The following is a 72,089-nucleotide window of genomic DNA, read 5'->3' on the forward strand; positions in this document are numbered from 1 at the left end:
ACTAACTCATACGGTAGAATTTATACGTGGATGCGTATACATTGCAGTCAGAACAGGATACATGGCGTACAAATGACACACGTAAATCAAGAAAGGTGTACTTATTGCACGCTAAACGCCCTGCGTATTATCGGGGCATTTATACACCTTTTTGTGCGAACGGGCTGGAAGCTCAACTACCCCTTAGACCTGATGGATCTGTCCTTCTCCTTGGAGGACGACCTGCCAGATGTCAAGTAGTTGTGAGCTGACCTAATGGAAAACATGAGGAATATTACTAGTGACTTCGGTCTCTCTGCCTCAATTTCCTCCTCACCTGAAATGTAGGCTAACATCATTTTTCTTCACTTTCTTTTTTTTTTTATACCTCCATACTCCTTTATGGTATACCCTTGTGTCACATTCACACAGTTACACACCTGGGAGCTGCCCGGTCCAATCATAATCTTACTACTGGCCGCTGAGTAGCACCGCTAGAAGCGATTGGGGATTAAGAGCTTTGTTCAAGGACAACTGGTAGCTTTTGAGAGAATGGAGACTATCAGTTATTCACTTTCCACCCTTCAGTTTCAAAATCACTTCTCAAAACTTTACGCCGCTTCTTACTCCCCTTCCACTCACTCCAAAAGGCTTTGGTGCATTTGCGGATAAGATCTGGGAGACTGCGAGGGGACATGCTCAGGAACGCCTGTAAGAGGACTGAGCCCTACACCTTTCACCTACCACCGCGTCCTGAGCCTCACCGCCAACGGAAGCCTCTTTGCAGAGCTAGTAGGGGGCCAGCGGATCTCTGGTAACCTGGATTAACCAGAGGGGGGGGGGCTGGATGCCCTGATGCAGGCCGCCATGTGTGAGGTGATGTGAGGACGCCCAGCGGGGTGCGGGGGCGGGACTGCAATACAGAGATTGTTGTTTTTGTTTTGGTGGGCGTTATGTGGAGGAAGTGGAAAGACTGCAGACAATAGATGAGAGGGGTATTTCAGAATACTAAGCTTCCTTTGGGAAACCGCACCAGTCCGTTTTGGGTGGATTCTAAACTCATGAGTTTTCAAAATATGAAGATTTGCCTTCAATAATTTCATAATGGCAGGTTTTAGGTTTCAGCCCTAAAGAGCGTGAATGCATGAAGTATTACTCATCCGCAGTCATTTGATTACATGCAAAAGCAGAAAGGTAATTCTTTTCCCAAAGCCTGTCAGAAACACTTATATCAGTCACGGGGCTCTGCTTGCTGCCAATTGGCTGCTCATTGACTGATGCTCTTCTCTTGCAGGAGCAGATCGGCTGGAGGAATGTGACTCGTCTGCTGGTGTTTTCTACGGATGCCCGTCCAAACTCGTCACATACGGCCGCTTTGTCACGCCCCTTGATGCCACTATAGTTACCCCTTGTTTCACTTTAGGATTAGGCAACAAAACCACTTAAAGGACCAGTGTGTCCCAGAAATGGAATATGATATTAATAAGTATGTTTTCTTTAGTGTATAATCACCTGAAAATGAGATTCATTGTGTTTTCAGTACCTTAGAATGAGCTGTTTATATATACGGAGAGGGTCCTCTTCACCAAGTCTGCCATGTTGCACCGCCATGTTTCTAGTAGCCCAGAACAGCTTGGGTCGGAGTCGACAACGTCACTCGCTCTCTCTCTCTTGCTTCACCACTCACTTCCCACATACACACACACATTCTACACACTGGCTCTGGTCCAAATTACCTACATTACTCTTACAACAAATGGCTCTAGAGAGGGCCATTTGCGTTTTTGCGTCGTCCACCATAGCCCTTTTACACGCTTGGCACACTGGAGAGGCTTCAGCTGGTTGAAATCTCAGCCTCACCGCTAGACACCGCAAGATCCTACACACTGCACCTTTGTAAAGTGAAAATGAAACTGAACGTTGTGAACTCGGGACATGAATAAAGAGCTGGTTGTAACGTGAAAGTGAAACTTAATACACGCGACACGAACCCCCTATCCAGTTCTCTTTATGCATCCAGGGTCTCAGGTTTGCTACTCTAGGAAGAGCATAACTTGTACTGTTTGACACCTGAGCACCTGAATAGTGACTGCCTTCAATAATGTGAATGATGACCTGTGTTTTGACCATCAAAAACATTATTAGTGCTCGCTGATTTCTTGTTTCGAATAGGCCGACAACCTGTCTAAAATGTAAAAAAACAAAGCAATTAAAGACACTTGGAAAAGAAGAATGTGTATAAAAGATGATCTTCATATAATTACAACGGGAACATTTTCATATCTATCAATGTGATGTTCTCCCCTTGGGTTTGATAGGTTTATTCATTTTTATTTTTCATGTCTTTTTATGTCTCATTTTTATGTCTTTATGTCATCTTAGAATCTGTTCTAAATCTTACTTTATGTCTTTTTTGTTTTTGCCCTCTTAGAAATTCACTGCAACACAAAGAGATAGCACAGCTGACCTTCAGCGATTCAGAGAAGAAGAGCACTGGATAGAGAGGCTGAGATGAAGAGGACAGGAGGAACAAAGGGAATGCTTCAGATGAAAAATAATGTAATTTCTACAAGTGTGAAATCACCTGAGGTGATCGCATTAATATTGTAGGAGTATTCCTCTCACTGTTTAATTTGCAAGACTGTGATTTTGCATTTTACTTTATTTGATCCGTAATATTCCAAGGCACATTTAATCATTTTGTCAGTAAACATGTAAATTTAAATTGATCCTACTGCAGTTATTTCGTTTTTTGTAAATGTTTGTGAGTTAGCTAATTGAATATATATTTTTTTTAATGAAAGCAAAAGTTTTCTTGAACTTTATTTACATGTTGAGAACAATACACACGTTGTACCAATAAATAAAATGTCATGAAAAGGTCTGGTTTCTTGTTGTTCATTAGTGTGACATTGTTTCAATAGAGCAAAATCAATTAAAATTAAATCCCTGGCATCCTCTTAGATAATGAGTGAATCAATATTGATTCAATTTGGGTTCAATGTCAGGCATCAGTGGAGTTTCAATACCTCTGCCTGACAGTATCTTACTGTTGATTCAATCACATTTTGGGCTGCTAGACGCCTAACAGACGAACAAAGTTAGCGACTAGCTTAAAAAATCTTGAATATCTAGCAGCTAAAGATCAAGATCATTTTCTCAGAAGTTAATTGAGATTAAACAAGAGCTACAAGGAGAGTAAATGTCAGATTTCTATTCATTCGGTGGACAAAAACACAATTTGAAAGGGATAATAATGTTGTTCAGGGACGTTTTTTTGTCTGTTTGTTTTCAACTTCTTCTCCTTTGTGGAAAAAAAATTATTTGAAGCAGCTTTGTGATATCTCATGCTTATATTCACAAACAAAGACCAAAGCTTTAGCTCAGAGAACAAGCCACCACAGCAGTGTGTGTGTGTGTGTTTGTGTGTGTTTTCCCGAGGAGCATATACCATGTTTATCCTATGGACAAGATATTGCAGCGTGTGCTAAATTGATTCCCGTCAGCAATCCTAGCAGCGAAATAGAGGTCCAGGCTTCTGCAGACAGAAGTCAAAGACAGTGATTTAAAGGTCAGAATCAACAGCACAGTTCCCTGGGTAAAGAAGATGCTGACAGGCACACCCTGATGGGAAACAGCTGGAGTGTTTGTGGAGTAATCCAAACCAAAGCTTTCATCTCTCAATCTCGCTGTGTTTCTGTGTGTAGGTTGGGGGGTGGTTGGGTGTATGTATATGCCTTATTTATCTGCTTGTGAGTGCGCTGTATGTCTTTGTCCCAGGGTGTTATACATCCATGCAGCTCTCTTATCGGGTTCATTAGAGTGCTATGTTTCTTGACCTCATAACAGTCCAGGCCGCTGACAGGTGGAGTGAATATAGATACATTATTAATCTATTTCTGTCTGGATAAATGGCCACCCAAGGCGGAGAATGGATGTGCGAGATGCGGGTGCCGCTCCTCTCTGAATGGTACTTATTTATCTATTTGGAGGAAATGGAAAGTCTGTCAGGGAGAGTGAATGAAATGAGCGATAGAAAGAGTTGTTAGATGGGAGGGGTATGGGGAGGACAGGGATAGAGGGAAGAGGGAGAGGATGCTTAACTACTGATTACACATACATATATTCTTGTCTGAGTGTTATGCATTACATTCTGCATCTACTCCGACTGCCTTCTATCAGGACTCTGCTTTGGTGGCTCACATCACAGAAACATTGAGACAGGAGAAAATCCAGATCGTCTTCGCTGTCACTGACTACGCTTACGTATCACAAAACATTCCAGCCTTGCCCGAAATATTCCTACTAAGCTGTTTACATGGAAATGAATATTCCACCAATATTCCCGTTTACATGCAGCCGTGCATACTCCCACTAACGTAACCGTTGGAGGACTTGTTTAACCATAGACTATAAAGATGGACGACTCGTCTCCCTCCCACTGTACAGAAGTGAAGCCAAAATATCCCTGAGCTGCCATCTTGAGATATTGACATCATTTGGAGTCTGCGCAGTAGTGATCAGGCGGTGGAGCCACAATATCCAGGTCACCCAACCATACCAATCGCGAACCAAGTACAGCCGCAGCTTGTCAGCGAGAGAGAGTCAAAGCTGCCAGTCATGACGTCTCACCGCCTTTATAAAGCATCAAATAACTCATTAAAACCAAACGTATCAGAGATATATACATCAGCATGATGAGAACTACCTAAAATGACAGAAACCATCTTTGGGAAAAATGTATTTGACTTACACTTTGACTTTTTATTTTGGCCCATCAGCTAACATGGAGGGGGCGGGATTTATGACCTACACTGCAGCCAGCCACCAGGGGGCGATCAAGATGTTTCGGCTTCACTTTTGAGGAGCTGTCATGTCGTCCATCTTTATATACAGCCGATGATGTGAACACAGCCTCCCTCTTTCATTCTTGCAACCACCTTCAGTGTAGGGATATTTCATATATATCAAATCCATATCCAAAAACCTGTTGATATCCAAGTCTTTCATGATGTTTAAAAGTGGGTGTGTTTCTCCTTCCGACCAGAAATGTAGGCTTTTCTTTTGGGCATGCATCTCTGCAAACTGTTGGCTAGTTGGTTTGTGTACAACGCACAGAGCTGGCTGCAAACAGCCATAAAAACCCCAATTGAGACTCATATTCCCAATGTGCTGTATACATGTCCAAAGAATGCTCCTAAACCAGAATAATATCAGCATATCCCACATGTCTTAATCGGAAAATACTCCATTTGGAATAAGGCCTAAATCAGAATATCCAAACAGAATATGCTGTTTACATGACCCGTATCAAGTGTGGAATATTGTCATATTCTAAATACTAGAGGAATATTTGTGTTCATGTAAACATAGTCGCTGAGGAAGCCACACACTTGTATGAGGTATACAGCAGAGACTATCTGTATTCATTCATTATTCATCCATGTTTTCATAAATGCATACTTTGGAGCTATGAAGAGTTGCTTTCAATATACTATACAGTATATGAGAATATACTATAACTATACTAGTCCAGAGGGAATAGCTGAGAAGTTGCTGTTACAGTGGTGGCACCACAGTTGTAAACTCCTGCAATGTTGCTGTAACAATTTCACCTTTAAACCACATGCTAAATTCACAAGCCTCCCCTTCATGAAATGGAGATATTCTGCATTTTTGTTACTGTCAAATAAGTATTATGAAAAGTCCAAAACTAACAATGTGTTTCAAGAAATAATTTCCTAAAAGAGCCAAGTGCAAACAGGAGTAAATGGTGTATTTGTTTGGGACTGTTTTCAGCAGTGGAGTTGGTGCTGCAGCAGCAGGATGGTGTATGTAGGATCGAATCCAAAATAAACTATAGTGCCCGAGTGCATTGTAATGAAGAAACATGTCACCCAGTGCAACAGTGTGGCACACTGATGTGTTTTTAATAGTTTTTGGACAACCGTGGAGCTCTATGGCACACAGGAATAAGCTATATCAGGCTTTGCCAACACTGGCAATACTATGGATCAATTTATTGTTTAGTTCTGATCTTTTATGGGATTTGTTAACAATTACAAAATTATATAATATCCACAGACATCATGCACATATATCCTGTGGAGGTCAATCAAAAAAAGTTGTTCAACCACTTTCTCATATACTACCTTCATCCATCCGAGGGGGTGACTTCCAACCGTCACCGATTCAAGCATCCACGCTTCGACACTACGTTCAGTTTGTCTATGCCGCCGTAACGAAGAGGTTGCTAGAGAGAGTCGCATATAAATCAGCTGGCAGACTGTCAATGAGCACATATTCATTCATCTGTGTTGAGGATATTGTTGTTTCGCTGCAGGGCCTAAGAAGCATCTTCCCAAAAATGTGCTTTCTAACAACTCCCACAACATCCTGCAGATAATAGCCGGAGCGTATCGTGTAAGTGAGGCATGAAACTCCCTTCCTACAAAGGCCATTAGCCTCATGTGTGTAGCATGCTGACACCTCCTCCAGTTGAAGAGGTTAACTGCTCTATTGACTGCGTGCGCTGACCTCTGAGGTTGCTATGGAGAACAGCAAGCTGCCGCCAGGATATCACACCTCCTATACGTCACGCTGTAAAGGCCGTGAGCCGAGGCGGCGCAACGAAGCTCTCCAAAATCTCCTCAGGTGACAAGGTGTGTAGTCATGTGGCTTGCTCTGTGTGTGGTAAGTGCTGCGCGTTAGCATGTGGCCATTCACAGTTGAAGCAACGCTAATGCTAATTATGATGATTCCCTCATTAGTGGAGCATTGGAATTGTGCTCAAGGAATTCTCCCCTCCCCTCCAGGTGAGCGTTAATGTAAGCATTACAGCGCCTCCGTGCGTGACTGCTTCACAAAGACCACCCGTGTTATTATTAAGCCCGAAGGCTATGATGAAGAGGTGGAGGTCCTGCTGAGCCCCATATGCGAGTGCTCATGTCAAAAGGACGTGGTCCTACGCAGTCCTCCGTGTAGCCATGGCAACGGCACTCTGGAGTGTGGCACATGCAGGTACAGGTGAAGTAGCTTTGATGGCATCAGTTTTGCTAACAAGCTTAATTTCATGGTAATCAGGCAACAGATATTTGTTTCCGTGTGTTACACGTGTAAAGAGGGCTGAGTGCAATCAAGCAGAGTCGGGCGAGGCGAGGCTGACTCATACCTTTGCAGCAGGTATGGAGAGTGTGTTTGTGGGGAAGTGTGTTGATCGTAAGAGCAGCAAAAAGCCCAACCATGCGTGTTACAGGCTGTTCTGTGAATGCAGTGATTTCAGCTGTGATCACTACAGAGGACTGGGGGTATGGGTAGATTCACAAGTCCGTCATTTTGCTCAACTAGAGACTGACGACACTCGCTGTTTGAGCTTTTCTCGCGCCAGTAAACAGCTCCAGAATGTGACTTGCGGTCGCAGGTTTTATTCCTCCAGAATCGCCGGCTCCCTCCCGGCTCTATCCCCAGAGCTGCGTCCTAAAAACAGTGCATTATCCCCATGTGGCACCCATATAGATAAATGGTTGTGATTGGCCTGTCCAAATCCAGGACATGTAAGGGAGCTAGGTTTGTTTACGGCTGTTCTTGCCAGCGCTCTTGCAACAACTTCGATAGGGATCCAATTATCTGGTATCGCTATAGATAAAGGTATGGGTAACACATGAACAACTACTGTTAAACATCTCCCACATACCACAAGAGGTGATCATATCTCATTTTGAACTAAAACTCCATTATCCTGTTGTTTTTTTTATCCCAGGACATGTGTGTGCGGATGTGTGTCTCCCAGCATATTCGTGGTCAAGCATGTGAGTGCCCTCTCAGCTTGGAGTCTTGCCTGTCTCAGGATAAAAAGATGTGTGCAGGCAGAGGGGACTGTCGCTGTGGCACCTGCATTTGCCATGACAACCGCTTCCGAGGCCCAACTTGTGAGCTTTGCCCTTCCTGCCACCAGCCATCTGCACCTTGCACAGGCGCCATGACCTTTTTTAGTACTGGCAAATTATTTGAAAATCCCAAAAGGAGGATGGATGTGTTTTTTGTATGAACTGGATATATAAAGATAACAAAGGTACAAGAGGACTCTGTCTTCTTCCTGTAAATACTTTTTCAGCTCTGAAAACACGCTCTGAAAAGATGGTTCTTTCCCAGAGAATGCATCTTGTGCTTGGCCTTCTCAATGTGTGCGAGACGAGGAGTTCCCCTCCTGAACCTCGCTCCGGTAGGTCATGCTGGTGTCTTAGCAACAGGGCCTTCACAGCTATATGGAAGTGGGCACAAAGGGTTGCAGAGTACGCTTCCTGCTGATGACTGATGACAAAAAGAAGTCTCTGTCCATGTTCACGTAGCTCTTGAACGAAGCAGGCAGACCATGTTCTCTTTTCTCTTCTTGTACAGCACCAGTACATCCATAACAATAGAACAATTCAATAAGTCTTGTCAAGTTAAAGCAGCTCTAGGGATTCTTTTCTTAATATAAAAGTGTATCTTCTGTATGTCATGATAATGTGTCACAAAGTAGGGCTTCAACAGGGAAGCTTATCTTTTAGATTAAATTAGGGCTGTCAAAGTCAACGCGATAATAATGCATTAACGCAAAATTGTTTTAACGCCACTAATTTCTTTAATGCATTAACGCAACTTGCGATTTTTAGGTTGTAGCGGAATCAATTTTAAAGCTAAAGTGTAGTTGCTGGTATCACGAGAACCTAGAAAACCTTAAGAATCCTTTAGTACCAACCATGTGATACTAGCTTCTCGAGAAGGGGTCCCTTGACCTCTAACCTCAAGATATGTGAATGTAAATGGGTTCTACGGGTACCCACGAGTCTCCCCTTTACAGACATGCCCACTTTATGATAATCGCATGCAGTTTTTGGCAAGTCCTAGTCAAGTCAGCACACTGACACACTGACAGCTGTTGTTGCCTGCATGATTTGAGTATTATTTTGTGTTGTTGATTTCCAACAATAGAATATATACATATGGTACGCATGGTTCCTTCTACACCCACACAAATAGAGAAATTGAATAAAAGCACAAACTGCAGTCTGTTCAGAGAATAGAGCGACCATTATTTGATCTTTTTTCCCCATTTCATCAGTTTTTTGGTTTGGTAGTCATTTGTGTATCATGTGCAGTGCAAAGGGGTCTGTATATTTTAATCCACTATCCAAAAAGTCACTTAATAATGCTTGCATTTGCCACCATGAGATTTAACATGCATATTAAATTCATATGAAATAAATTTCCACAATGATTGGCGACAATCTGTTTCCGATAAAGATCTTCGGCTTCCCCTCTATCAAGCATGCCCATCGGGTCCGAACGTGATCCTGATCACTGCAGTGCTATCAGCATCTGTTGTGGTGCTGGGGTGTGGCTTTGTTGCTGCTATGGAAACTACTCACCAGCATCCATGACCGGAGGGAGTTTGCCCGCTTCCAGAGAGAGACAGAGAGAGAGAGCTGGAGCAGGGAGAGCCCTGCCCAAACAAACCCTTCTGTCAGTGCCTGTCAGTCAGAGGCTGTGCAATAAATGCAGGAATTTGTCTTGGTGACATTGCTGCAGGGACATTTTGACAACTAACATGGTAGAACAAGAGCATAGTGGTAAAAGTGGTACAGATGGAACAGAGAAATACAATAAGTGCTAAGGTGAAGCAGGAGACATGTTTTAAATATGGCCGCATGTACATATTCTTTATTAAATTAATAAATTAATTTAATAAATTTCCCCAATTTAATAAATTTCCCCATGGCAGTAGGGCTCTCCAACAGCCCATCTGCCCCCCTGTGACTGTCTCCCCCTCACACACACACTACTACCCCCCCCCCCCCACCCCGACACTGACTCTCCCCCTCTCTCATACACTCTCAATACCACCCCCTACAGTATCCCTCTCTCTCCCTCTGATACCTGATTGTTTTGTTTGCACACCGGCAATATTTGCACTATCTGTTTATACTATCTGTTTATATCATGTTTGTTTTTATAGCTTATTTTGTTAATTGTACATTTTTATTCTTATTTTATTCTAAAGTTTTATCTATTTCTTTGTTATTATACTATTTGTCTCGCACCAAGAAAGCCAAAGAAAATTCCTCGTGTATACCCCTTACACCTGGCAATAAAAACCTTTCTGATTTCTGATTCTGATAGTATGCGTACGTGTCGTTGAGACTATATTATGGCAAAACAACACTTTTTATCAGCAGCAATGTGACACAAAATGAATGTCTAAGAATAACTATGTTGTTTCCACTCTGTTGCAGAGGGACAACCCCATCTCCAAGAGCGCCATCACGACAACTGTCAACAACAATATGAAGAACCGTAATAGCAGCCATGGAAACAGATCTACTTTTCAATCAGGATCCCTGTTGTGAAGCACAATGGAACAGAGTCCTTCATCTGAACTGTTGACAGCAGTTGGTCCAACTTGTTTGGCAGAGTTGAGGGGGAGGAAAAAGGATGTTGATGTCTGACTTACTCTCCTTTGATCTCAATATGCAACCCCGGACAGCCAGTCTCCGACTCTTCCCTTCCCAGCATGCACTGCACGCACACAAACAGCATCCCCCAACATATAGGCTACTGCTTCTTCTTAAGGGTATAGTTGTCTGTGGGATGCATGCAAAGTTAATGTCCTCACATTATTATATAATACATTATTCACATTAAATCCACAAAAGCTAATTACACATAGTGTAATATTTTGTAAGGCATATGCAAGTCTCCCATATATGCTGACAGTTGGCTCAGCTGTGTAACTTGGGTCTCAGAAGGCTAAGAGATAGTGAGGAGAGCATTCTGCATTATGCACTGTAATCCCAGTGGAGACACAGGTCTTTGTGTGGGTCTCCACTGCCCTCTAGATGAGAGGAGAAGAAATTGACACCCTGCTGGAAATGATGAAGAAGCTTCACATCCATTTACAGTTCAGAGAAGATGCTATTTTGGATGCCAACGTGCAACCGAGACTCTTGTTGTATTCCAAAAGACACCTGTGAATTCATCAAACAGAACACTGCAGGCTTAATATGGTGCAGTGTACTGTACAACTTTAATAGAGCAGCCAGCGTACGTGCCTGCCACTTTGCCAGTGCACTGGGCTGAATCGTGTAAGCGCAGAGAAACAATGGGATGTTCAAATCTAAATGGATATTAGGGTTTTTTCGCTGCCTACAGATGGCTGCTGATAACCTTGCTGGGAGAGTTGAGCAAAGCGATATTAATCATAGCGATGCCTCCTCCACTCCCAGAGTCACCGGGCAGGCGTGCATGCAGCTTTAACAGCCAGTGGGAGGTGGTGGTAGTGGTGATGGTGTTGGCGGTGGTGGTGGTGGAGCATGACTCCTGAAATGACTCCATATGCTTCCACTATGCAGCATTCTCTTTCATCTGTGTCTCATCATACAAAATGTGGGGTGCAAATATCACAGCTTCAGAGGAGGCAGCCCTGCCCTACGACGGCGGGGGGGTGGAGGGAGGTGACTAGCCTTGGAGACAGTTACATAACAAATAATATGCTGCAACCATGTTGGGAAAAAAACACTGTAGCTTTTGCATCTCATCACTTGTTGGTCTGTGAGTGGTTTAAATAAATTAGTAATTTTAGTTAAAAATGTGTATAATTTTTTTTATATTGTTATGTGTAGCCTTTGCTCTTCTACTGCATAATTTGAACACAAAAAATACAATAAAAATGCACTATTATTATTATTATTGACAAGTTATTATTATTATTATTATTTTAAATATTATTTTATTATAGACAAATTATTATTATTATCGTTATTATTATTATTATTACTGTTATTGTTATTATTATATTTGTATTATTAACAAGTTATTTTTATTATTTAAGTTATAATAAATTATTAAAATAAATTATATATATATATATATTTATTATTTTAAATGTATTATTATTATTTCATCTGTATTATTGACTGATTATTGATTGTTATTATTATTATTTACGTTTTATATATATATATACATATATTTATACTATGCAAGTTATATTTATTGTTTTAATTATATTATTATTATTATCATTATTATTATTATCATTATTATTATTATGATGATGATTATTATTATTATTATTATCATTATTATTATTATTAGTATCATTATTATTATCATTATCATTATCATTATTATTATCATTATTATTAGTAGTAGTAGTAGTAGTATTATTACTATTATTATTATTATTATATTTATTATTATTATTATTATTATCATTATTATTATTATTATTACTATCATTACTAATATTATTATTATTATCATTATTATTATATTTATTATTATTATTATTATTATTATTATTATTACTATCATTACTAATATTATTATTATATTTATTATTATTATTATTATCATTATTATTATTATTATTACTATCATTACTGATATTATTATTATTATTATCATTATTATTATTATTATTATTATTATATGTATTATTATTATTATTATATTTATTATTATTATTATTAGTAGTAGTAGTAGTATTATTACTATTATTATTATTATTATATTTATTATTATTATTATTATTATCATTATTATTATTATTACTATCATTACTAATATTATTATTATTATCATTATTATTATATTTATTATTATTATTACTATCATTACTAATATTATTATTATATTTATTATTATTATTATTATCATTATTATTATTATTATTACTATCATTACTGATATTATTATTATTATTATCATTATTATTATTATTATTATTATTATTATTATTATATGTATTATTATTATTATTATTATATTTATTATTATTATTATTATTATCATTATTATTATTATTATATGTATTATTATTATTATTATTATTACATCTATTATTGTTATTATTAGTGGGTGGGCTAATACCAGTGAGCTCATCCTCCCCGAGCTCTCTACAGGTGATTGGTTTTCTTCAGCCTCCAATCACAACCCGCCTGCAAAGTGGCTCTGTGGTCAGTTTGGATCTCTTTTCTTTTAGTCGAAGTAACCTTTTAGCGAACTATCCAAGTTTACCACCACCGACAGGATATAACACTTCCTCCACCGTGGCTTTCTGCATCCATCGTCCTCTCTACAGCGAGTTAACCTCACTTTAATAACACAAACAACATTTAATAAATCCCTCTGAGAGGCGTCCTGCAGGGAGCTAACCAGCCTTAGCATCGAGGCTAGCATGACAACCAGAAGAAGAAGAGCCATCATCATCTTCATCATCCTCTCCTGTGGCTCTAATAGCAGCAGGTAAGTTGAAACTCCTTCTCAAGCTAGTTTTCTTTCTGTTGTCTCCGTGGGAATCGAGTGGGAAGCCTTTTAATAACACACAAGTTAGTTGCGAGTTGAAATGAAAGTGTTAGCTGGCTGCTAAATGGCGCAGGGTTCAGGGTAAACTGAGGCTAAGCTAATGTTAGCAGCCTGTCAGCTAGCCTCAGTGTCTCTGTTCCTTATGCAAACACAGCTGTCTGATGTCTGATCTTTGGGCTTCAAAAGCTGCTTTGCAATCGGCTGCATGGTGGTGCATGGTTGTCGTGCACATTTGCACAGAAGATATGTCTTTTTTTCTGTCGTGTCCTGTCTATTTACCACTCTACTCTTCCATATGTGGGTTTTTGCACTAATGTGCACTCTGTGGTGTTGAAGCAACAAAACTTGTTCTACATTACTAAAGACTAAAGGAAATTTGAATTGGAAAAAGAGCAAATGGGAACTTGAGAATGCTAGTGTGGGTGTATGTTATTATTATTATTTATTATTATATATTATTATTATTATTATTATTATTATTATATTGTATCCCACAGTGATCCCACATATTTCAGTTTATGATGTAATTAATGCCCAATAGAGAAGGAAAATACAGATATGTGACAACAATTTGCTGAGACATGGTGCATCTTCTGTGGCTAATAAATCATATTAATCATGCATTTTTTAAATATATATATATATTTTTCTGTCGTGTCCTGCTCTATTTACCTACTCTTGTCTCTGTCATATATGGGTTTGCACTAATGTGCACTCTGTGGTGTTGTAGCAACAAAACTTGTTCAACATTATTAAAGACTAAAGGAAATTGCATCATATCATATTGTATCCCACATATTTCAGTTTAGGATGTAATTAATGCCCAAATAGAGAAGGAAAATACAGACAACAATTTGCTGAGACATGGTGCATCTTCTGTGGCTAATAAATCATATTAATCCTCCATTTCTTAAATAGATTAGACTGTTTTGTATTAGTCTGTCTTTCTTGCATCTCTGTCTTTAATAATGTAGAACACGTTTTGTTGCTACAACAGAATGCAAGAAAGACAGACTAATATAAATCAGTCTAATCTATTTAAAATACATGATTAATATGATTTATTAGCCACAGAGATGCACCATGTCTCAGCAAATTGTTGTCACATTTCTGTATTTTCCTTCTCTACTGGGCATTAAATTACATCAGAAACTGAAATATGTGGGATCACTGTGGAGCTAGATTTTGAGAATAATAATAATAATAATAATAATAATAAAATTAATAATGTAGAACAAGTTTTGTTGCTACAACACCACCACAGAGTGCACACATTAGTGCAAACAACCCATATATGACTAAAGGAGTGGGTTGTACATATTTTCAAAATCTAGCTCCATATTGTATTCCACAGTGATCCCACATATTTCAACGTATGATGTAATTAATGCCCAATAGAGAAGGAAAATACAGAAATGTGATAACAATTTGCTGAGACATGGTGCATCTTCTGTGGCTAATAAATCATATTAATTATGTATTTTAAATAGATTAGACTGTTTTATATTAGTCTGTCTTTCTTGCACTCTTTGGTGGTGTTGTAGCAACAAAACTTGTTATACATTATTAAAGACTAAAGGAAATTTGAATTGGAAAAAGAGCAAATGGGAACTTGAGAATGCTAGTGTGGGTGTGTGTTGTGCATATTTTCAAAATCTAGCTCCATACTATATCCCACAGTGATCCCACATATTTCAGTTTAGCATAGAATAGAATAGAGACTTTATTGTCATTGTCATGGAAAACAACAAAAAAAAGTTTAGCAGCTCTTGGCAGTAAAAGCAAACATAAAAACATTCAAATTAAAATATAGACAAATAAAAGGATCATAAAGTGCAGGTGCCATGATTATGGTTCAGCAGCTAGTGTGATGTAATTAAAAGCATGATGTAATTAATGCCCAATAGAGATGGAAAATACAGAATGTGACAACAATTGCTGAGACATGGTGCATCTTCTGTGGCTAATAAAATCATATTAATCATGTATTTTAAATAGATTAGACTGATTATTAGTCATGCATCTCTCTGTTTCACAGGTCTCCATTATGGTGTACAGCTGTGAGCCTATTGTTCCCAAATGGATGATGATTATTATGATGTCAGCCTCCCACATCTGTATCATTCACTCATGCCTGCAGGAATTCTCACCAACCCCTACAGGTTATTTGCATTTCTTTTTTTATCTTTCTCATTTGGTTTGACTATAAAATATGTATATTTGCATATCTTGTACCCCTGTATATCACAATGTAGCTAAGATCAGGGCTGTGTTCAATGCCCACCTTAAAAATGTCTGCACACTCATTTCTTATTTCTCAGTATTGCATGTGCAGTAAATTGGTGTTTGCACAGTTCATCTGTTGTTAGGCATATGTGTTGCAGTGTCAAACGTTACCCACAGATGTGTTGTAATGATGAATATATCTAATGATGTTATACACAAACTGTTGTTTGTGTGTAGACAGGTGTTGTGTGCAAACAGTATGATAGTTGGTAATGCCTGAGAATGCAGATATTATACTTTGAAACATCTGTATAGAGGCTTCCTTGAGTTTCCATATTGATTCTTACTGAAAATACTTAATAATAGGATTATTAACTAGGCTTTACACTCTTACATCTGAAGCAAGGAGTTACAGTTAATGCACTTCTGTGTGTATACCTCTACAGCTGCAACGATTAATTGATTAGCTGTCAACTATTAAATTAATCGGCAACAATTTTGACAATCGATTAATTGGTTTTGAGTAATTTCTTTTAAGAAAAAAAGTCCAAATTTTCTGATTCCAGCTTCTTAAATGTGAATATATTCTGGTTTCTTTACTCCTCTATGACAATAAACTGAATATCTTTGAGTTGTGAACAAAACAAGAGACGTCATCTTGGGCTTTGGGAAACACTGATCGACCATTTTTCACCTTTCTGACATTTTATAGACCAAACGACTAATCGATTAATCGAGAAATAACTGACAGATTAATCGACAATGAAAATAAATTTTAGTTGCAGTCCCATATACCTCTCTGTCTTTGGGCCAGTGTTGAGTACCATATGCTGAGTAACCACATATCCATTCTTTATGCAAGCCACTCTTTTGGGACACATTTAAATCAAACATAAACATTAAACCTTGTGTTGAAATGTTCAGCAGCTGTTGGCCTACATATTAAAAATGGATGAGGCATATCATTTTGTTGACTTAGAAAGTAGTCTGATCATTTGTGCCAAACACATTGCCTTCAGCATTTCAGAAATGATCAGCTTTGGAAGTCGGTGACTTATTTGTGTGCAGTAACTGAGAGTTGTTTGATTTAAACAAACATCCAGACAGCTGCAGTATGTTGTCAGTGGAAAAGGCACGACATGTCTCATCTAACAGGTGATCAAATGTCAATAACACCGCAGTACGTCAGTAATGTGCAGGGGGGACCTGTCAGGATGCACAGTTTGCCCACCCTCCAAGCTTTTGCGCTACAGCAGCCAGAAGACTGCTGGTTTCCACATCTGACAGTTACGAACAAGAAGATGAAGCTACACTGGGATGAAGCAACACTTGTTGACAGTTGACAAATTAAACAATGTTGCCTGTCTGAGTGTATCTTGATTTCTGTTTGCTTGACAAAGCGTGAATCCATGGATCTATCCTGCGTTTGTTTTGGTCATAACATCATATACCGACCATTACAAACAATTACAACACCACAGCGTACTATTTTTTTATTGTTTATGGCCAGGCACATTGTCAAAAATTACATAAGAGTATCAGTAATTTTAGGTAAAGAGTGTTTGTTTTGGACTGTTAATTAACTTCAAGAATAAGTCAACTTCAGTATTTTCATTCTGGCTGTATTTGTATAGCTTTTGCCATATTGCCAATCATAATTTTATCAATTTCTTAATTGTAAGCATGGCATACTTTCAATTTGCAGGGTGTACTGCTCTGCAGTACTGCTTGAGACAATGAATAATTCATCCTAAACCAACATTACATAGCTTTAATAAATTGGATTTTACTGCCCAACCATTTTATAATGAGTAGGGATGCACTGATCCAATTTTTTCAGTCCCGATACCGATAGCGATCCCTGGGCTTTGGGTATCGGCTGATACCGAGTACCGATCCGATACCGGTGTTTAATGAAGAAGATGTATGCCTCACTGGGTGGAAGTGACCAAGATCATTCTTTTATGTGTAAGACAGCATCAGACTCAACTTAAAAATTGCATTTACTGAATTGTTATTTATTAATAAAATAATAAATCGTACTCCAGCAACTTGGTAATTTTTTTTCAAAATGAACAGTTGAAATGTGAAGTTTTTTAATGCAGCAACAAATTGGTCTAAACTTAAACAGGAATTAAAATTCCAATATAAAATGTATATAAACATAGTCAATATCGATCCGGTATCGTTATCGGTGCATCCCTAATTATGAGATATTATATTAGTTGTGTCCAGTCTCTGCAGGTGCATGCATAGGATGTGAGTAAACATAATATTTTTTATTTTTGTATAAAAAAATACATATTGATGGCAACAAAGTTGTAGGGGATGGGAATGTTTCCCCACTTTTCTAGCTTTAACCCTGTTTAGCAGATACAGTTCACTTGTAATAATAGTGGAGAATTGTAGTATGTTGGTGCTTGAACCACAGGGTGGCGCTACCTGCAAAATAATTTAATCTACCGGGCAGAACAGGTGTCCTATTTTTGGTTGCACATTAATTTCAACACACGAGACGGAAGTTTGAAATTGTGACCTTTCAAGGTTAAAAAAAAAAATCTAACAAAACCATGTGTGATTGTGTTTTACCTGGAAATATAATGTATTTTATTGCTGTAGTGCGACTTTCTTTTTCTTTTATTGCTGCAAAATAAATAATAGATATGGTCAAAAGAAGGATTTTCTGTGAAATAATATGAGTTTAGAATGATTTATTCCAGATGTGTTCAACATTGTTTTTATCTGCTTCATACATATTTAGTTATAGTTCTAGATATTCACATGGTCTAAAATGAACTTTTTTCACTGCCTGCCACTGTGGCAGGTAAGTATTTTTTTTTGTCTGCCACTCAGAAATTGTATCTGCCACTTTTAAAATCTATGCGCTAAATGAAGGAATAGCATTTTAGATCTGATGTAATTCAATGTTCAATATAATTTACATGAAAAACATTCTATACATGGTAAATTACAGTGTTCAAATGTCACCGTAGCTTCCGGGGGAGCCCTGTTTTTGGGGGTGGGAGGGTACTGTAGCCTACACACTACTGTACTGTAGTTTGTTATTGCCATCTGTAGTGGTTATTTGCATAAAAACTTAATTGTGATTATTTAAATATAATATTTATAATCAGGTCATAATTCCCTTTCCCTTATATTGCTGTGAAAAAAATATTATTTTTTTCTCAAATATTGCTTCATTTTTTTTTTTTATAGAGAATAAATCAAAAATCTAATCTAACATAATTAGGTGATTGTGTTTTTACCTGGAAACAATGTATTTTATTGCTGTGTGGCGACAGTTTTTCATTTTCTTTTATTGCTGTAAAAAAAAAAAAAAATAGATATGGTCAAAAGAATTATTTTCTGTGAAATAATATGAGTTTAGAATGATTTATTCCAGATGTGTTCAACATTATTGTTTTTATCTGCTTCATACATATTCTCTTGTTTTCATAGTTCAACATTATTTTCTCATATTGCAAAAAAAATATTATTTTTTATTTTTTCATCATAGAGAATAAATCTGTCCTCGTACATAAGTCAGCATCATCATCATCCTCTGTCGTATTACAGGATGAGAACATCCCGAACCTGGGAAGTTCTCATCCTCTTCATCAGCATCCAGCATCTCAAATAAAATATCTCATAATTAGGGATGCACCGATATCAATACTGGATCAGATCGATATTGACTATGTTTATATACTATATACATTTTATACTGGAATCTTAATTCCTGTTTGAAATTTTGACAAATTTGTTGCTGCATTCAAAAAAAGTTTACATTTCAACTGTAATTCCTGTTGATTTTTTTTTCCATAGAGAATAAATCAAAAATCTAATCTAACATAATTAGGTGATTGTGTTTTTACCTGGAAATATAATGTATTTTATTGCTGTAGTGCGACAGTTTTTCTTTTTCTTTTATTGCTGCAAAAAATAATAATAATGTAATCTAATGGGCAGAACAGGCGTCCTATTTTTGGTTGCACATTAATTTTAACACGATACGGAAGTTAGAAATTGTGTCCTTTTTAAGGTTAAAAAAAATAATCTTATTTATTATTTTTTTTGTTTTTTTCTTTTTCTTTTATTGCTGCAAAATAAATAATAGATATGGTCAAAAGAATGATTTTCTGTGAAATAATATGAGTTTAGAATGATTTATTCCAGATGTGTTCAACATTGTTTTTATCTGCTTCATACATGCATTTTTTTTTTTTTTTTATTTCATAGAGAATAAATCTGTCCTCTTGTATACGTCAGCATCATCATCATCATCATCCCTGTCGTATTACAGGATGAGAACATCCCGAGCCTGGGAAGTTCACATCCTCTTCATCAGCATCCAGCATCTCTCACCCCCACCGTTGCTACGCTACCTCCTCCTCCCTCCCCCCACCACCACCAAGTACCCCAAGGGTCTCGCGAGCGCGCACGCGTGCGAAACTGCGTGGGAATGGCTGTTCGTGTGATCGAGGGGGTTGGGCCGCTTCTCGGATCTGAAGCTGCGAGAGCTGCATGAGTTTGTAATGTCCGCCATGTTGGCCATGGCGTATTGAACCGGAGGAGGGAACAGCGGAGCCTGCGAGAAAAAGAATCCGACAGAGAGCGACCGAACTCGGGCCTGCTCGGGCTCTGTTCGGACCCCCTACTTTACACCTCAACCCACCGGTTTGACTCTTCAAAACGCTTCCTCCATGAGAACTCGAGGCGTTCCTGCTGTTATTCCTAGCAGATTTGAATATATGCTGCATCTTTTAATATAAAAACAATGAGTAAGTTGTCGTTTCGGGCTCGGGCGCTGGATGCTAGTAAGCCTCTACCCGTCTTCCGCTGCGAGGATCTACCGGACCTGCACGAGTATGCCTCCATCAACCGGGCGGTGCCGCAGATGCCCACCGGGATGGAGAAAGAGGAGGAATCGGTATGTGTTCTCACTGCGTGCCCGCCTCATTGTGGATGTTTCTCGGCCGTGTTTCCTCCATCCCTCCGAGGCTCCTCTTGCTGCCTGCGCAAGGCTCGGTGCAAAATGGCGGCCAAAATCTTTTCTCATACACACGACGGATCTCGACGAATACTGAATATAACCACCATTATCCACCACTTATGCTACCGTAACGTCTCAAGGGTTTGGTATTGTGTTAGTGAGCCGTGTTTCTGTGTGTTGTTTTGCTTGAAATTGCACCAGAAAGCACAAAGAAAGTCACGTGACTTGTTTCTGCTCCACCATTTTGTTGACTTTCTCTTCGGGTATAAAGGCAGAGTAGATGGGCCTCCTCCTCTCTCTCTCGGACGGGGTGTACTTTCAGTGAATGAATGCCAGGGGGAGACAGTGAGACACTCTCACACAGCACAGGGTTGTTTGACAGCTAGGTGTTGACAGCTCCAGCTCTGCCATGTGTGCTGCACACACCGCCTGGCTGCAGAGAGAGACAGATCCTGCAGATCCTGCAGATCCTGCAGATCCTGCAGGATTGCACAGTGTGCACAGGGAGCTGTATGTGTTTTGACATGCATGGTATGGCGATGATAGTGTTATCCTATAGAGAGGAGGATGCATTTGTGTTTTGAGCACCTGTTTTGGTCAACAAGATAGCAGTCTGGGTTGGTGTAGCCATGTTTCAAGTGCTTCTTTCAGTGTAAACAGTTGTGCTTTTATTTTGAAATGTGCACACATTTCTTTATAACCTTCATGGATGCTTTGATTGCCACTAAGAGCTATAGTTTAATAACTGATAAGGTGTTTTTTTTTCTATATTTAGATAGTCTAATATTTGTTTTAGCTTGTTGACTCTCTTGACTATTACTAGTTTGTTTACTCTTGTGTCATATTCTTTCCTTCTGAAACAAAAGAACATAATTCACATTGATAGTGTTATCCTATAGAGAGGAAGATGCATTTGTGTTTTGAGCACCTGTTTTGGTCAACTAGATAGCAGTCTGGGTTGGTGTAGCCATATTTCAAGTGCTTCTTTCAGTGTAAACAGTTGTGCTTTTATTTTGAAATGTGCACACATTTCTTTATAACCTTCATGGATGCTTTGATTGCCACTAAGAGCTTTAGTTTAATTACTGATACGTTTTTTTTCTTCCTATATTTAGATTGTCTAATATTTGTTTTAGCTTGTTGACTCTCTTGACTATTACTAGTTTGTTTACTCTTGTGTCATATTCTTTCTTTCTGAAACAAAAGAACATAATTCACATTGATAGTGTTATCCTAGAGAGGATGCTGCATTAGTGTTTTGTGCAAGACACATGTTTTGGTCACTGGGCACACAACAAGATAGCAGTCTGGATTGGTATAGCCACGTTTAAAGTGCTTCTTTCAGTGTGTGGTTTGTAAACAGTTGTGAGTTTAGTGAATTGATTTTGTAATGTGTTACAGTTGCCATGCAGAATATCCTTTATAAACCTCTGGATGCTTTGATTGCCACTACATTTAGATTGTCTAATATTTGTTTTAAGCTTGTTGACTCTCTTGACTTCTACTAGTTTGTTTACTCTTGTGTCATACTCTTTCTGAAACAAAAGAACATAATTCACTATATATATATATATAACATGGTATGGTGATGATGGTGTTATCCTAGAGAGGAAGCTGCATTAGTGTTTTGAGCACATGTTTTGGTCACTAGGCACACAACTAGATAGCAGTCTGGGCTGGTGTAGCCATATTTAAAGTGCTTCTTTCAGTGTGGTTTGTAAACAGTTGTACACATTTCTGTGTAATGTGTTACAGTTGCCATGCACAATGTTCTTAATAACCTTCATGGATGCTTTGATTGCCACTAAGAGCCAGCGGTATATCACTAAACAAATATATATAACATGGTATGGTGATGATAGTGTTATCCTAGAGAGAGGAAGATGCATTTGTGTTTTGAGCACATGTTTTGGTCACTGGGCACACAACAAGATAGCAGTCTGGATTGGTGTAGCCACGTTTAAAGTGCTTCTTTTAGTGTGGTTTGTAAACAGTTGTGAGTTTAGCGACTATATTTTGCTGTCATGCAGAATGTCCTTTATAACCGTCATGGATGCTTTGATTGCCACTAAGAGCTATAGTTTAAATACTGATAAGGTCTTTTTTTTCTCTATATTTAGATTGTCTAATATTTGTTTTGGCTTGTTCACTCTCTCGTCTACGACTATCCTAGTTTGTTTACTCTTGTGTCATACTCACACGTAAGTCTTGTTTAAATATAGAAATGATTTGCATTGAGCTTGTAGACGGGATTATGTAAAGCCACAACTTTTAAACCACAGATAGATGTACTTTATTGATCCCAAATTGGGAAGTTAATTGTGTTACAGCAGCAGGTTATCCAGGTAATGCACATACAGGAACAGTACTTTAAATGTACATGTAAACACTAGAGGAATATATCCATAGAATACAAAATATAAGGAATATCAGAATACACTAGAGATATACCAGACTACTACAACTAGCATACAAAATCTAAATTATAAACATAGAATAACCCACTATATACATTAGCAAGTGTGCAATAATGTACTATAAACATTAGCAAGTGTGCAATAACGTACTATATACATTAGCAACGTGTGCAAGTTAAAATGTTCCGTTTTTTAGTTACAAAATAATTGAGGTAGTAAATGTACAAATAATCAACATGTGAAGAATATTACAGGACTAAACTAGGTCAGGTTGGCGATAGCTCAGATATAGCCATAAGCACAAGTCAAACAGGGTCACTCATTCATTGACCACACTGTAGAATAGGCTCTCCAACTAACCTACCTGAACTGCTTTTAAATAGTTAGATTATTTATGGATGGATATTGTTGTTAGTTAATAGCTGGAAAGAAAGAAAGCATAAATGCCTAGCGTATAAGCTGGTGTTTATTACCCCTTTCGACCCCGCTCTCTGTCCCTTCGTCGGCAGGAGAGCCCCTCTATGCCGCCGAGATGCCTCAGCAGACACAAACACTAGGAGAGCACATACGGGAGCCCGCGAAGTCAGCAGAAATCCTGCCCCCTCCTGCCGGCCCTCCCCCCCACCTACTGTACACATACACACAGCGGCATTACATAACAGAGTGACGGTGGTGATAAAGAGGACAGTTTTACTACAAGGCTGTGCATGGCTTAGCTCCCTGACCCACATCCTGTCCAGCAACAATGGAGTCTTGCTGTGCCGAGCTGGCTGAGTGACCACACACTGACCTGAGAATATTGTCTATTTAAGAAGCAAGTAAACATGCGTGGTGATGTAGCTTTGACGACGTGCACACATAGGAAGGAATATATGTTTGTAAACCCGCCAGTTCTGTTTGCAGTTTATCAGGATATACAGTTTGATGCTGGAAAGAATACATCTGGAGTCAGTGATAAGCTGAATCGTAGCTGATGGACGTCTTTTTTTGGCTCATTTGAAATCACCAAAATAAGTGCCTTTTGTGCGTCTGCCTCATCAGCATTCATGGCGTCAAACCTGCCAGAAATAATTAACCTCTAAAAGCACTATTTGTGCGCCATCATTAGTTGCAATGGAACCGGAAATATGGCACTTCATTCACTAATAATCTGTCCTCGCACAATCTCCTGCACGGCATAAAAACAATTCACCTGCTGTGCACCACTGTGGCTTTTTTTAACAGACATCACATGAGTATATGTTCTGTTTTAAAGCTTTGTATTTCAGTGCGACAGTACATTGCAGTTTGCAGAAGCAGTAGAGTTAGTGTACATCACCATGACGGTGGCCAACAGGAACATTTTGTCCCATCGCCTAATCAGGGAGTCTGTTATTGTTACATTTGCACTGATAGTTAGAAATGCAGAGATTCATCGAGTCTGAGGAGCGTTGCGTGTCAAGGTGTCATAAATTATAAAAGTCGTCTTAGTATTCAAAATAAAGAGAACTTGCCACGATGACCACATGAGCTTTTGAAGAAACACACCCTCATTACGGTTGTATAGCTCTTCTACACCACCAACAACATGTGTTGCATGTCTTGCAACTTAGATGCTGTCATAATGGTGTTTTGCGGTAGTTTATTAAGGGCAATGTTGTTTCTCCTTTGAATTATAGATGTTGTAAAACCTCAATCGTGTTGAGTTTACTTAGATGGGAAGGAATTTAGTGGTAGCCTGTCTTGTTTTTTTGGCTGCCTGCTTGTTTCATTGCATGCATTGCTGTGCTTTGTGGATATTTTTTAAATGGGGTGTGTATGCCTTGACTCACTGAGCAGATTGCATTTTCCCCAAGACTTCATCGCCTTCCTCTAGTTCGGCATGAGCTGAAAACACCTGCTGGAGGCCACACTTTTGTTGCCATGGCAACTTTTGTTGGAGTCATCTATTTTTCTTGGGAACATTTAATGGAAGGAACGCGTGGTGCTGTGAAAAATAGATTTTCATTTGTCTCTCTTCTATCTGCATCTGTGGCCGTGACAGAAAGCGGCACTGCCGCTGTGAAGTCTCCACAGTCCCAGAACATTTTGTGTAGAAAGAACGAGAACTGGAGGCTCGATATTAGTTTATTTTCTGGGGTGAGAAGCAGAGGACTACTACTACTACTACGCTGTGACTGAGGGGTTTTCAGTATTTGTGCCCGCTGTGTGTCCATTAACAGGCCAGAAATAACGTGCAGTTGTGTTTTCTCTTGAAGTGTCCTTGAACTCTTGCCTATGGATGGCAAACCCCGTATTTAAACGAGCCCTGGGGGTTAAATTATTCAAGACCGTAGTGTTGATAAGCTTCAACATTACTGGTTCTTGTATCAGTACTTCTTAATGTTTTAGTGTAATTCATTATCACGCTGCAGCATCTCTTCTGTTCTCTGTGTCGGGGCTGAGCTCCTCCAACTACGCTCATAACTCTTAAGTAAGTGCAATAAAACCTTTGCGAGTAAAAAGCCAATACTGTATCTTATCAATACAACAAGCATAAATAAGCATGTAGAAAAGCAATATTTAAATTGGCTCCGTCTGCAGTCTCTCTTCCACCGCGGCCCTGTTTTACACAACCACAGCGCGCTAGCTCGGCTATAGCAAATTGTTGCAAACAACCTAAAACAAAAGCTGTCTCTGTAGTCTAACTGTGTCGCTTAGTTTGCCGCGTATCTTAAAATCTGGCATATTCTTGTAAACTTAGCTGCTGGCTGAGCCAAAGCAGCCACTCCTCTATTTACCAGCGGTACCTGCAGGCAGTGACTCACATCAGCAAACGGAGGAGAGTTTATTGAGTTTATATAGTGACTTTGCTGTTGTAAACATGACTGCTGCTGCTCTAGAAATATTTAGTTATATTTTAAATATAAACTAAGTACCAAACTGATCAGAAGTATCAATAAGAGTAGTGGGATTGATCTATTCTTGCCTCTTCTCATTGTTTATTTGTGTGGGAAGATCTAGAATAAAGATAATTTTTCAGTGTGGACAAACTTTTCGAAATTATGCCAGAAACAACATTCAGTAAAGACATGTCAACTTTAAATTTTGATTAAAACAAACAGCTTCAAGAGGTCCTATAAATACCTGTTACTTTTGCCTATGTGCCATTCTCAAAAGCCCTTTTATCCCTACTCGCCCTATTCCTCAACAGAGGAAATCCCAGGCTGTGAACCTCGGTTGTGAGGATCACAGCTGCGAAAGATCAGGATATCTTTAAGTCTGAGGCAGCTCAGGGTAGCCTGCTGCAATCTGCCGAGCTGATATCCTCCACAGAGGCGTGCAAAGGCGAGGCTGGGCCAGGCTCAGGTTTAATTGGTTCCTTACGCTCACTCTTTATGCAGGTTCCTTAACTTGCAAAGCTCAGGGTTCATCAGCATGTCAGACAGTGGGGGTTCAGAGAGGGCGAGATTTGAGGATGTGTTTGACAAGTTACACGAGGGAACAAACCCAGCGCCGTGTTGGTTAAGCATTGGTTCGGAGAGTTTACATAAGGTCATGTCATCTCGGCTGGCAACTCCTTGACGAAACAGTAGTCTGTCCTTGTGTTTGCCAGCGTCTTGTTTGTCATCAGAGCCCTGTAACTACTGGCCACACAGCCATGCCAGGTGGCTGTCGCTGAGTAATGGTGCATACAATATTTATGGATGTCTGGAAGAAACATATTTTACATTTAGACTTTTTTAAAAATTGGTTGGTTTCCTCCGGATGCTCTGGTTTCCTCCCACAGTCTGAAGTGAGCTGAATTGGAGACAGCCCATAGGTGTGAATTGAAGTGTGAATGGTTGCATGTTTTAGTGTGATTAAGCTAAAACAGAGTTATTATATTTATGTACACATTTTCATCTCTACTTGTAAGAAACTTTATGGACATTGTTTTTGTGTTAGCACTTACCATGATATGTACTAGGGCTGGGTGTCATTTAAAAAATCACAATATCAGTACCGATACCAGTATCCTTAAAGTGATACTGATAACAGTACTTCATTTGATACCCATCATGTGAATGGAAGTTGTGTGTGTGTCCAACTGGCTTGTTAATCGGCGCCGCACTGCAGAGCGCTCATACAGCGGTTAGCGCTGATAATGCCGTCCCCCGACACACGGTTGCGGGACCGTGTTGTCCCATAACCTTAACAGCCACCCTCCGGTTGCCCCCCACGTTAACTGTTAGCTCTGTCAGCACTTGTTGCCGCTTGTTAGCGCTGTAAACACCGTTAGCTGCTTGCTGTCGGCTCAGAAATCTCCGTGTTCGAAGCCGTGTGCAGGCAGGCAATTCTATCTGTATGGGTTGTAGCTGCTGTGGTAGAGGGCCAATCAAATCGAATCGAAGAACGCTTGCCGTGGTTGCGAGCAAAACGATCATCTTTTTCTAGATCTGGGCACAAAAAGAATCGATTGCAGGTATTGGTTGACTGGAGAAATTTTGATACAACTTGGTACTTGGTTTTTACCAAGTACCTTAAAGGTACCGATACTCAGCTCTATACGGACACGTCATTAAAAAGTTTAATTCAAATGTTTCTCTGTTTCAAGACAAAACTCCCTTCAACATAGATTTACAGTAGCTTTTGCTTGCAATCACTGGTTAAGGCTGATAGTGTGCTCCAAATTAATAAGATTTGTGCCGTGTTCTCAGATGTCAAACTGTTATTAAGAGCTGAGGCAATTGCAAGAACGTTATTGCAACTCAACTGTGTGTTCGGAGTTCAGATTTAGTTAAATTTAAAGTTGAGAGTAGCTGCGATGAGGAGACGGAGAACCACAGCCTCTGCAGTTTTAGACCAAGGGGTTGTTAAATGTAGGATGACACAAAACTGGTGGCTGATTGCAGGTGGTTGTGTATTTGTGGGCAGCGAACAAGACTTTGCAATAGTTTCAACAAGCTTGGCTGGACTGTCTGCACACATTGCAACAATCAAAGCCAAATGCAGCACTTTTTTGGGTCCAAAATCTGTGATTTGCGTGTGTGAACATGCCAATTTCAGTCGTGTTTAATGTAACACGCCAGCTTAACGTCGGTGACAAATTACTAGTGATTTGTGAATAGAAGGCAGTTTGTTTGTGGCATGTTTACATCCCAAACCCATTTAGAGCCACTAACAAGCAGGCAGCGGGTGATGGATGTGGCCTGAAACCTCTCGGGTGAACACTTTCACTTTAGTTCCCAAGGTCCTCATGGCGAACTTAACAATGGTCTGGCTGACGCAATAAGCTGTTTTTCTTTGTGCATTGGTCGTAGAGAAAGTGTACAACGCACGGCTCGTTGATAAGCTTTACCAGGGGCAGATGGTTCAGCTCTGGACACATGCTGTGTCCTTTCATGCCAGCTCACAGCTCTGATATGGTTCTCCTGTTACTCCACATAGAGCTCCTCATGGCTTTGGATTATACTTTAAGGCCCTAACCACTTAAAAAACTCCCACGCAAGTGTGGAAGTGTCTAAAACGGAAAAACGGTTTTCGGGTAATGAAGATTTGCCATGCACAGACGTGGTTTCGTCGCCGGTCACATTTGCCAGCCACAATTGGTATGTCCTTGAACACTGACCCATATCTCGAAAATCCACCCAAGAAACTGTGGCTGTGAAAAAAAAGTGTGTAATGTGTAAAATGAGTAGGAGCCCTGTTAAAGTACTTGTTAGAGCAAGATGGGCCTCAGTCAGTTTGACTGTATTGGCCATCTGTTGCATCAACCGCTGAGAGATAGGCCTGCAAAGATTGTGCAGTACAGAGTGAGCATACATTTGTAATAAGCTGCAGTGTACATGATGCAGATGTTATTAAAATAGGTCTGTTTGTATTGGAGTCATTCAATAATAAGGGTGTATGTGAAGACCCATCGCTAATATGTTATTCAGACATATTTTCGACAGTATGTGATTAATGTTTGTGTGGGATTCTTCTTAGCAGCACATTTCTTTGGTTGACTCTCAGACTACATAATGTAAAAACATTCTGTGCTTGCGGAGTTCAAGAGTCAAACTATGTGACTCATTTGCCAACGTCCTTGCTTGTGCTGCCAAGTTAGTTAGAGTAGCAGTTTTGCTGCTGGAAAAAAAAAACTTGCAGGTATTTTCATCTACGATCCCAAAGGCTCAGAATGTGCATTTGTAAACTTTTTGGACAGATTTCTTTCCCGACTAACTTTGTGACTGGCTCTAGCTGGGAGTTGCAGAAAATATGAAAACAATGAGTCACTGTTGTTGTGATAGTAGGGTTACCTGTGCAGGGCCCCGCAATGACGTCTTTGCCTGAGAGAGTACATGCTTTGAAGTACAGCAACACTGACTGACTCTCGTATTGGATTGACACACCAATGCACTCGCTGATACTCCCTGTATTTCAGAGAGACCCTGCTCAGCACCCCAAATCCTACACAATCCTTCTACCAGTGACTCATTTCTCTTGAGATACAGCATTGAGAACTGTGATGGTATAAATACTATGACAAATAGTATGTTCTGCCTGGTTAGACAAGCCTCGACAAATGATTAGAGATAAGGTTGAAAAATAAGAGCCAGGAATTGCCAGAAAAAAATAGAAGATAATCTGTAAAAGGAATTGAAAAGGATTTAGGATGATTCGTGACTGCGGAGGCCCTATCCTGTTTAGAAAATGCTTTGTTTTTGGATAATGGCCAGCAGCTAATACCCATTACATGCTTTAGGATTAATACCAGTGTAAACAACAAAACCAAAAAAGGAAATTCTTGTATTTTTTTCATTTATATATTTTTAAACATTGTACAACTATCTCCCCATAACTCCTGCAACATATGGGGTTAATAATCTATCCTGCAAGTTTAATGAGAGTTTGAGATTGTAATCTCTCCTAATGTGAGATGTCATTTGTGATTGTGCTGAGGCTCGAGTGGAATGACCTCAAGATCCTCTGCTGCAAACCGCATTAATTAACCCACAAGCCTGTGCTGTTAAATCCAGTACTTTAATATTGGTAATCTGGAATATCTGGTTGTTTTGTGGTTGTTAGTCCTCTTTGAAAGAGACGTTTGTTGTTTCATCCGCATATCTCGAGGTCAGAGTTTCAAGGGCCCCTTTGAAATTGGCCATGCCAGTTTTTCCTCGCTAAAATCTAGCCCAACTTTGGAGCGTTATTTAGCCTCCTTCCCGACATGTTGAAAGAGAGAGATGTGTTCACCAACTAAATCAATCTTGCTCATTTTTTATTCCCATTACACACCAGTATACTTTATTTTGTCGATGCATATCCATGTCATGAAGCGATATTTATGTAAAACAGTTTTGGTCTACCGGTTGATAAATCTGATATTTACTTTGCCTTGCTAGTGTGAGCATGTCTCTGGGAGAAAAAGAACTAGGGCTGCAACTAACGGTTATTTTCTTGATTAATCAATTAGTTTGATTTATAAAATGTTGAAAAGTGTTGATAAATGTTTCCCAAAGCCCAAGATGACGTCGTCAAATGTTTTGTTTTGTTCACAACTCAAAGATATTAATTTTACTGTCAAAGAGGACTAAAGAAACCAGAAAATATTCACATTTAAGAAGCTGGAATCAGAGAATTTAGACTTTTTCTTCCCTTAAAAAATTACTCAAACTCATTAATCGACTATCAAAATAGTTGCCGATTAATTTAATAGTTGAAAACTAATCAATTAATCATTGCAGCTCTAAAAAGAACTGTATACTACTAAAAAAAAAAAGTCTAATTGGCAGCCAGTCTATTGTAAACAGCTGTTTTCTTTCTCTCTTCCAGGAGCACCATCTCCAGCGGGCCATCTCGGCGCAGCAGGTATATGGCGAGAAGCGGGACAACATGGTTATCCCCGTCCCCGAGGCAGAGCGCAACATCACGCACTACGAGTCCCTCTACCCCGGGGAGTTCAAGATGCCAAAGCAGCTTATTCACATACAGCGTGAGTAGCAGCCCGCTTGCAACAGGATTATCCTCTTAGCTGCGTTAGTGGTCTGTGAGCATGTGGTGATGTTGTCGGATGCTCCGCGTGTGCCTGATGGTTTCAGAGGGCTTTACGCTGCTGATTGACAGATTTGCGTATTTAAGTTTGGAGTTAGTCATTATGAGTTCAGTCAAACTGGCTGCTACATACGCAGACTTCATTTATGTCAGATCACATGCTGAAAAATTAATAGATTTGTCATGTATGGACACTAAAAAATCACTACCATATGTGATTGAACACAGCAGAGTCGCAGATTTCATGTGCGAAAGGGACATTTTTATATGTCTTGACATGCGTCTTGTGTTACATTGTGAATGTTTTTGTCCCCGGAGGGTCTGACAGCAGATGTGTGATTTCAGAAAAATGTTTGGAAGTGTTGAAGCAGGATGATAGAAATTAGGGGTCAGTAGGTTATTGCTGGAGATTGAAAGGAGAATTGCACTGAAAGCATGCTCCATTCAAAATTTAATTTGGTATATTCGCACTGGTGAAATGATAGGTTTGCAACCAGAAAGAATTGCTGTATCTGCTGCCTAACACGTCCCTCTGTGCTGTGGTTGCAGCGTGGTTTTGTTTTCTGGTTCCTACAATGATTATAGAAGTTCCCTCATCTGGAGAGAATGGCATTAAACAGCTGTATACTGCAGCCATTAGATGCACTGTGTTTGAATTAGCAATATGTAAATCAGAGGGAAAGCTGTAGCAGACGTTTTCATTGTAAAACAACATATTTTTCAGCTCAGTTTTTCTGTTATCTAACAGTTTAAATATGGGGCGTGCTGCATACCTTTCCAAGTGCTTCAGGTTTTGACAGGTTAATGTGTTGATTAGGCTCTGCTAGTGACACTGCAGTAAACATATGTTGTTGTTTTTTTCTATCCAGTGGTCACAGTAGCTGATGGATTACAACAGACAGACACTTTCCACATTTTACCAGACCATTATGTTATTGTCTGGAGAATCTCCAGGCCATGACTGGAGATTCTGGCCAGACTAACTGGTCGGGCAAAAAAAAACGTAGCCACAGGCAATATTTATGAGCAAGTGGCTGGTAATGTTCCCAGTCTGGATGCTGGTGTTTGTCCTGAAGCACTGCTTCATTTTGTTGGTGAAGGCACATAATCAAACACAAACACAGCGCTTTCTCATGATAAATAGTGTTTATTTATTTTTTAAGAAAGTTTGGCAGCAGTTGTTTGAAGACAAAGGCATCTGTTTGTCATACCCCATGGCTTGTGTTTATTGACTTACTGTTGCTAAATACGAATGACTCTGAATTATGCAGTCTCCTAAAAATGACGTTCCCAGAATATGAATCTACATTGTGAATTGCATTTCGAGGGAAACGTATTTTGTCGTAGATTATGTTTGTGACGTTTCACAAATCTGTTTGTAATGATGGTCCGCGTAGGGAGGAGGTCGGGGGTGGTGGATGGATCAAGCAAACACATGACTTTCACCTAGGAGACCGAAAGTCAACTTTAACTCATTTTAACCATGATGTTTTACTAAACCTAACCACGTAGTTTTGTTACATTTTTGTTTTGTTTTGGTTCAATTTACAACCGCGTGTTTAAAACTGCGACCGTAATCTGGGAGGAAATACCATCGAAATGTAATGAGAATGCAGTTTAGTTGTATGGGAATGTCATTTGAAGGAGACATGGTTGCATTATGGAATCATAACATGGCATTATTTCACTTTACTGGATCACATTTGCTCTTGAAACACTCATTTTGATTTAAGTTCCCCTAGTCCATCTGACAGTCTAATCCAACACATGCTCCAGATTCTCAGGAAAATTAATAAATTGTCTTTGCAAGTTTAAAAGTGTAGCTTTTTCCCCACTGAGTAATAAAATGTGCTTAATATTCTTCAATCTGTCATGATTATTTAATAATAAGTCATCAAGTTCATGCACAGTGCAGCCTGCTCAGACAGTGTTTACAGAAGCGATGCCGTGTCTAGTTCAGGTGCTCCTGTTCCTGGCGATGCCTTTGAGTTAATGTGTCTGTGTTTCGTCTCTTCAGTAACCGACTCTTCTCCATCTCACAGCTTTCAGTTTGGATACAGAGCAGCCAGACTACGACCTAGATTCAGAGGATGAGACCTTTGTGAATAAGCTGAAGAAGAAAATGGAAATCACAGCCCTGCAGTTTGAGGAAATGATAGACCGACTGGAGAAAGGCAGTGGACAGCAGGTATTTGTCAGTCTGTGTGGGGGGGAAAATACGGGTTTGCATGGTATTTGCACAAACACATCTCTGGCTTTACTTTAACACAGAATAAATAAGCCCACTGAGTCAGATTGTGCTTTAGTGAATAAAGTACTGGTTCTTATCCAGTAATTTGAGAGGTGTAGTCCTTTGTTTCTTTAATAGTTACAAAAAGCTTCTGCATTTTCTACTCCAAGCTACTGCATGGCGTTCTTGTCATCTCTGACTAATAAGTAGGCTACTTAAATTCTTGCAACTGTCAAACTTAGTGGTATGACTTTATGACGTGTGCCGGAAGGCAACACGACTCCACCACACTGCTGAACGCCAAAAAGCAATGTTTTGTAGTGTTTACAGCTGTCTGAAATGACTGCAGCTTGTTTAAAACACCCGGGTTCTCTCTTGTGTAGTTTATGATGTCTTTATTAAACATGCAACACACGGATGTGCTTGTTAAATTTATTGTCACAGTTCTGTGGCTCTGACCTTTTGCACCGACTCGGGTCTCTCCGCAGCTCGTCAGTCTCCAGGAGGCCAAGCTGCTGCTGAAGGAGGACGACGAGCTGATCAAGGAAGTGTTCGACTACTGGAGCCGCAAGAGGAAAACCTGCAAGGGTGGCTCCCTCATCCCCAACGTGAAGCAGGAGAAGAGGGATGGCTCTAGCACCAGCGACCCCTACGTGGCCTTCCGTCGACGGACGGAGAAGATGCAGACCAGGAAGGTAGGAAATCTGTGGCCAGGAGAAAGAGGCAAATGGAAGAAGTTGTGCTGTTGGATATGTTGCATGCATATTATGGCTTCTCGGTAGACTGGTATTTGAAAATTGTCCTTTTATCTTAAAGGGCAATGGTGTTGTTTTAACCCATTGTGGGACAATTAGCCGCCAAAGAGCACTGCCTCTGATCTTTGTGGGAGGGAAGTTATTCATAGTTATATAATAAACCCTAACATCAAAGTTTTAAAAACAGTTGAAAGCCTCAGTAACTTGGTGCCTGATAAAGTTTCTGTATAAATGGGAACACTTTTTGGCTTTGTGTCTGAATTACTGCTGTGCCATTTTCAGAACCGAAAGAATGACGAGGCATCGTACGAGAAGATGCTGAAGCTGCGCAGGGACCTGAGCCGAGCTGTCACCATCCTGGAGATGATCAAGAGGAGGGAAAAGAGCAAGAGGGAACTGCTGCACCTCACGCTGGAGATTGTGGAAAAGAGGTAAAAAAGACCAGCGAGGCGAAATTGGCCCGGAGAGAGTTTTGGCAGTGGTTGTTAGGGTTGTCTGCACTGCATCAACTACCTTGTTAGGCAAGTAGCTGCTATTAGGAGGCCTTTTTTCACAGAGATTTATGATGCAGTATGATAAATGCATGCTTCGCTTGTCCGATTAGATGACAGATGTTCATGAACAGATAAATTCTTTTGGACAATATCGTGTCATGCAGCTGCGCTCTCGTTCTCTGCAGCGGCGCTTTGGGAACGCTTTCTGATAAGGTTTTAACACTAATTGTTTATCTCCTGAAAGCTGAGAAGGTGACGGCGTCAGACCTTTTACTACACGCGGCGTTTTGGGTGGCTTATGTGGTTAACCTTCATGTTTGATTAGGCTTTTGTTTACTCGCCAAGTAGAGGCCATTAGGACACAAGATTGATAGTGTCAAGAGTCGACCACGTATTTTCTGTAAAGTCAAGCTTCGCTGCTCGTGTTAATTGGGGGCACAGTTATGTACACTGTTTTGCATGCATTATCAATTTAAAGTTCACCCTGTTTTATTCAGTAGTGTCTGAAGCAAATTAGCTTATTGACTTCTCTGTGGCTGCTAGAATCTTTTTCCCAGTCTGTTAGGAGGTACACTAGACTACATGTTTGTGTTATTTTGTGGGGGGGGGGTTTTCTTTTCCAAGCTCCACTTTGAATCGTTCTTTTGTTTCCCCAGCGGAGTCTTTGTGATCCATCTAAACATGACATGCGAACGGAATGAATTTGCTCTGAAAGCAGCTGTCAGTGTGAGCTTAAATTGGACCCTTCTCCTTGAAGTGCTTTTGATTTGTAGTGACATTTCAATTTCCTCTGGTTATCCTGGCCTGGTTTCTGCCTGCGCATCACTGCCAGGGTTCACCCCCAGATTGGGACCGCTCTATTCTCAATAGATAGCTTCTTCTCCGGCCCACTTCATGATATTATGCCGCCGTAGAGTGACCCAGGTGTACTGCAAAGTGTGTGTAGTCTGACAGTAGTGTGGCTCTTTATATGCACTGAAGTTGAGGTTCCTTTGTCTGTTGGCCGCGGCTGTATGGTGTTGACGATTACGCATTGATTAGTAATCATGTTGCCGAATTTTGCAGTATGAATTAGGCTACAATACAATATGAACATCTCTAATACTGATACTACTGAGACCTGTTTCTGTGAATTCTTAAATATATAAAGTGGTTCAATTTAACCATAAAATAATCCCTAAATCCATTCTGCAGTTGATTTGTAAAAATGCCTCCTCTACCCCTTTTTCTGTCTGTCCTCCAGGAACACAATGACAGACTTTGGCAGTGAGGTGATGGCAGAGGCCCTTGCACAGCGAGCTCTGGTGAAGCCCGTCTACACCATCCCCATCATTCCCCAGTCCAGCAGTAACCAGTACAGACACCAGGACCACATGGACATGAAGGACTACAAGAAAGTAAGGCCATCTGCATTCACAACGCAACACTGGCTTCCTTCTAATAATGTCAGGAGCAGAATGGGAACCTCTCCGGCTCTTGATGAGATGATATTGACTTCACATTTCTCCTTCACGTCGAATCAATTCACACATTGATGATGGCTGAAGTGAGGAGATGTACAATGCAGTTTACTGTACTTCACATTGAACTCAAAGGAGATCTTGACATTTTCATTGTTGAAAAGGTACATCATTTAAAAATGGCAACTCGCTATGAATTAATTTTAATTAATTGCCACACTGGGAGTACGTAACTGATTGCAGATTTTCGTGTGAATGTGTAATTTTTCACTTTTTTGAGAGAAAAAAATAATAATTCTAATGCCGTTTTATTTTCCAAAAGACAACAAGAATTAGATGAATTGGTTGTACCAGACTCTTTGGTAGCCCTCAGCCAAAAGACTTGACAGACTAGACAAAACACCCACCTAACACCCACTAACATCTGGGTTTTATCTTTAGTGGGAGAGGTTACATTCGTCATTCTTTCCTGGGACAAATGACTCTGCAGTAGTCACGGGTATTTATCGGCTCCAGCTCCGATCGGAAAGTGACAGAAACGTGACACCCGGGTGGACGCGCTAATTTGTGTCGCCCCAAATGAATATATGAATATATCATAAATAAAAATCAATATGGATTTGGACAGTTATTATAATTTAGTAACATACAATTAAAATGCTGTCCTCAAAGCCACCAGACTCCAGTCAGAAAACAGGAATTTTACGTCGCCGATTGCCGTAAAACACACTTCATTCAAGCTCGACATAGAGAAACAAAATAAAACTGTCTTTGTTAGTGTTCCAACAATCACCAAAGATTAGTCATTTTGGTGGGAAAGGGGTAAATGGTTCACTCTGTTCATCAAAGTTGTGTCATTGAGGCGGTAGGGAACAAACTAAATGTGCTGACTCCTTCAAACTCCAAAACATTTAATGTAAAGCTAAGTTGCCATATGCTCCGACAATGTAGCACTTCATTACACAGCAGTATCGTGAACTCTGTGTCACCTCTTCTCATTATAACTTCATTAGCTCCAGTGACCAACAACCCTCCCCCCCACCCCTCAGGGAGACAACTATTTCCCCCTTTTTTCCGCTCCCTTTTCCTCTACCAGCTGGTTGACTTTTCCCTTTTGTTTACAGACGCTCATTTTTGGTTTAATGTGCCCCCCCCTCCTCCCTCATCACTCTAACCCTCACTCCTTCCGTTGATTTGACACAGCAGTTCTACGCCACGGAGTCCCTGCCTCTCTGTTTGCTTTGTCCCCTACGTCTAAGGACTGAATAGGATCTGACTAATCCTAGTAGAGTTGGAGTCTGTTCAGACAGGGAGGGGTCGTCCCACAGGGGAAGTTGGGGTGAACGGTGGCACGGGGTGGATTGAGGAGGGGAGGGGCAGCCATCTGGCTCGGCAGCAGCATCTGGCGCACGCTGCCATCTGCATATCAATGCCTCTTTTACTCACGGTTGTTTTTCTACACGCACTCCTCGCCTGTGCATAGACCACCAACACTAGGCTACCACCAAACAGCAGCACTGCTCTGCATCTTGAAATGCCTTTCTGATTCCGCAGACTGTAGTATAAACATTAAGCACGGTTTCCCTTTTCCCTCCTCACAGCCGGAGAAGACGGAGGCAGTACGACCCAAAAGGAAATACGAAAAGAAACCCAAGATCCCTCCTCTGTCAGCGCCTCAACATTCAGGGCCCTCGGTATTCAATCCCAAGGACCTCAACCAGTACGATTTCCCCAGCTCAGACGAAGAACCCTTCTCACAGGTAACAGGATTTCATTTCCGACGAGTGCGAGTTGATTTTGTTTTCGGTGTGGTTTCAGTATGGAAACTAATATTAAAAATGAGAACCGAGAATGATCACCCAGCCAATATTGACTGTCATCATGCTTGGCTAGGTGTGGTTTCAAGTCCTACGCTCTTCATTAACTTTCGTTGTTTTTATTGTACAGATCCATTCAGGTTCCTCCGAGGCAGAAGAGGAGAATGACCCAGATGGCTGCTATGCGTTCAGGAGGAAGGCCGGCTGTCAGTACTACGCTGTGAGTGCCCTCCTGTGACTCCCGTGCTTCTATTTATAGTGCCAACAGCAGGCCGGCCAGTCTGGCTGGCCTGGCCGTTAGTCTTCCACACTCTGCTGGACAACACAATGCAATAACAAAAGACTTGCCCTTTTTCTTATCCAATATATTTCTCTGCTCTCAGATTTAATATGTGACGTCTCCTCTCTCCCCTATTTTCTCTTCCTGCATCTCCTCTTCACCTTCCCTCAGTCTCGTCCAGACCAGAGTGGCAACTGGCCCTGGGTAAGCCCGTCAGAGGGTGGGCTCGGCAACCCACGCTTCCGCTACTGTCTGACCTCGCTGAACATGCCACGGCGCTGCATAGGTTTGGCGCGACGCCGCGTGGGCAGAGGGGGCAGGTGAGTTCGGTCTGACTGTTTGGTTTCCTCACACTTGTTGAGGTTTGATCAGTGATGCTGCAGGTACACACTGAAAATGGAAGTGGATTGTTTCCAAGTCCTGTTAAATCAAAAATTATGATGTATGCATGACTTCATATTTTTTTTTAAGCTTCTGGCATTTGCGATGTAAAGCATATGTGTGATATGATCAGCACGTTGCCCTCTTTATGCATTCATCATATTCATGAAAACCTACAAATTCAGTTAAGGAAACAAAGTCAGAGAAAATGTTGAAATGTTGAAATGAAATGTGTGTAGGAATGCTGCCAGTACCAATACTGAGTAGGGGAAACTCAGCCAAGTGTTGGCTGGAGCTGCTGAGGTTGTTTACCATACCAGCTCTTTGGCAGGTTACCAGCGATCATTTGGCGGGCACATTCTATTATGAATATCAAGCTGGCTGGGAAAAATGATGAACATGACAGTCCCATTTTGGGGATTCACCCGCCGCTGTGGCCTCTGGACAAATCAGAAAACTTAGCTTCTGCAAAATGTCCTGCAGCTTTGTCTCGTATCTGCTCGGTAATTACACAGACGATTGAATAAAGCACACTGACTGGAGGAGTTTAGCCAGCGGCTTCCACCATGCCAGGTGTTGTCGAGGAGACCAACTGGGTTAGGCGGTATCTGTTTCACAGACGCACATCAGATTAGCAATGTTCTGTTTCTGTCTGCAATCAAGCTTATCGCCTTCCCCGAGGGAGACCAAAGGACCAGTCCATCTCTGAATTAAAATCTACAATATGATGCGTTCTCATGATAGCAATACTTGATGTTAGAAAACATGGAGTTTGATCTGATTGTTTCGGCAGACCAGAAGTGTGCCTGTGAAATGTTGGTACGACATCTAAACATGTCAGTGCACAGTTTAGATGTAGTTAACAACATGTTCTTTGCTCCTATAGCCTCGGGTTAGGGCTGCACGATTATGGCCAAAATGATAATCACAATTATTTTGATCAATATTGAGGTCACGATTATTCATTGATTTAAGGGACAAAATATTTGTATTGCACTTCCACATTTAAATAAACACAGCACTGCTTTCACTTCCATGTTGCGCTACATTGCTGTTAATGTACAAATCTTTGCATCAAAATAAGACTGCATGACGGCTTCCCAAAAGTGAAGCTAAAACATCTGGATTGCCCTGGTGGCTGGCTGTTAGTTAAGGAGTTTTCTATGTGCTTAGCGCACATTTTAAACATCGATATCACAGTCGATCATGTTCATTTAGTTTTGGGGAAGCCAAAATGGTAATCGCAGTTAATATTCGATTAATTGGGCGGCCCTTCCTCGGGCCGAACCAAAAAATATTTGCCCCCTCTTAGTCGATTAGTCGACTAATTGTTCTTATTTCCAAGAAACCTATGGGCACATCTCTGGTAAACACCAGATTTAAAGTGGGGCTTTTGTGTGATTCTTTGTGGAGAAACTCAGTTTTACAGATCAACTAATCGATTTGTCGACAAAATCAAGTGTTAGTCGACTAAGTATTTCTTTGGTTGAGGACAGCCCTAGTTGTCTCTCTTTTTCTGGATTTTAAGCATTGCAGCAGTGCGGCTGTAAACGTTGACTCCTGTTCCATTACATAAGTGTTCTGCTCTGTACTCATGGCAGAACTGCATGTTTTTGTCCTGTGTTTTTGTGCAATACCCAGCTATAGTTGGTGCTGGCCCACTGAACATTGTAATTAAATGAATGGAATGCGAGGGATAGCCGCTCTTGTGCAATACCTCAGTCACAACCAAAGGATGTTGTAACATACTGATAATGACTACAGCGTGTTTTTCATTTTATCTGACCTCAAATGACTCAATTGGTTTGTAACGGCTCACTGATGGATTTATTCTAATGAGTTTTGGTTTTTGTTTCAGGATCTTGTTGGACAGGGCGCACACAGATCTAGACAGCATCTGTCAGAGCCTGGACTCTGACCCGGAGCCCGAACCGCTCGCCACACCACTTCCAAGTTCTCCGCTCCGCAACTCCAACGCCAGTACCTCAGAAACCAATACCTCGGACCCCACCAGCTCCTCCCACCGCCCCTCCTCCTCATCGCCCCCGTCGTCGTCATCGCCAACACCTATGGACCTCAGCCGGATTCTTTTGAACATTAAATCTTGCCGCTGGAGGCACTTCAGACCACGGACGCTATCCCATCACCCCTTGGGTGGAGGAGACTTGTCTCGCAGAGGATTTAGGGATTTTAGCCGGACAGTGTCAGGACTAACCCGGACCCTGTCTGGAGGAGCCAGCTCCCAGAACCGCACCGGCCCACCCCCCACCCCTGTCAACGGTGAGTCAGTTATTTCCATCGTGCTGCTCAGTGTCTTGTTTTGCATCTTTGCATTGTATGTCTTAAAATTGTACAGCTAAATATTTTCATTGGTCTGAACACGGAGTGGAACAGTTACATTTGTTGCTTTATTGCATTGTAAGCAAATGTGTCACTAGGAGCAAATTTAATATAGTTTTGATAAGCTGTCATTCTACAACGTTAGTGATTGTGTCAGTAACTTCTGGGAGTAAATTTAGCAAAGCTTGATCGCTATATGTGCGCTCTGTGCTGTAATTAGAGAAGTTGAATTTAGTCTGAGCATCAGTAAGAAATGCACTTTGTCTTGAGTTCATTTTGCAACTGCTGTTATCGGATGTCAACATCCATCTCTTTGAACCTAGGTACTTTGTTTTGGTGTGTGGTCCAACATGTGGTCCAACATGTCTAAAGCCATTTTGTGTCGCATTTATTTTATTATAGGAACGTATTAGTTTGGTGTTATTTATCTTTGTTTGTTTTAGAGCGCTCTTAGTTTGTCTTTTAGGTTGTTCTAGAGTGTGATCTTGTATTATTTTTATGGGCGCTTATCATTTTACATTCTGATCTTGTGTCATTTGTCTTACGCTGGTGGTCTGTCACTCATTGTTATTGCTCCCCATATTGGCCAAGAAGTGCTCTGACCAATAACAGTGTAGTTTGTCTGGTCGGAATAGAAGGCGGGGTTGAATGATATGCATACAATCTTCTATCACTGTATGTTCATACCCATATGAAACTAGATAAGGGTGTCTCTTGGCTTATCACATTGATGTAACAGCCCTGTTAATCAAATACTGCAATGGCACAGCCCTGCTCACTGATGAGCAACAATGTCACCAGTAGCCTGGTGAAACCGGAGATATTAAAGATGCTTATTGGAGATTTCTTGCAAACCAACAACAGGGTTTACACCAGAAAGGTTGTTTGGCTTGGCGGCCAAGTGTTGTTGTTTCTTTTACTTTAATCAGCAGGTGGGAAGCAAGACACAGGAACTTGGCTTGAGTCTTGAGGAGCATTTAGTCACCGACAAATGACCTAAACTGTACACACACTGCTACGTTCACAGCTGTAACGTTACTGCTAACGTCATACTCACCGTCACACACACGCTCTCGCTCTCTCACATATGCCAATGTTACGCACACAACCTACGCACTCAGTTATTCCTTTAAGGAGTTAGCTACTTAAATAAGACATTTCAGTTTTAAAAACACATCTTAAAAATGCATTTTAAAAAAAATCCCAGATGTTTAAGCCCGAGGCAAAAGAAACTTATGTTTACAGCTATTCTTACAAAAACGCATTGTGTGTATCCTTGAGATCTAACACGTTATTAATGTATTTCTTTCCCCAGAAAACATTTGCATAGATCGATATTTTAAATCATACATGTTAACATCCATGCTTGCTAGCTTGCAGTCCTCTTCTTCCTTGCCTTTGGTGGCACATTGCTATGCTTCTCTGCAAAGCAAAAGCTTTTATAAAAAGGTCACCAACTATGGCGATATGGAAGTTATAGACACATTCCAGTTTAAATTGTTTTTTATTAATAAATAATAATGTTCACAATACAATAGGCCATCCTGCCTGCACATACCGAGACGGTTGCTATGGAACGAACACAAGCTAGTCTTATATTGATCTCATGATTTGTCTATTTATTTACTTTTATTTGTATGTTGCCATTGATTGTGCAACCACTGGGAAACCGTCCAGCTTCAGTAGGATGACTTTGATAACTGCTTGTACTAGGTTTGTTTGTTTTTGTGCAATGGAGGTGTGTTACATGGCGTGGCGAGGATGTTGCTCCACTTTCTCCGGTCCATGAGTTTCGGTTGCCAGTAGCTCAGGAGAGAGGTTTCACACCTGTGGCTAATGGCCGTAATCTCTCTTGTGTCAAGAACCACATCAGATAGTTTCTGAATCGTGGTGCTGCGGAGGCAGTGGTTAGTGTATTGCTGCTGCGTTCCTGCTTGTTTGTTTATTCTGGGAAACATTATGGAACCTCCTCTTAACGTAGCGCTGCACGTCGTTTAGCAGGTGGATTGTTTTCTGGAGATGGGCACGGCTCAATCCACTTCTTTTATTGAAGTTAACCTGAAATGTTTCCATTTTGTAGCGGGTTTTAGCAGCTAACTTTGTGTCTGTAACCTCTTCCGGAAGTGATCCCTCCGTGACCCTGTCGCTAAGCAACCACGACAACACATCAGTCTAACGTCTTTTCTTAGATGCGGAGTGATACTGAAAGTGCAAAGGAATAAAACGTCATAGCAGTGATATGTGGTTATTATATCACGGCTATGAACCAATCAGATTGTTTAGAGCTCAGCCAGATGAGGTGGCAGGAAAGGCTGCCTGCTCTGACCATTAGAGGATCCTCTCTGTAGGACTTCCGCTCTTCATCTCTCTGTACAGAAAAAAGTACGAGAATTGCCTTTGTGGTGTGCATGGGGAGGGACGTAATTGAAAAATTCTCCATGCATAAAACGATGTGAGGTGCTTTTGTTTTATTGATTTTATGCACGTGAATAATCAATTCTTAGAATAAAAAAGTTAAAAGGCAGCTCCGTGTTGTTTAGCTGAGGCTTGCTGCTGAGGCACCTCAAAGGTAGATTGCTCTGCTGCAGCCTCTCCTCCCATGCTGCTGGTAAATCACACACACTTTCTGCTTTCAACCTTCTCTCCATATTATAATACATTAATTCCTGCTCCACTGGCTTGGGGGAGTCAATTAGAAGTGTTCTGGTATAAATAGATTCATGAGATGTGCTGGACTCGGTCTGTAGAAAGGGTGAATATTTGAGCCACACTGGGCTGGCTCAGGATAGTAGTAGAATGTAAAGCAAATTACAAGGGATATGAATCCATCTGAAACCTCTGAAACCTCTGAAACATAGCCTCACCTGCCTCAAACTTCCTCATCTGTCGATACTCAGGTTTAATTTGCCTTGACGTCAATGTAGTCAGCAATTATGGAGTTGCTACACAAATCTTGGAAATGTTAAGAATTAGTTTCTCAGATATGTTTTTGTTGCTGTAAACATGTTTTACTCTGCGGTAACTTCTGTGTAAAGAATTTGTTAGCACTGTAATGGATTAGACATACTGCTAATTGACAAAAAAAATCTTCACAACTAGTTATAAAGTAATGGCGCCACTTTAAATGTTGTGTTTTTCTTGGAAATAAGTCATTCAGCATGAGGAGTCGGGAGCGCTGGTTGCCACCTTGAGGGTTATTTCTGTGATTAAAGTGAAACGAGGTTGAAAACGTATGTAATTTGTTGTAAATTATACCCATGTCATGGAGGTATGAGTGGGCGTTGCTCTGTTTTGGTGGTTTTTCTAGAGAAAGCCATTTATCTCATGTCTAATCTCAGCCAGTTCTGATGCAGGAATTCAGTGTTTTTCTTCCTTTCCTCCCTTATTTGGATTTTGGAGCAGGTGTGTTCTCGTTGTTGGTGAAGACTCGTCTGTTGCATCGTGCTTTTTGTTCATGTTGTTAGCAATTGTGTATTTTAGCCTGTTGCTGAGCTGAATTCCATTTAGCTGCTTCAGTTTCAGGGTTCTGATGTGCATGCTGGCTCACTGTCGTGGCTCCGTGGGACACTTGAATACAACGGAGCATCCTTAATGTTGTTAGTAACAGCTGTGCTTTTCCTCTTATGACAAGTCAAAATGCCTGCTGTGTAAAAAGCCTGCAAGATACCAGAGTAAATAGTACTTTTTTTTACATACAGCACCTTATATTGAGAGTTCTAAACATGTTTGTTTATTGAGGGTTAACACCCAGCTCTTGTTGTGATACGATTTTGAAATGTCATATTGTACAGATGTGCAGTTTTGTCAAGTTTGACCTCATTAGTTTATTGCTTGAGTCTAAGTGTTCTTGCTATTTCTGATACAGTGAAGTACTGACTTCATATGGAATATGTGCTACTATTACGGCTGCACAATTATGGCCAAAATAATAATCACGGTTATTATTGATCGATATTGAGATCACAATTATTCATTGATTTTTATAGTTCTTTTACATGCAAATCAAAACAGATCTCTGCTTTCACTTCCATGTTGTGCAAATCTTTGCATCAAAATCCGACTGGTCCTTATTCACAGTGCATCTCCCAGAAGCAAAATAAAACTGTACCAAAACTTTTTACCCTAAATTAAATCAACAGAGCACCGCTTTCACGTTCACCTTGTGCTACATTCCTGTTAATGGTCCTTCTTCACCTGAATTCAGTGCATTTTTTGCTTTTTGGTATTCAGTATATTACTCTTACATTATATTATATTACTCAACATTCAGGAAAGTTGGTGCGCACACAGCGGCATGAAGCCAAAAGTGAAACCAAAACATCTTGATTGCCCGCTTGTGGCTGACTGTTAGTTTAGGACGCGCTTGATTTGATATGCAGCAGAATTTTCGATGAGCGGAGCACGCATTTTAAACAACAGCATCTCAGTCGATCATGTTCATTCAACTGTGGAAAGCGAAAGCAAAGCACAATTAATATTTGATTAATTGTGCAGCTCTAGCTACTATACTGTTTGCATTGTGTCACGTAAAGAAGTAAAGTTTCCTGGCAGGACTGTTTTGACCACACAGATAACACCACAGGTAGAATACCTTGTAGTGTGTACCTTGTACTATTGTGCAAATTTGAAGAGAGAGAGCTGTACAATCAAGCCTCAGGTGTATAAACTGTTGTTTGTGACTTTTGTTGTTTGATAAGCCTTCAAACTGGACTTTCTAGCTTGTGTTTCATTTTCTTTTACTTTGAACCCCGGTAGCAACACGCCCACATCAACTACACCCTTTTGCTCTTTCTGTCTGAAAGCCCACTGAGGCATCGCTTTTGTATACACACACACAGAAAATCACTTTATGTCGGTGACTGCTATTCCAGTTGACAAGCATCCTGGGAGCATGTTGATAAGAAATGCTGTTTGATAAGGCTAAATGGCTGTAAAGTTTCTTTACATCATGGAATAGAGGTTGTACTGTCCGAAAAAGCTGCAATAGTTTGTTATATTTCAGAGATTTTTTCCTCCAAGTATTTGAATTGGCTATAAAAACCCTACCTGGTATATCTGTTGTCAGTGTGTGTCTTGATCTGGATAAGAGTCTCTGCTAAATGCCGAGTGAACCGACTGCACCGCACAGTAAAGGATGTCCAAATTGTGGTCTTGACCGGTGCATCTTCTCCTTCCTGTCCGCAGTGTTCACAGCAGAGCAGTACCAGCAGCACCAGGAGCAGCTGGCCATCATGCAGAAACAGCAGCTGGAGCAGAGCCAACAGCAGCAACAAGCCAACATCCCTGCACCAACCACCACCACCACCACCACCACCACCAACACACAGGTCAGCGGGGACGGACACACCGCTGAGAGTCCCCACTACACCTGTGCTAATAGTAGAGCTTTTTGAACACCAAAAAGCAGATTAATATCAGACATTATGGGTGTAAAAGTATTGCAAGAGGAAGAAGTTTTTTATCTCACAGGTGTTGTGCGGACTTCTCACATGTGCTTTTATGACCAGCTTAGTTAAACAGAAGAGTTCTTTTCCCAATATGGAAATCATTTACAGTTGAAGGTCAGTTCACCCGTCCTTAGGAAATGGGACACATCCTCATTCCCACGAGCGGTATTAATGCAACTGGCTCAGTTCCTGTCTGGCAGCAGATGTGCTGACTCGGTAGTTTCTGCAGTTTCATAAGTTTTAGCATAGAGCGCTCAGGTCTTTGGCACAGACACACATGTTCTCTATCTGGTTTTCATCTAAAGGCTCTCGCGTCCAAGACGTTGGACCAGGCCAGCGCCCAGTTTGCTGCTTCGGCCCTCGTCACCACGGACCAGTTGCTGGCCTTCAAGTCCAAAGAGGAGCTGGTGCTGGCGAGTGGAGTCAACGGGGTCCTGGCGGGAGCAGGTGAGTGTCACTTATTCTACTCATTAAACCAAAACGTTTTTACTCCTGTCTTAAGTTTTCAGTGGAGAAAGGAAGAGCTACTTCAGCCTGTCATGTTTTGTACTATGGGGCCCCGCTCCACATGATTAATGGGATAAGAAAGGGAAATGTTTTGGTTACATGAACTTTTTTATTATTATTTTTTCTCACTTTTTCCATTTTCTTGTGAAATATTGGATACTTTAGTCTCTTGAGGATTAAACAATCCAAGGAGGAAAAAGTGCTTCTCTTTATATTTGTTAATTAAAATTAACACATCGCCACATATTTGTAGTTGTGGACCCAGTGTCCGTAGTCCTCCCCCTTTCCATCATGTATATAAATGGGGATGGAGAGAAGATTCAAACACGTTTTAATAAGATGCATTTATTACAACACCATAACCTTTTTATAATTTGTATTTATTGACTCAATGAATCCATACATGTACTTTGTTCTCCAAGATACAAACTCATTTCATCATACAATATAAATGAATAAAACAAAGAACATACCACAACATTATCATCATATGTAAATCCAAAAGCAGCATTTTTATGTGCGGGGAAAAGAAAAAAGGAAATGAATAAAAATAAAATAAAAAAAACAATAAAATAAAAGCAAGGAGAAACAGACATAATAATAATAATGGAAAGTAAAGACGTCAGTAGAAAATACATTTAAATGAATAATAATCATGATTAAAAAAAATTAAATTCATAATATTATAATAAAATGAGTACTAACAATTAAAAGGTAGATGAAAGCTGATTGCTAGACAGTAATAGAGATGAGGGACTACAGAGTATGTCGTCATAATAGTTCTCCTTATTCTGCTAAATTATGAAAATATACTTCCCTATGTGCCAAATAAGAGCGAGAGCGGGAGAGAACAATAACCTGATCAGTACATGTGCCATACTTTGGCACCATTACCAACTGTTTAAAAATGACCTCAGTGTTGCATCAACACCTCACTGACGGCGTCAACAAAACTGAACATTATAAGCTTCACAGTGATGTGATTTATTGCACGGCTGTTGTATCAGATTGCATTAGATTGTGTGAGGGCGCCTCATTAACTGGTATATTTACATTGAATGTGCCAAAATGCGTCTAGCCAGAGAAACATGTTAATGGGAACATTCAGATGGTGATCTTGTTTTCATTAAACTTGTTTTCATGTGCGTTTACGAGAGCGTCTCTCTGTTCACCAGGTGTTTTCAAAGGCTTGCATCTCTCCAGCACCACGGCGTCCCTTCACCAGACCAACCAGTCGACACACACTACCACCTCCATGGCCCCGACGTTCCTCCAGCCCTCCTCCAACTCGGCCACCCCTTCCTCGCCCGCCAACGCCGTCCCCACCTCCCTCGCCTCGGCCCCCGGCGCCCACGCAGCAGCAGCGCTGGGGATCCTGGGATGCAGCGCCGCCAACGCCACCCCCGCCACCACTCAGGTCCTCATCGGGAACAACATCTGTCTGAGCGTGCCGTCGGCCGCCAGCCTGGCCGGACGCCACATTCCCCGGACCCTCGGCAACGTGCCACCCTCTGCCTTAAAGCTGTCGGCCACCACCAACCTGCAGATGCCCAAAGTCTCCGGAGCATCGTCCATGGACATGGGCTCAAGGTGAGGCAGTAAGAAAATGACATTTGTTTTGAATGACTTCATACTGATGTAGAATAAACTGACGCTTAGCCACAGGCTGTAATTAGTTTACACTGGAACCAAAGCTGCACAGACTTGAAGCCTCCACACAGAAGTGGGCGATCAGACGATAAGTTCCTTATGGAATTGTTTCAAACAACGCCTCCGTGTTCCAGACACGATTAATACAGAAAAACAAGAATATGCAGAAGATAACTTTATTGTAAGTTTGTCACTCTTGTTGTAGCAGCATCGGATTACCTTTTATGTAATGTTTGTTTCTGGATAAGCAACAGTTAAGCCTTTGCATCAACACACAATCCCTGGTTTAAAGTATTCAGTTGGACCTGGCACCCAAATATTGCCAACGCAGTGTCTGCCAGAGATAACTGAGAATCCACATAAAGCTGCCTGTAAGAAGAGCTGGAATAATGTTACATCAGAGCTCTTCAGAGAAAGAGAGATCTGTTGACTGAGATCTGGGACAGTTAAAGATACCGTCTTTTTGACAAAGTAACACAAGGAGATAAAACGTGAAAGAACATGAGCGCTAATCTCCGCGTTCCTCTTCCTCCCCACAGGGATAATCACGACGAAGACAAGCCAGCACTGAACAGTATAGCAGACAACACAGTGGCCATGGAGGTGACGTAGTAGCGGTGCAGTGAAGAGTCCACTCTTTAGGTGCTGTGCATCGTAGCATCGGGAATGCAAAAAGGGACAGCAGGACTCTGATGCAGACTGACAGAATGACGGGTGGCCGCGGGGCCGCTCGCTTGCAATTCTCATCTCTCATACTTTTTAAACCTTTTTTTTGTTTTTGTTTTTTTGTTACTGTTAAAAGTAAAAAGATCGACATCTGTAAATTATGAATATGGCAAAATTAGTATCTGTACAGTAACTACATATTTGTAATATCCCCCTTGTATATATTACTTGAATACAGAAACTGTCCATTTGTGATGTTTTGCACTTGGGAGTCAAACTTAAAGGAGAAAAAAAAGTAAGCCAAGTAACTTGTGGCGAGTGTGAGAGATGTTGGGAGTTGTATAGAGAAGAGTTTTATCACATCATGTGCATGGTGCGGAGCCTGCTGTTTTTATCTATTTATTGTGCTGTGTTTACAGTTTTTTTGTTTTTGTTTTTGGTTTGTTTTGTTTTTTTATTTGTACACTGTACCTTCGTTGGTTCCTGTGCTGTAGTAAATGTTAGGTAGCTACGGACTCCTGGGTATTTTTGTATATTGTGAACACAAAGCAGGTTCCCCCCCCACGTTTATTTTGGGTCCCTGTGCTTCTCTCTGTGGATCATGTGAAAAATCAATGGTGACATACATACAGACCGGGAGGCCAGGAGAGCCAGGAGGAGGAGGAGGAGGATGAAGATGAGGCGGTGTGTTGACGGGTGACTGCGGTTCACTTGAAGAGAGGTGCTCCTCTCTTCCTGGGAGCTTCCATTAACATTGTCCCAAACACAAGTAACAAAACAGGGATGAAGTCTCTTCCCAGAAGCCTCTGCTGCTTCTGATTAAAGCACTATTTTTTTGTGACGTTTTTGTTCATGGTTTTTTGATAAATATTAATGCTGCTTTTGTATTTTTTGTTTTTAAAAAGGGGTTGTTCTTCATTTTCATGCAAGCGGAGTCCCCTTTTGATATTTTGTTTTATCCCACAAACATTTTTGTAAAACAAAAAATTCAGTTATTTTTGTATTTTGTTTTTTCTCTTGTTCTTGTGGTAAACTTGATTGTAAGCTTTTCGTTAATTGAAAGACTTCATTCTTTTGTTAATTTGTTACTTGTTCATGCATAGGTGATAAGGGAGGTGAATGGGCAGTAATCGCTGTACGTGTTTCATCATTCCAGTTTTTAATAACAAAAAAATGCTAATGAGGGGGGCGGAGGGGTGTTGGGGGGAAAGACAGCAGTTTTCTCCTCCCTCTTCCCCCTGTTTTCTTTATTTTCCTTTTTTCTTTGAAAAAATAATCTCCAGACGGCTGCAAGGCCAAAAACCACAAGTATTGGGTGCCTTCCTTTGGGGAATTATATGTACTCTCTTCTGTGAAGAGTTAGGCACAAAGGCAGCATTACTTAGTAGTGCTTCTCGTCTTTGTCTGAATCTGAATGCCCAGTCCAATGGCAGGATATATCCTTGAGGTTTACTTGTCCCACCTGGAGGCTGAAAAGACTAAAAAAAAATGTGACAGAACTCTCACTAAAATAAGACAATAAAGCCCAGGGCATTAAATGTGAACCGTTTGGACTCTGTGTCATTTATATACTTGTGTTTGTGTCTTCACTACAGTACCTATCTCTGACACTTCTCTCTTCACCTCAATGCAACTTGCTTTGTGGAGTTCACAGCATTAAAAAGAAATCTGCTTATTCACTTTCTTGCTGAGAGTTACGCTGAGCAAAAAAATATAAACGCAACACTTTTGTTTTTCCATTTTTCACAAGTTTAAATAAAAGATCTTTATCTACGCACACAAACAGCTTATTCACATCTGTTTAAATCTGCATTAGTGAGCACTTCTGCTGATTAAACAGCATGACTGTAACTGATAACGTGCCTCGGGCTGGTCACAATAAAAAGGCCGCTTTAAAATGTGCAGTTTTGTCACACGACACAATGCCACAGATGTCGTAAGTTTTGAGGGAGCGTGCCATCGGCTTGCTGACTGCAGGAATGTCCACCAGAGCTGCTGATGAGGAAAAAAACAACTTTATTTCAAGTCTGCACCAAAAATGTCTCGCTGTAGTTAATGAGAACGCATGTGGCGGAGGGTTAACGCCCACCCTGCAGATTGTGAGATGGGCCAGTTGTCTTACTGCTGACTGATCTCTCTTCTCCAACACGAATAATAATCTGTGGCTGAATGATGCTGGCAGCGCTCCAGCAGGGCTGAATTGGACAAACTTGGAGTAATTTGGGCCTCTGATGGGAAAGTGATATATATACAGCTGATTCTATGTTGTTATATTCTTCCAGAGACATTGAACAAACTGTAAAGTGTGTGAGATGTACAAGCTCCACTGTGCAGGACCACTGTCACCTCCAAAGGTCACTAATTAACAAATTAAAAAAAAATAAAAAAGACAAGTTTTCATGTTTTAAACTTTTATTTTAACTTTTAAACTTTTAATTATTCTTTAGTTTGGCTGGCATCGTCATATACGTCCACTAAAAGTGCTTGTTTTCACCACTCTGATCTGACATTATGGAAAAAGAGTCAAAGTCTCGCTCAAGGAGAAGTCTCGTTCTGAAATCTCGCCGGAAGACGGGGGAATAGTGGAATCCATCATGGTGGAAACAGGAGTGTTTACGAGTGTTCGTAATATTACGAGAATAAAGTCATAACTTTACGAGAAAAAGTCGTAATATTACGAGAAAAAAAGTCATATTACGAGGATTAAAGTTGTTGTAATAGTTGTAATATTTCCAGAATAAAGTCGTAACTTTACAAGAAAAAAAGTCGTAATTTTACAAGAATAAAGTCATAACTTTTCTCTTAAATCTGACTTTATTTTCATAATATTACAACTTTTTTTCTTGTAAACCTATGACTTTATTCTCGTAATATTATGACTTTATTCTCGAAATCTCAGATTAATTTTTTTCCCTCAATGTGGCCCTAATACTCCGTCGTACCGTCGTTCCATAGACCTACAACAATGATAAATATAAATGAAAATGTAAACAAAGAACAGTTATTCATTTCCATTTTTAAAATCCCCAGGGAGCCACTAGAGAGGAGCTAAAGAGCCGCATGTGGCTCCGGAGCCGCATGTTGCTGACCCCTGAGTTAGGGGGAACATGTGTCGACGGGGAAACAGTATTCAACACAACACCGACACATCAAAACTAGGCCTACAACTTGTCGTTTATATGTTTCGGTTTCTGTTTAAAAAAACTGTATATAATGTGTTAATTAGTGACCTTTAGAGGTGACAGCAGTGGTCCTGTAAGGTGTAACTGTATTCCTCACACACTTTACAGTTTGTTCTGCATCAGTGTCTCAGGAAGAATAAAACAACACACACTAATTCCCTGTAGCAACTCAGCTGTATAGATATCACTTTCCCATCAGAGGCCAAATTACTCCCAAGTTTTCCAATTCAGCCCTGCTGGAGCGCTGCCAGCATCATTCAGCCACTGATTATTATTCCTGTTGGGAGAAGAGAAATCAGTCAGCAGTAAGACAACTGGCCCACCTCACAATCTGCAGGGTGGGCGTTTACCCCCCGCCACATGCTTTCTCATTAACTACAGCGAGACATTTCTTGGTGCGGACCTGAAATAAAGTTGTTTTTCTCATCAACTTTTCTGGGTGTTAACAGTAGCTTTGTGGCGGAAATAAATCACTGATGTCCTCTGGGGAAGATAGCTGCAACTGTAGCTCATATCTTGGTATTTTTCCATTAAATTCACTACACATTTTTGTTCCCCCGAAATGACTTATGTGCGTGCAAACCGAGTCTGCAGCTTCTTTCTCTTTCTCTCAGCTGTAATTTAGTCTGTAATGGGAACTAAGCATGTGTGAGGTCCACCAGACCACCAGTTTTTTTTTTGTTTCACTTTTGAGTTACTCATCCTCTCAGGCCACATTCTCACCAGGAAAGTTAATTTAAACTTGCATTGTTTACTCTGAAAAAAAGTCTTTTGGCTTTTGCAAACAGATTCCTCTGCATCCGTGACGCATTCGGAATAAGCGGGGATATCTAATGGCGCGACAGGCGGGGCGGTGACAAAAAAACGTGGTGCAGCTGTTGGCCACCACTGGGTCAGATGTCGCGATCAGGGTAGCGATTGGACGGGCGGATTGCCAGGCCTGTTAACACTGCTCACACTTTGTGTCTCCCCGCGGTGTCAGACAACAGGTGCGAGGCCAGAGGCAGCGGTTCAAGCGGTGACTGGCACCCTGGTTCTGTGAAAGGTGACTCCGCTTTCCAAGTAATCAAGAACAGGAAATGACATGCACACTTAATTACAAGTCAGAACAAGGGTAAACAGAATTTGGGTTGTCAGTTTAACAGCCAAGCCATGTTTGAACTCTATTTCTCTCAACTGCGGCTGTGATAAATACTGGAGCCGGAGCAGTGGCATTGGTGTTTGGCCCTACTCCTCTCTGCAGTGTTTTGAAGTGCGGCTGAATCGCTCAGGCCCTCTCTGTAAAGGAAATGAGTCACACAGGCTGCGGACTGTGAGGTGCGAAGCAGTGGCAGCAAAGTACTAGTGCTTTTCTCTGTAACGGCAGTTCAGAGAAACTGGAGGGTGAAGAGCTGCTCGAGCTTTCTGTTAACCACAAGTGAGGTGGTTTCATCCTGAATGCTGTGATGTGAGAGATAAAGCAGTGTACCGCTGTGGCACTTTGGTGAGAAACCCGTCTTCACTTACTTCAGCCATATTACCCCTTAAAGAAATAGTACGACGGTTTGGGAAATGTGCTTATTGGCAAGGATTAGATGAGAGGATTGATGCCTCTCTTATTTGTCCGTTACGATTAGCTTAGCTTAGCATAAAGGCTGGAAGCCTACCATCTGCCTACCAGCACATCCAAAGCTCACTAATTAACACGTTATATCTTGTTTGTTTAACCATTTATAACAATATATATATATTCCTCGCCCAAAAACAGGAATGACACTAAAATAATAACTTGGTGACTCTTACTTTAGTTTTACTTTAAGTCATTTATTTAATGATATGGGGAAATGCAAATGAATTGGCATCGTTATGATGTTAATGTGCCAGATTTAGCCTAATGGCTAGTTTTCATCTTCAAAACTGCAGTTTCACACAGCAGGTTGCAAATCATTTGACTAATTGCACATTTTTTAGGAATATATAACAACTAAATGTACAAACTAATACAAGTCATCCGTCATTGCTTAATCTTTTGGCCCTGTCTCTTAGAAGACCATGAAATATAGTCTGAGAATTTCAAACCAGAGCTGTTTGGTTTTCTTTTAATTTCTTTAATGCATTAATGCAATCGATCTTTTGGAGATTGTAGTGGGCTCAGAGTGAAAAAGCTAGAGTGAAGATACTGGCATCATATGAAACTAGTAAACCATCCAATCCATTGGTACCAGCCATGTCATACTAGCTTGTCGTGAAGGAGGCTAAATAACGCTCCAAACTTAAGCTGAATTTTGGCGAGGAAAAACTGCCATGGCTATAGTTAAAGGGGCCCCTTGACCTCTGACCTCAAGATATGTGAATGAAAATGGGTTCTATGGGTACCCATGAGTCTCCCCTTTACAGACATGCCCACTTTATGATAACCACATGCAGTTTGGGGCAAGTCATAGTCAAGTCAGCACACTGACACACTGACAGCTGTTGTTACCTGTTAGACTGCAGTTTGCCATGTTATGGTTTTAGCATATTTTTTTTATGCTAAATGCAGTACTTGAGAGCAGTATTTGGCCCCAAGTTGTTAAATTTGCAAACCCATTTATTTGACAAAAAAAAGTCTGAAAAATGTCGGGGGAAAAAAAGTCTGAAAAATGTCGAAAAGAAATGTCGGAATAAATAAAGTCTGAAAAAATTCTGAAAAAAAATGTCGGAAGAAATAATGTCTGACAAAAAAGTCTGAAAAATGACAAAGAAAAAAGTCTGAAAAATATTTGAAAAAAAAATTCTGAAAAAAAAGTCTTAAAAATATTCGGAAAAAAAAGTCTTAAAAATATTCGAAAAAAAAGTCTGAAAAATATTCGGAAAAAAAAGTCTTAAAAATATTCGAAAAAAAAGTCTGAAAAATATTCGAAAAACAAAAGTCTGAAAAAAAAGTCTTAAAAATATTCGGAAAAAAAAGTCTGAAAAATATTCGGAAAAAAAAGTCTGAAAAATATTCGAGAAAGAAAAGTCTGAAGAATATTCGGAAAAAAAAGTCTGAAAAATATTCGGAAAAAAAAGTCTGAAAAATATTCGAGAAAGAAAAGTCTGAAAAATATTCGGAAAAAAAGTCTGAAAAATATTCGAAAAACAAAAGTCTGAAAAAAAAGTCTTAAAAATATTCGGAAAAAAAAGTCTTAAAAATATTCGGAAAAAAAAGTCTGAAAAATATTCGAGAAAGAAAAGTCTGAAAAATATTCGGAAAAAAAAGTCTGAAAAATATCCAGAAGCAAAAGTCTGAAAAATGTCTGAAAAGTCGAAAAAAAAATTCTGAAAAATATTCGAAAAACAAAAGTCTGAAAAAAAAGTCTTTAAAATATTCGAGAAACAAAAGTCTGAAAAAAAAGTCTGAAAAATATTCGGAAAAAAAAGTCTGAAAAATATTCGAAAAAAAAAGTCTGAAAAAAAAGTCTGAAAAATGTCCAGAAGCAAAAGTCTGAAAAATATCTGAAAAGTCAAAAAAAAAAGTCTGAAAAATATTCGAAAAAAAAGTCTGAAAAATATTCGGAAAAAAAAGTCTGAAAAATATTCGAGAAAGAAAAGTCTGAAAAATATTCGGAAAAAAAAGTCTGAAAAATATCCAGAAGCAAAAGTCTGAAAAATGTCTGAAAAGTCGAAAAAAAAATTCTGAAAAATATTCGAAAAACAAAAGTCTGAAAAAAAAGTCTGAAAAATATTCGGAAAAAAAAGTCTGAAAAATATTCGAAAAAAAAAGTCTGAAAAAAAAGTCTGAAAAATGTCCAGAAGCAAAAGTCTGAAAAATATCTGAAAAGTCAAAAAAAAAAGTCTGAAAAATATTCGAGAAAGAAAAGTCTGAAAAATATTCGGAAAAAAAAGTCTGAAAAATATTCGGAAAAAAAGTCTGAAAAATATTCGGATAAAAAAGTCTGAAAAATGACCAGAAGCAAAAGTCTGAAAAATGTCCAGAAGCAAAAGTCTGAAAAATATCTGAAAAGTCGAAAAAAAAAAGTCTGAAAAATATTCGAAAAACAAAAGTCTGAAAAAAAAGTCTGAAAAATATTCGAGAAAAAAAAGTCTGAAAAATGTCCAGAAGCAAAAGTCTGAAAAATGTCTGAAAAGTCGGAAAAATATTCGAAAAAAAAAGTCTGAAAAATATTCGAAAAAAAAAGTCTGAAAAATATTCGGAAAAAAAAGTCGGAAAAATATTCGGAAAAAAAAGTCTTAAATATGTCCAGAAGCAAAAGTCTGAAAAATGTCTGAAAAGTCGAAAAAAAAAGTCTGAAAAATATTCGAAAAAAAAAGTCTGAAAAAAAAGTCTGAAAAATGTCCAGAAGCAAAAGTCTGAAAAATATCTGAAAAGTCGAAAAAAAAAAAGTCTTAAAAATATTCGAGAAAAAAAAGTCTGAAAAATGTCCAGAAGCAAAAGTCGGAAAAATGTCGGAAAAGTCGGGAAAAAAAAGTCTGAAAAATATTCAAAAAAAAAAGTCTGAAAAATATTCGAAAAAAAAGTCTGAAAAATATTCGGAAAAAAAAGTCTGAAAAAAAAGTCTGAAAAATATTCGGAAATATTTGGAAAAAATAGAAAAAAAAATTTTGGAAGAAAAAATATCTGACAAAAAATTCTGAAAGATGTCAAAAAAGAATGTTGGAAAAAAAATGTCTGAAAAAATTCTGAAAAAGAATGTCAGAAGAAAAAATGTCAAAAAAAGTCTGGAGAAAAATGTCTGAAAAATGTCTGGAAAAAAAAGTGAGAACAAATTCTGAAAAAAAATGTCGGAAGAAAAAATGTCGGAAAAAAAATTCTGAAAAATGTCTGGAAAAAAAAGTTTGAAAAATGTCAAAAAAAATGTCGGAAGAAAAAATGTCAAACAATTTCTGAAAAATGTCTGACAAAAAAGTCTGAAAGATGTCAAAAAAGAATGTTGGAAAAGAAAAAATGTCGAAGAAATTCTGAAAAATGTCTGACAAAAAAGTTTGAAAGATGTCAAAAAAGAATGTTGGAAAAAAAAGTCTGAAAAATATTCGAAAAAAAAGTCTGAAAAATATTTGAAAAACTAATTCTGAAAAATATTCGAAAAACAAAAGTCTGAAAAAAAAGTCTTAAAAATATTCGGAAAAAAAAGTCTTAAAAATATTCGGAAAAAAAGTCTGAAAAATATTCGAAAAAAAAGTCTGAAAAATATTCGGAAAAAAAAGTCTGAAAAATATTCGAAAAAAAAAGTCTGAAAAAAAAGTCTGAAAAATGTCCAGAAGCAAAAGTCTGAAAAATATCTGAAAAGTCGAAAAAAAAAAAGTCTGAAAAATATTCGAAAAACAAAAGTCTGAAAAAAAAGTCTTAAAAATATTCGAGAAAAAAAAGTCTGAAAAATGTCCAGAAGCAAAAGTCGGAAAAATGTCGGAAAAGTCGGGAAAAAAAAGTCTGAAAAATATTCAAAAAAAAAAGTCTGAAAAATATTCGGAAAAAAAAGTCTGAAAAATATTCGGAAAAAAAAGTCTGAAAAATATTCGGAAAAAAAAGTCTGAAAAATATTCGAAAAAAAAAGTCTGAAAAAAAAGTCTGAAAAATGTCCAGAAGCAAAAGTCTGAAAAATATCTGAAAAGTCGAAAAAAAAAAAGTCTGAAAAATATTCGAAAAACAAAAGTCTGAAAAAAAAGTCTTAAAAATATTCGAGAAAAAAAAGTCTGAAAAATGTCCAGAAGCAAAAGTCGGAAAAATGTCGGAAAAGTCGGGAAAAAAAAGTCTGAAAAATATTAAAAAAAAAAAGTCTGAAAAATATTCTGAAAAAAAAGTCTGAAAAATATTCGAAAAAAAAAGTCTGAAAAAAAAGTCTGAAAAATGTCCAGAAGCAAAAGTCGGAAAAATGTCGGAAAAGTCGGGAAAAAAAAGTCTGAAAAATATTCGAAAAAAAAAGTCTGAAAAAAAAGTCTGAAAAATGTCCAGAAGCAAAAGTCTGAAAAATATCTGAAAAGTCGAAAAAAAAAAAGTCTGAAAAATATTCGAAAAACAAAAGTCTGAAAAAAAAGTCTTAAAAATATTCGAGAAAAAAAAGTCTGAAAAATGTCCAGAAGCAAAAGTCGGAAAAATGTCGGAAAAGTCGGGAAAAAAAAGTCTGAAAAATATTTAAAAAAAAAAGTCTGAAAAATATTCTGAAAAAAAAGTCTGAAAAATATTCGAAAAAAAAAGTCTGAAAAAAAAGTCTGAAAAATGTCCAGAAGCAAAAGTCGGAAAAATGTCGGAAAAGTCGGGAAAAAAAAGTCTGAAAAATATTCAAAAAAAAAAGTCTGAAAAATATTCGAAAAAAAAGTCTGAAAAATATTCGGAAAAAAAAGTCTGAAAAATATTCGAGAAAGAAAAGTCTGAAAAATATTCGGAAAAAAAAGTCTGAAAAATATCCAGAAGCAAAAGTCTGAAAAATGTCTGAAAAGTCGAAAAAAAAATTCTGAAAAATATTCGAAAAACAAAAGTCTGAAAAAAAAGTCTTTAAAATATTCGAGAAACAAAAGTCTGAAAAAAAAGTCTGAAAAATATTCGGAAAAAAAAGTCTGAAAAATATTCGAAAAAAAAAGTCTGAAAAAAAAGTCTGAAAAATGTCCAGAAGCAAAAGTCTGAAAAATATCTGAAAAGTCAAAAAAAAAAGTCTGAAAAATATTCGAGAAAGAAAAGTATTCGGAAATATTTGGAAAAAATAGAAAAAAAAATTTTGGAAGAAAAAATATCTGACAAAAAATTCTGAAAGATGTCAAAAAAGAATGTTGGAAAAAAAATGTCTGAAAAAATTCTGAAAAAGAATGTCAGAAGAAAAAATGTCAAAAAAAGTCTGGAGAAAAATGTCTGAAAAATGTCTGGAAAAAAAAGTGAGAACAAATTCTGAAAAAAAATGTCGGAAGAAAAAATGTCGGAAAAAAAATTCTGAAAAATGTCTGGAAAAAAAAGTTTGAAAAATGTAAAAAAAAATGTCGGAAGAAAAAATGTCAAACAATTTCTGAAAAATGTCTGACAAAAAAGTCTGAAAGATGTCAAAAAAGAATGTTGGAAAAGAAAAAATGTCGAAGAAATTCTGAAAAATGTCTGACAAAAAAGTTTGAAAGATGTCAAAAAAGAATGTTGGAAAAAAAAAAGTCTGAAAAAATTCTGAAAAAGAATGTCAGAAGAAAAAATGTCAAAAAAAAGTCTGAAAAATGTCTGGAAAAAGAAGTCAGAAAAATGTCTGGAAAGAAAGTGAGAAAAAATTCTGAAAAAAAATGTCGGAAGACAAAATGTCGGACAAAAAAGTCTGAAAAATGTCAAAAAAAAAGGCGGAAGAAAAAATGTCAAAAAATTTCTGAAAAATGTCTGACAAAAAAGTCTGAAAGATGTCAAAAAAGAATTTTGGAAAAAAAAAAAAAGTCGGAAAAAAATGTCGGAAGAAAAAATGTCTGACAAAAAAGTCGGAAAAATGTCTGGAAGAAAAAGTCGGAAAAATCTCAAAAAAAAATGTCGGAAGAAAAAATCTCAAAACATTTCTGAAAAATGTCTGACAAAAAAGTCTGGAAGAAGTCAAAAAAGAATGATGGAAAAAAAAAGTCACACAGAGCAACAGTAGCATTCATTTAGAGCCTTTTTTGCCCACCTGATGAATATAAAGCCAATATGTATCCTCTCTTTTTGAAGGAAATATCTGCCTATTTAGCTGCTAAATACTAAATTTTCTTTACCAGCTAGCTGTCTGCTGTTTGGTACAGGGCACATCAGAGCATTGTCACTAAAAACAGCTGCAGAGTTGGAAGATAATTGTTTGCGTCCGTCTACCAGCAACCTTTTTACATAATACAAAGTCATTTGAGCCATTGTTAATATAGAAATATTGATTATAGCTGCTTTAATTAGGAGTCTGCCATCTGTAATGTTACAGCCACCTGGTGTTCTTCTTGATGGGAACAGTCAGTGCACATGGTACATACGATGTACAGGAGGTGGGAGGTGTGTGGAGGCCAACAAGCACAGCTACATTTCTTTTTGCTCTATAACAGGTTAGGCTGCATGTTTGTCTGCAGCCCCTGCAGGCAGCCTGACATCATTTTAGAAAATAGTGAACATGTTTAAATGTCAGTAAACGTCCTTCTTAGCTGCATTGTGTAATGGATGTGTACAGTAAAAAGGCTTACTGGATCCCAGGGTGTGACATGACCTGCACGGCCTTTTTTTTTGATGGCATTTGACATCAGATTTGCTGCGTAGAGAAGAAGAAATACCGTACAAATACTGTTTAAACCACAGTGCCTCGGTTAAACAAGATAAAGCATATGCATGGGACAAATTAGGAGTTGTTGGGAAGTTTAGTTTTCGGTGAAGCAACTTTTGTGTTTCCCCTCAGGTCCCAGCCTTTGTGCTAAACTCCGCAAACTGATTTCTATACAGGGAGCACAAAGATTAAATGAATATCGATCTCCTCATCTCACTCTGACATGTTTCCCAAAATGTCGAATTGTTCTTTAAACTTCTCGGCTGCATCTAAAATGTTCTCTGAGTTTGCGGTTTCCGTGCGCAGGTTGAAATATGAGGAAAAAGCCTGTTCCTTGGATGCTCTGAGGAATACGGACCTGATAAGCCGGGGTGTGTTTAAACAGAGCTAGGATTTAACAGACTTGTCACAGTGCTCTGCCTGAATCAGAGAAACAGAACCCACCCAGACACACACTACATGCATCCACACCCTGCGCTGCAATCTCTATTTCATGCCAGTGGCACAAAAGGTCCACAATCGCTGCACCATAAATAAAGTCTTGTGTGAATGTGTTCTCGTATCAAGCCTCGGAGGCAGTATGCTAATATTATCCCTCAGACAGACTCCTTGTTCCAGTGTTTGGCTCGGGCTTAGTGTTTCGCTGTGCCAGAAATGAGCTGCCACTTTGATGACACATTAAAATATTCTGACATGAGAGCAGAGAAATCCATCTCCCCGCTGAGTGCGGCCACTCGCAGTAAAGGCAAATGCATTGTTGAAGGTGACTGTGGGGAATGTTAATGAGAGACGGCTTCTTTAGTTCTCCTCCATTATACATCCAGGGGACTTAGCTTTCTTTGAAGGTTGCCTGTAGCTGCGTCTGCCTCGCTCTTCCTCTGATAATTATGTGAAACTTTATTGATCAGGTCAGAAAAGCAGATGTAAAGATGGAGGAGGGGACACTGACTGAATCTTTTTCATAATACTGATCTTTGATCTTCCTTTGTGACGATGCAACTTTTACATTAACATTTTACATTAATACGTTTTATGAATGGTGATGCAGCAAGAGCACTAAAACAGCGACCAAAGTAGCTACAAAACTTTACAAGAACGTTGTGATACGATATCCAGAGCATTAATAAAGCAGCAAACAACTAGTAGCTATGTAAAGATATAGAGGAGCAATGTCTACCTGAGCAGAGAATGAAGTCACACTCCCTCTGTGTTGTGTTGTAATCAGAGTTTCTCCCTTCTTTGTTGACATAGCCGGGCTGGCCGTGCATGCCTTTAGTGTACTCTCACCCTCCGGTCGTTGTTTCCACTGTTAGCGCTGTTAACGCTTTTAGCTGCCAACTGCCGGCTCAGCCGTCGCCATGTTGAGAGCCGTGCGGAGGCAATAGAAATGCTCCCAATCTCACATTTAGCACCGTTGACATATTTCACTAATCCAAGTCAAATCTCAAGTCTTCATAATGCAAGTGAAGATGCAAGTCTTTCTTTGTAGTGCCAATGAGACCGAGTGCTTTCAATGCATTTAACCTTCATGACATAAAAAGTTGTGCAACCATTTGCACTTTGGGAAGAAACATCGTATGCAATAACTGCTCCTACATAATGGAATGACTCAGAATGAAAATAATATTATTTAAGGTGGTACTTTTTCCACCAAAATTAGTACGCATTTGCAGGTTTTTTTAAATGCAGGAAACCCCGCGAGAAACCACGTTCGACATCACAAACACGCTGGCAGGGTTAGTGAACAGTAGAGGCTAGTAAAAATGTTACGGTGGTTCCTTCTTTCTATATATCTGTTACTTGTTCATACTCTCTTCAAACTTGTAGCTGACTATTTTGGAACGATGTTCGAGCGCTGCATGGACGTAGACGGACGGAATTTGTGGCTGAAATGACAAAGAAAGCGCCGAAAAAGGGACGAGTGTTAGAGTTTTTTTTTTTTTGTCCAGTGTAAGGGGCTATAGACAAATCGGATCATTGTTTGTCTTTGCCTCAGGTCACCCTTTCAGTAACTTAAAGACCCCTTTAACACTGTATGATTCCATCAGAATACAACGTAAAATGACCCAGAATACACTGGTGCGCTAGCGTAATGCTATTTCTAAAAACACATTTACCTCAAACTCACTTCACTTTGCCTAATTTGCATTTCATGTAGCCTTCTTTTCCCTGTCCGTGACTGGCTTTACATTCTCCTCGTCCTCGTCCTTTGAGGGTTTTCTGATATATGAAGCAGCTCTGTGACCAACGCTTGTTAATGTTTTTTTTGTACATTTTTAAATCATGAGAGTAGGGCAAATGGATGATATTTCTCTGCTTTTCTATTCACATTGTAGCTCTAGGATTCACCTGACATTCATGACTTTATTAATCCCATTTCGGTCAATGATGTAAAGGATAGTAATGTGGATATTGTCCATGTCTTAAGTTCCCGAGCAGGAAGTCAAACCTTATCAATCTGCTTTCCCCGCCAGCAGTGAGCGCCTGGTTGGAAATTTAGTCACATCACATCTCCTGTCGTACAATCACAGAGCTCCTTCAGCTCAATAAACATGTCGCCGCCCCCCCTCCACAGACCCACCCTATTATTTTCAACATGGCCCTCACCGCTACCTCTCTGTGTTTCAGAGAAAACACGGTGCGGTTAATGGTGTGGGTCAGATTGAACCAGGGCACCGCTGACAAAGAAGCATCTCGTTTTGTTTTAATTTCCGCCTCATCATTTTCACAACAAATGAGTCATTCCACTCCTGTTCCAAAAATATGAAATTGAGGTTGTGATGTGAAACCTCATCCGTTTACAACCTGAGCTGTCAGTCGATCGGAGCAGCAAACAAATCACCAGTTATAGAATACATTTTGCTATTCTTGACTATTTTATTTTTGTGTATATATAATAATTGGTTCGTTGTTAGTCTGAAAAGGATGTTCTCGATCTGTTAATTCTAGATCATCCAGTTCTATACTAGTGGCTAATCACTTGATTGTGAAAGTTAACGCAAATTTGTAACTAACTTGTGATTTTTAGGTTGTATCGGTCTCAGTTTTAAAGCTAGAGTGAAGATGGCATCATATGAAAACTGTCACGGCCATTTTCAAAGGGGTCCCTTGACCTCTGACCTCAAGATATGTGAATGAAAATGGGTTCTCTGCGTACCCACGAGTCTCCCCTTTACAGACATGCCCACTTTATGATAATCACATGCAGTTTGGGGCAAGTCATAGTCAAGTCAGCACACTGACACACTGACAGCTGTTGTTGCCTGTTGGGCTGCAGTTTGCCATGTTATGATTGGAGCATATTTTTTTATGCTAAATGCAGTACCTGTGAGGGTTTCTGGACAATATTTATCATTGTTTTGTGTTGTTAAATGATTTCTAATAATAAATATATACATACATTTCCATAAAGCAGCATATTTGCCCACTCCCATGTTGATAAGAGTATTAAATACCTGACAAATCTCCCTTTAAGGTACATTTTGAACGGATAGAAAATGTGTGATTAATTTGTGATTAATTATGATTAACTATGGACAATCATGCAATTAATCACGATTAAATATTTTAATTGATTGACGGCCCTATTAAAAACCTATACATATTTACCATTTACCACCAAAGGAAATTGTTGCGCATGGGCAAAATATCAAGTATGACCACCGACACCATGACCGAGACGTCTTTGCCTTAGATACAGTGTTTTGGGCTTGATGATAATCCACGACAACCATAGCATCAGTAGTAACGGCAGTTATTCTAAGAGCATAAAACAGTGTGTAGATTCTATATTTGCTCTGAAAACCTGCCTGAGCTCTCATGTGGATTGTCCCGTGGGCTCCGCTGTAAAGCTGTTTCAACAGTAGTCGGCTTGTTCCCACATCTCAGCATGAAGGTGGTGAGTAAAACGCTCCCATAGCTGATATGAAGGATTGGCCAAAAATACAATACTATGACCCAGTTTGTAGCCAAAAAAAAGAAAGAAAAAGAAACAGACTTTTCCTTTAATACCACACCACAGGGCCTCTCTGACCTCTCCAAGAACAACAATGGAGCCATCCGATGGGGGTCACATTCAGTCTGTGATGAGGAAAGTGTGGCGTCATCGATCTAGCAAACCCCCCCCCTTCGCCGCTTCGATCCGCAGGTCTGTGGGGTGCACACTCCTGCCGCTCTGCCCACTCATCACTGAGTGTTTTTACCCACAGTGAAGTGTACCCCCACACACACACACACACACACAGAACACACACACATACTCTTCAGTGTTTTCAGAAAAGACAATCTGTGCGCTGTCAGACAAGGCGAGGAGTGAAGTGACCTTTCAATCATTCCTCCAGGGACGTATAGGGGCGGAGCATCCCCCTGACAGAAGATTGGAAAAACGTCTGCCCGGATTTTGTTGCTAGGCAGCAAGGCCCCGCAATGACAGTGTGTCAACAATGAGAAGAGAATGAGAAATAGATTGCTGCCTGGTCGCTGGAGATGAGAGGGCATTTGATTCAAGGCCGCTCTGCGAGGGAGAGCTCCTCCGCCGGGCTCGAGGCTGGGGACTGTTAGGAGTAGCGTTCGCGGACGTGCTCTCTCTGTATGTCACGCTGGTAATTGTCATATCCCCTCAATGGCAAACGACCTTCAAATTACTTTAGTGTGAGTCATCTCAAGTGTTGGCCATGTGAAAATACAATCGAGACAACTTCGTATTGGCTGGAGAGTGGGTGGGCCCTAATTGCACATCCTGGATGGATGATAAAACATTAATTAGAGATGGGTGACGTGGCTTGAATTCAACATTTTTGGACAGAAATGGTGTGGGCCAATGAACCCAGTCACCAGAAAGAATGTTGACATTGTACGTTTCTGCAAACCACAGGATATGTTGAATGTTGACGTTTCTGAACCACACATAAATACGTTTCATATCAGCCTCGTATCACGCTTGCAGAAATGCACTATGCCACATGGTTAACGTGAAACAATTGGTTAGGTTTAGGCAACAAAACTACTTGGTTAAGGTTAGAAAAACATCAACAACGTAACTAGTGTAAATAAATAGCAACCACCATTAGCGGACTTTGTTACGTGAATTAACGCAACAAGCGTAACAACATTACGTAACAAACGTAAAGTCAACGTTTACTTTTGGTGTCACGCTGGACTTGGACAGCGATCTCCTGGGTGAAAGTCCTGTTTGTTTGACTCGTCCACCACCGCTCCCGCTTGACCTTAATGGACTTTCTCACTTCTTATACTCGTTATTGCACATAACTTTCAATAACGATCGCTCAATATACCACGTCACTTGCTCTGTGCGTCGCTCACTGTACTACGGCACTTGCTCTGACCGAATGCACAAACTTGGACATTCAGTGTATCCGTGGTTTGCAGAAACGTACAATGCCAATATTTTTTTCTGGCGACTACGCTGGTTTTTCTGTTGCGTATTTAGCATGAATATTTAATGTTATCAAGACAAACTGGAGATTTGAAATCAAGTTGTCAGGTATTCAAGTTAGGCCCATTGTCTTATTTACAACTGAAAGAAAACAAGTTTTGTTTTCAGGTGGTAAAACGGGACTCTGAAATTTCCACCTATGATCTTCTTTTTTCTTTTCTGACTTAACTGGGTCCATATCTTGTTATAGAAAATATATTTTTTATCCTTGTCCTTCTGGCTTATTGGATGATTAGAAGGCTTCACTTTCTGCAAGCGTGATGTCATAAACATCGTTTAAACATCAGTTTCCAGAAATTTAAATCCGTTTTAGGGTGGTCCCCATAATTTAAACCAAATTGTCTATATTTAATCTGGACTTCCAGATTGCTTTGAAGGCAGGCAGACACCACATTTTTAAGGTTTCATTTGTATCTGAATGAATTTTTACGACAGGAAAATATCCACAATGAATGACCAAGGTGCAGCTGTGGGTGGTAAAATATTAACTTATCAATTCTTATCTTGATAAATATGTAAAGGTTGCTCTCCAGGCTTCCTGGCTCACCTCGTAGAACTTGTTAGCACAGATTTCTGTTTCACTTACATACACAAATTATCATCGACCCATGAAATGTGTTTTCTCATAAGGCATTATAAGCTGTAAAAGATATTCAGTGACATTCAGGTGTTTTGAAAGACAAGTGAAGCAGGTAGATGCTTTGTGCAGTGCAACAACACATACAGCGGATCGGTTTCAACACACTGACTGTACAGTTCACTGCACACAGCAGAGGCTAAATATGCAAGATAAAATAATGTACCTCCATTGTTTAAAGGAATAGTTTGACATTTTCCCAGAATGTCAAACTACTCCTTTAACATTGCATTATTTATGCATAAGCAAATATGCTATAATTGGTGGATAGGTCATTGTTATTGGATCGTGTGTGTTTACAGTGATTCTATGAAGGTCGTCGATTAAATATTAATTATATTCAAATAAATACTGCACACAGGCCTACCCTTACTACACAAAAATGGATGTGATATTGATTTGCTGATGTTTAAATGTCAAACAGCACCTTTTTGTGAGAAAAAAACCCAAGATAAGACTTCATGCACTGGTTGAAATGTGAGGTTTAGATCGAGCCATCCATCTGCGGTGAGACAAAGCACAGAAAAATGAGCTGTACTGATGGCCTGAATGGGAGTTTGATCACTTCTTAATAGTTGATCGCCCCTTCAGAGCCCATTACCCTTGAGAGAATTGTCATGGCGGTGAGAGACTCATCTGCAGAGCAGGTGTTGTTCACATCGAGAGAGAGAGAGAGAGAGAGAGAGAGAGAGAGAATACAATTCAACCATAAAAAAAAGTATGATAACATAAAAGAAATCCTGTTTGTAGTCCGTGGGATGCTGAATGATTTCTTGTCTGCACAGAATCTTCTGTTTGTACTTTTAGGGCTAAAGACTCTGACCATTTCTAAAGATTTTTTTGGCTTCTTTTCCTTTTGTTGTGTCTCATCTTCCAGCCAAGCTGCAGCAGGCACGAAGATATGGCTGGCTGGATAAACAATGTAACTGGCATTCAAACATACGCTTGAGTCGCACATAGGTTGCACACCTCAGATATCTGACATATCCATGCGGTCCAGGAACTGAAATTAGACTCTCTTGCTGATGCTCATACAGCGTCATATGTAAATGAACTAATCAGAATTCAGATGTGTTCAGCCAGCCCTGTAGCTGGAGGTTAAAAAAAGAAAAAATGATGAAGAGGAGTGAGAGAATAGGCGTAGGAGGCAAGGAACCACACTCACACCTGTTTGTGATGACGGTGGGGGTGAAACCGTGTGAGATGAAGTGACTGTGGAGGAGGAGACCAGGGGGTGGGGGTGGGGTGGTGGTCGGGGGGGGTGGGGACCAGAGAGATGGACGAGTGTGGAGAGACACTCAAAAGAGCCACAAGTGGCCCACTGTTCCCCGGCAGCAGCACCTGCCTCGCCGCTTCCCTCCTCTTCATTACCCGGCAACAGAACTCCTCTTAAGGCCAGTGCACGGTGAATTCAAAGGGAGGGTGTGTGTGTGCATACATGCATAGAAGTGTGTGTGTGTGTGTTACATCACAAAGAAGGTCATTTACTGTCCACACGCACAAATTCTGCCAGGTACTCCCCCTCCCCCGCCTTCATCCTCCAACATCCCATTCACAAAATACCAGCTATAAACTGTTCCAAATGACTGACTGATGTTTACTCATGCATTATGAACAGAGTAATTGACCATCTGCTAAGCCTTATATGTTTGATAAGCCTTATACTGTTGCTACGCCGTGGCACATATGTATTTTGCAGTAATAAAAGTGGCAGTTTTACTACTCTAATGTAGAGTTACTAGTGCAGTGCCCGTTCAAAAGGTCCCTGTTCGGAACGGGCCAATTGCTTGGCCTCCTGTGTTGCTGCTTGCAGCTTTCTTGAGAACCGCTCGTAACAACTTCACACTTGACACCGCGCTTCCTTGGGTCCTGAGCAATACACCTGCCACTGAACGGTCGTCGAGAAAATTACTATAATAGATATGTCCCGTAGATCTGTTCTTTCCCTATCTGTTCTTGAATGTACTGTAGCAAGCGACGGTAATATTGTAACCACGGACGTATGAAGAGAACTGGATACAGCGTTGGAGGCGTTCATTCCTATGAAAGTTGCTCAGTGGCACACAAAGCCAAAATGGCTCGACTGCCGAGTGATAAAGTACCCGGATCTTTCAGATCTTCACAACGCTGTGTCCAGTTCTCTTTATACATCCACGTCTCAAACGGAGCGTTTCAGACGGAGGGTAAAAAGAGGTGCTGCAGCACAGCCGGGATGAGAAAAATAATGTGTTTTTTGGACATTAAAGCGTAAACATGTTTTAGTAGAAGCCCCAAATACAAGTATGAACCTGAAAATAAGCATAATAGGTCCTCTTTAAATGCAGAGTATCTCTTTCATACAGCCAAATGCACACCACTTCAACACATCTAAAGCTTGATAGACCTGCTGTGCCTGTAGTTACAGTTGCTAAGGCTATGATGTTTAGTTGTTTGGCGAACAGTCAATTCCAGCATTACTAACCTATAACTCCAACATCCTGACTCACAAAAGAAGTCCTCGAACATTTCTTAAACAAAATAAGATTTGATAACTCAGCATTTATCCCAACTACTTGAAGCCCGGCACTTATCTTGAGAACAGCTCTGCAAACCACCGTGGTCTGCTGATTGGTCCGGCATTCAGCTGCCAGCCCACGATCGATTCTCAACAGATGTTCTCCAGACTAATATTCTGCAACAAAAACTGACCTTGTAAGATTCAAGCTAGAAACACTTGAATGAAACCCGCCTTTATGTGCCTCAGCCCCAGTTTGAATCAGTGGTAGTAAAACCTTAGATTTGTTATTGACTTCCCCATTGTCCCGTGAAAATCAATGCAAGGAAGCAGAAGACAACTTTTTGAAAAGCAATTTGCCACAAGGGCAAATCCCGCCAGTCAATGGTCAATCAATGGCAAGCTGAGTCTCTACATGGTGCCTGTTGAAAATAATTATACCAGAGATAATTGGCTTGTTGATTTGGATGCATTAGTGAAAGCAATGGCTGCTCCAAGAATACATGTAACAGTCTCAGTATTTTAATCTTAACCGCAGCTTAAAATGTGCCTTTTGAGCAGTGTGAGATACGGGCATCAGTGTGTGTGTTTTTGTATGTTCAGGCCAGACTCCATTGGCTTTAGTATCTCAGAATGAAAAGTGGTGTATTAAAGCACCACAGGGAAACAAAAGTACAAGAAATTGCCCTGGACACACTCATGCATCCACTGTTATTGGACATATCAGAGAAACACATTTCTCAGTTTTGGATGATTTCCAGTCAGAGTCAAACAATGAAATTGAAAAGTTGGAGACAAGACAAGATACCAATGATAGAAATATAACTTTTCAACTTGGCAGAAGCAGCCAGTCTGATCTTACAATATTCCCTATCATACATACAACAGGCCTACTAAATAGCTCACTTTTTATTTCTATGTCTTCTACATGGATCATCGACTGGTGAGGAAGCTGACTTTTTGCCTTGACCCTGCAGCTTTAGCAGGAATTCAGACTGTAAACTCTGAGATTACAGAGTTAAAACAGCACAGGGGAGCTGGAAAACAGGAACAGAAAAGGCCTGAAGTTCGTGTGAACCAATGAAATAGAATCAAGAAGCAGAATGGTCAGAGCGGGAGACATTTGTATGCGTGCCATTGCCATAGCGGTCGTTGTAACGGGCTGACTTCTGTATAAACTCAATCGACTTGCAGTAAGTCGTGGACTCACTGAGGTGAGGTTCTCCAGTAATGGCAACTACAACGAGCAGTGGAGTAGTAACGTTACAAGACACAGAAAAATGTAAATGAGTCAAATTTAACAACTTAATGCTTCATCCACATACTCTTGTCACAGCGGAGGAAAGCACATTGCTATCACCAGATGAGTGACATCTTTGTTTGGCTTGTTTTCTGTAAGCAGTGTGACATTGGAGGATGGTGGAATTAAGGTTGTGTCTAGAAGGGAGCCTGCAAACTGCAAAATCTGATGTGAGATCTGCAAAACCTCTTGCGAGACTTGCTGCCCGACAACCCAGCCTAACTATAACCATTCGAGATCATTGCCTAACCTTAACAATCTCGCGAGAGTTTCCCCGGTTTGCGGGCTCCCTTCTAGCCGCTACCTGGAATCAGCTCTTGGGCTAGTTCCGCCAGGCTTTAAAGGTCACTCCGCCAGGAAAAAGCTACCTAGCTAACTAGCCAGCCAGCTGTCTCCTGGAGCTCTTCCTGGCGAGCTGCAACCACACACTTTACAGCCCCTTTGACGTGGGTTCTGTCGTCACCATAACAACTAACAACAATCACCATTTTCTTTTGTCAAATTACCACATCAAACAGTTCAATGACCCTTCTACTCCTATTCCATTTCTATGGTCTGAACGCAGGCTTAGGCTCAGTCTTTTAGCATGATATCGTGTATGCAGCCAACAAATCCATATTTAAGATCCTTTATAACGAGATTCTTTTCTTAAAACAGGTGAGCTGGAAAGATTCAAAAGTCAACTAGATCTACTAGAAATATGATTTATGCTTTTGTCTACCTCCGTCTGAAATCAAGGACACATTGTTTCACCGTTACTAAGAGTTTCGAGAGGTAAATCTGTCACCGTTGTCATGGTAAACTGCATGTAACCCATTCTAGGATGTATAGTTTGACAGGCGTAGCAACAGTAACTAAGGCAGGCGGGGCTTAGCCAACAATCGTAACCTGTCTTATGAATGAACTGGAGGCACACAGAGCATTTTTCACAACAGACATCTTGACTTGTCAGAGCAGGAAACGCACAGGTGGAACTAAAAAATGGGAAGCAGCATTTATTATTGTTAATAATTACACCTGTGCTTTTTTCTTCCTGCTGTGACATGTCAAAATGTCTGACAACTGATCTAAAAATCCTAAAAGCGCCTGATATTAAAGGGTGTAAAATCTATTTGCGGAGACAGAAAGTTGTCTTTGCTCACTTGCGCCCACATCATTTGGCACTGGAGCCTAAACAACATGCATGTTGCATAGCCCGCAACCATGACAGTACCCACTCTTTGTTTATTTTAGGCTTTTACTGGCAACCAGCAACCACTGGCAGGTTTTTATACAAACACTGCTAAAGAAACTAATAATAACTGTCATAATGACTCTTCAAATCTGACTAATGTTATGTTAAAATCGGACATATTGTGCTTTATTTCAAGGTGTTTGAATTAACTTCTTGCCACTCAAATCATCATAGCTGAACACAACATTAAGATTTGTATTGTTGAAGGTTGTTGCTAAGCTACTAATACAATAGTTATCATACAGCTGTCAGTGATGGGCATAGTCATTCTTTTCAGTGTACTAAATCACTAGAATCAGTTAAGTTTGTTCAAAAGACTGCACTGCACGTAGTCCCACTCACTAAACTAAAAAACAGCTAAAAGTTCAGTTCAGTTCGCTAACTAGTGAAGAATTTAGTTGGATAAAGATACCGTTTTCAAATAAAAGGTGTATGCAACTAAATGTCGGGCTTTAAAATATTTTTTTATTATACTGAAATGAAAACAATAAATAATAAAAGTAGGAAATATAAATTATAGTGCAAATAAAAACAATATTGAAAAGAAAATACCAGAAAATAGGCTAAATATAGATAGTAAACTATCTACAATACTGTACGTTTAAAACTAAACTGAACTGAGAAATGAA

At 39.7% G+C, this 72,089-nt stretch overlaps 1 protein-coding gene, 1 long non-coding RNA gene and 1 pseudogene across 3 annotated transcripts; 2 read left to right on the top strand and 1 right to left on the bottom strand.

Moving 5' to 3' along the window:
- Nucleotides 1-3,923: 3,923 nt before the first annotated feature.
- LOC141760073 (integrin beta-1-B-like) lies at nt 3,924-10,572 on the top strand (annotated as a pseudogene).
- A 2,395-nt stretch (nt 10,573-12,967) lies between these two features.
- On the top strand, nt 12,968-50,510 carry epc1a (enhancer of polycomb homolog 1 (Drosophila) a). 2 transcript variants are annotated; one of them, XM_074622608.1, is made up of 15 exons: nt 12,968-13,266; nt 15,365-15,488; nt 30,721-30,880; nt 32,982-33,127; nt 33,658-33,864; nt 34,207-34,355; nt 35,662-35,815; nt 37,480-37,638; nt 37,826-37,915; nt 38,147-38,295; nt 40,215-40,636; nt 45,881-46,023; nt 46,449-46,590; nt 47,826-48,240; nt 48,840-50,510. In XM_074622608.1, exons 3-15 carry the CDS (start codon nt 30,781-30,783, stop codon nt 48,910-48,912), a joined length of 2,349 nt encoding a protein of 782 aa, XP_074478709.1. In that variant the 5' UTR covers nt 12,968-13,266; nt 15,365-15,488; nt 30,721-30,780; the 3' UTR covers nt 48,913-50,510. The 2 variants fall into 2 exon arrangements, with proteins under 2 accessions (XP_074478709.1, XP_074478708.1); XM_074622607.1 differs by lacking the exons at nt 12,968-13,266; nt 15,365-15,488 and adding an exon at nt 19,870-20,482.
- LOC141760017 (uncharacterized) lies at nt 49,507-51,361 on the bottom strand. Its single transcript, XR_012592251.1, has 2 exons — nt 50,665-51,361; nt 49,507-50,599 (listed from the first exon to the last, which is right to left on the bottom strand). It is a non-coding gene; the product is annotated as an uncharacterized LOC141760017 (long non-coding RNA).
- Nucleotides 51,362-72,089: the final 20,728 nt, after the last annotated feature.

Source organism: Sebastes fasciatus, chromosome 21 (genome assembly GCF_043250625.1).
Source record: "Sebastes fasciatus isolate fSebFas1 chromosome 21, fSebFas1.pri, whole genome shotgun sequence".
NCBI lineage: Eukaryota > Metazoa > Chordata > Actinopteri > Perciformes > Sebastidae > Sebastes > Sebastes fasciatus.

What these genes read in the sequence shown, in the direction of transcription:
- epc1a (XM_074622607.1), top strand. Translation starts at nt 20,330, where the DNA reads ATGAGTAAGTTGTCGTTTCGGGCTCGGGCGCTGGATGCTAGTAAGCCT. An exon ending in AGAAGATGCAGACCAGGAAG is followed by an intron (nt 33,865 to 34,206) that starts GTAGGAAATCTG and finishes TGCCATTTTCAG; the next exon opens with AACCGAAAGAATGACGAGGC. An exon ending in CGCGTGGGCAGAGGGGGCAG is followed by an intron (nt 38,296 to 40,214) that starts GTGAGTTCGGTC and finishes TTTTTGTTTCAG; the next exon opens with GATCTTGTTGGACAGGGCGC.